General features: G+C 49.2%; 1 long non-coding RNA gene across 1 annotated transcript; it reads right to left on the minus strand.

Annotated features, from left to right (window-relative positions):
• Positions 1-15931: 15931 nt before the first annotated feature.
• On the minus strand, positions 15932-23546 carry LOC307093898. Its single transcript, XR_013813010.1, has 3 exons — positions 21857-23546; positions 20788-20858; positions 15932-18088 (listed from the first exon to the last, which is right to left on the minus strand). It is a non-coding gene; the product is annotated as an uncharacterized lncRNA (long non-coding RNA).
• Positions 23547-71852: the final 48306 nt, after the last annotated feature.

Here is a 71852-nt window from a genome sequence, read left to right on the forward strand (position 1 = left end):
ATTTTGGTAGTGAGGGGTCATGGTAGACAAATAAAAATAATTCTGAGGTTATCTGAGAGCTGACATCCCACACAATAGCAATAAGAACGTTTTCCAAATTTAAAACTCTGATGGAGGAAGTGGGTTACAATAGGAGCAACCTCTGACCCTGATCAGTCATAATGGTTTCCTGGATTCAGGGATATTATGGGCTGGAGCCAAGGGTTTCAGCAGAGAGAGCACAAGATGTGTTAAACTTAGAACACAATGTGCGAGTTCCGGGTGGGGCACTTGTGCGGACATCTTTCTCTCTTTCCGGTGAAACCGATTCCTCTCTAAACAGGCCCTGGCTTTCTCAGCATCTGGCTAGCGCCGGCGTAGTTGTTTTGTGGCTGATTTGAAGAGAAATTTCACATTCCTGGAGATGTTGATGAATCTGAAAGTCTGCCCTCTAAAGACCATTTCTAGGGATTATTGACTCCCACCCCCCAACCCCCGGCCCCCCGCAACTATTTATTGAGTGGCTCCTGTGTGCCAGGTGCGTTTCTAGGTGCTGGGATACAGCAATATACACAAAACCAGCCCCAAAGTACTATCCTTGTAAAGCTTCATTCTGTAGTGTGGTTCCCAGCCTCGGTGCCACTGACATTCTGGACTGGAAAACTGGGTGGGGGGCTGTCCTGTGCATTGTAGGATGTTTAGCAGCATCCCTGACCTCTATCCACTAGAAGCCAGTAGCTCCCTTCCCAGACCATGGAGCACTTGGGCAGCTGCTTGTTGGATCCTGTCCTTATTTACCCCCAGCACTGAGTTCATGAAGATTCCTCCCAATGGCCAGTGTCTCTAGAAGATAAACCTGTCACCTGTTTCTCCTGAGTAGTTGACCGTCAATTAGTCCATGAGTTCTTACCAAGCATCAGTTCTGTATAAGACGTGGTGGGAAGGACCAGAAATTCGGAAATGTGGTCCTTGTCTAAGCTACTCCCCTTGTTCGTGAGGAAAGTCAAACTCCTTCTACCCACAAAGGCTCTTCTTGCCATTTCACGGTTGGCCTTCCCCTCAGATCCTGCCTCTGGACAAGTGGAGACACAGCTTTGGGGCCTGTCTGAATGTATTGCTTTCATTTAGCTTTCTGTTCACTTCAGAACATCCTATTCTTAGATCCAAAACACTGCAAGACTCCAAGTCAACAAGCGTCATTATGAGTTTCAACTGCAGAATATTGGCTGAATTCAACTCAAATGCTTCCCTGGCCCCTGGTCACTCTGGAAAGGATGAAGGGAGAGGTGTTAGCATTTGGTGGATGAGCTCTAGAAGATCAGAGCTGGAAAGCGCCTTAGCGGTCAACTCTTCCAGACCTCCCCCATTTTCCAGTGGGAAAATGGAGGCACAAAGAGGGGACTTTCTCAGCAGGTGTCACCCAGCTAGAGGGTAACACAGCCGAGACTAGAACTCTCGCTATGGACTGTTGCCACACTGTGTCTCTTGCTCTGTTATTTCCCACCTTCTATATAAATCAAGTCGCCAGAAATGCACCAGGAGCATCTTTCGGTCAAGGACGACTCTTCCTGTGAAGCAAACAGTTGCTTCTCCTTCAGCGCTTTCCTAAGTCTTGATGTTCATTGATCAGGTTTAAAAAAAAACACACAGAGAGAACAACTCTATGCTTTAAAATAATGAAGCTGTAAAGAATTTCCATTTAACCTCAATGTCACAAAAGCATGAAAAGCTGCCTATTGAAATGAATGGTAACTTTCTCATTCTAAATAAAATGTCATTCACCTCATTGATTCTACTGAATCTACACATTCTGAAGCTTTGTTTTTATTTCCAAGTAAAGTGGCCAACCTTGCTGAGCTATGACAGGTGAAAGGAAAGGTAAGAGAGAAGAGAGGAACTACAGGGAAGAGAGGGGGGAAATCAGAGCATAAATATATCAAAACTCTCCTCTTTCAGGCACCAGAGAGAGCTCACAGAGAATTCAAGAAAACCACATTTTTGGCACCCATATGGACCTCAAAATTAATCATTTATGTCTACATATTTATATCTTCCTTTATCCCTCCAGAAAGAAAGAGATAAGATTATTAATACACAGCCTTTATTGATCATTTATCAAGTGCCAAGAACTGCATATACATCATCCCATTCAACTTATCACAGTAACACAAGAAGGCAACTTTTCTGACTCCCGTGTGTCATGGGTTGAACGGTGGCCCCCCAAAAGGTGTGTCCACCTGGAACCTGTACATGTGAGCTTATCTGGAAGAAGAATCTTTGCTGATGTAATGAAGTTAGGGGTCTTGAGAGGAGACATCTTGGATTATCTGGGTGTGCCCTAATCCTTATAAGAAGAGAAGGCACACATATGGAGGTGAAGACCACAAGAAGACTTAGAGATTTGCATCATGGGTCACATGTCTACAGCCAGGAACACCAAGTGGCACCAGCAGCCCCAGGAGCTGGGAGAGAGGAATGGACACCCTTGAGTTAGGACTTATGTCCCCCAGAACTGGGAGAGGATAGATTTCTGTTGTTCAAGGCCATCCCAGTTTGTGGCAGTTTGTTGCAGCAGCCCTAAGGCTTGAATACACCATCTTGTAGATTAAGGTGATGGGGCCCAGAGAGGTTAAATCCCATGTCTAAGCTGTACAACCCGGAATGCCATAGCTGGATGAAAATTCACAGTTTCGTAGCTGATTCCAACATTGGGCTGGGTTTTTTAAAACTGCATAAAATACATTAAAGAGATGCATGAAAAGGCATTCCCCCAAAGATGTCTTAGAAGGCTGGGTTTTCCGGGGGGGCGGGGGAGAGAGAGAGAGAGAGAGAGAGCTAGTGCAAGAGAGAAACATGGATGTGAGAGAGGAGCATCGATCGGTTGCCTCCCTATGTACCCTGACCAGGGATCAAACCTGCAACTTTTGGTGTATGGGATGACACTAACCATCCGAACCACCCGGCAGGGCATTTTCTTCACTATTTTATATACTGTTCAAATTTTCTACAATAACCAATATTGACTAATCGGAAAAAAGCATGAAACCAATTTTCCTTGGGGACAGTGCATAACAACAGAGTGTGAACTGAAAAGGATAGCGGACAAACTTGGTGGTGTGAAGAGTTACTTCAATTGCGGTCCCCATAACAGGGGCCGCATGCTTGGTGCCGAGATAGCCCCATTTCACAGATGAGAAGCCCGGGCCTCAGAATTAGGAAGTCCTGGAGCCCTTGCATTTAAATCTCCATTCAAGAGCGCATTCCCTTCCCCTCACCAGCCCTTCGGACCTTCCTTAGGTCTAAATTATAAGCCACACTAGAAGCACACATTTTTGTTTTTTTGCAGACTAATCAATGTTCAGGTCCCCAAAGTGCCCCCAATTTACAGAGGGACAGAGGTGGTTGTGTGTGTGTGTGTGTGTGTGTGTGTGTGTGTGTGTGTGTGTTTCTTCGCAGCCAGTTCCCTCTTCCTGAGTGGAAAATCTGAACGTTCCCTAGTGTTAAAGACTGTAATCTGGGTGTGAAGAGAGAAGACGAAACATGAGCTCCTAATTCCACTCTTCTGAGAAAACCTGGAGCAAGCCTTGTTCTCTTAAGCTCACAAAGGAATGTGGACTTTTCCACTGGCAGGTTTAAACCTCTTTAAGCAATTTAAACCTACAGCCTGGATCTTGGAGGTTTGGGACAGGCTTCCCTACAGCCCACATTTTAGCCGAGAATCTAGGGGGGATTCGGATGGAATCTCTCACTCTTCGGGATTTGTGCTGGCATGGCTCGGTCTCATGGGGAACTAGGGGTTTCTGGAAGGAATGCAGGAACTGGCCTGGAGAACCTGAGCCATACCTAAGCCTACTTAGCCAAACCTTCTCTGAATCTCACTCAGTGCCCAGCACTTGGCCGCACACTTCGTATGCATCATCTCGTGGAGGCATTTGAACAAGCCTACGTGGGAGTGAGCTCACCTCCAATTTCCAGACAAGGATGCTGAATCTGGCAGGCAAGGCGCTTGGATGTTGGGGGACTGGGCCCAGAACCCTCTGTCCTCAGGCCGTGGTCTCTCTGTGGAGTTTCCCCTCCACCCTGAGCAGTCAGCGCCATGTGTAAACGAATTAAACTCACCACGAAATGGTCCTCTTCAATATCCAGGAAGTGGACCTCGGGATCTGAGTCACACTGAAGGGCATTGGCAACGTCAAGGAAAAAATAATTAAAGTCAAGTAACCAAGGATAATGGTATGAACCATCAATGTCAAGATGGGTACTTCCTGGACCCCAGGCTACTCCCCACAATGGTACCACCCTCAAAAGTAGTTTCCCATGAATGGGCATTCATTTTCCCCAGTAATACATGAGGGTATTATTGTTCTGGAATCACTGGGGGAATTACTTTTTAAAGTTCCAAGATTTATCTTTGACTTCCAAATCAACTGGAGAGAGCCTCACTCATTAATTACTAAATTAATTTACCTGATACTTATTGATATTTACTGGGCAATTAGTCCCTGGAGATGAAGTGGCATATTCATCAGGGTTCCATCAGGAAACGAATAGCCCACTCCGATTAGGATAACGTAAGGAATGTCATTCAGGGGCTAAGCCCGGGGGATTGGTGGGGGAGCATAAGGGTAGTGCAGTGTCGGCAGCTAACAACATTGGGGCTGTTACAACCTCTAGACCTGGAGGAGGGGGAAGTATTCACCTGAATTTGGAGGAAGAAAGCTGTGGAGAGAGGCCCTCCTTAGAAGAGCTGGGATCTTCACCGGAAACAGGTTTTCCAACCTTACTAGTGACATGGGGGGCTAGGTCATTCTTTGTGGAGGGGCTGTCCTGTGCATTGTAGGATGTTTAACAGCATCTCTGGCCTCCACTCCCCAGGTGCCAGTAGCATCCTTACCCCCTAGTTGTGACAACCATACATGGCCCCGGACATTGGTAAATATCCCTGGAGGGGCATTATCCCCAGGTGGGAACAGCCAGCTTGTTGTGACCTCACAGAGTAGAGCTGGCACTCTAATCTAATCTCCCACCCCCCTTTCCTTTCGGTCTCCCACTAGGGTTTCCCATTGGCCAAAGTCAGCCAGGAGCCAGAAGGTGAGGGTGCACACTGATGCTCTCCAACGAGGCAGCTCTCAGGCCGAGAGCGGGGCACAGAGGGGTGGAAAGGGACAGAGGGACACAGCACAAGGAGTCACACAGCAGATAATTCCCTTCTCCTTGAGAGCTTAGTCTAGTGATGATGGGGTTGCAGAAGGAGGCGGAGAAAAATAATCTATCCACTGGATAATTTCTGAGCATGAAGACAAAAAAATCAACACAAAGAAACAGGAAGATGCAACAGTGCATGGCTGAGCTCTCTGAAGAGGTGACAGTTACACTAAGACCTGATAGGATGAGCCAATCTCATAAATACTGGGAGGAGGGAGAATCCAGGCAGAGGGAACAGCATGTGCTAAGGCCCTAAAGTCTGCATTTATTGATTTATTGTTTTTGCATTACTTTATTGGGATGTAATTTACACATCGTAAAATAGGAAACTATTAAACATATCAGTTGGTGAATTTTTGTAACTCTGTTCGCTTCTATAGCCATCATCCAGGTTGTATAGAACATTTCCACCTCCCCAGAAAGTCACTTTATGCCTCAAATAGTGTCCTCCTATCCTGCTTCTGTTCTGACTTTTAATGCCATAGGTTAGCGATGCCTGTTTTTGAACTTCAGATAAGTGGAGTCACTCCCCTGTGCCTGGCTTCTCTCACTCACCATTGGATCTCTGTGATTCCCTCACGCTGTTGAAGCCATCAGAAGCTCATTTATTTTCCCTGCTGAGTAGTATTCCATTGTATGGACGTACCACCATGTGTTTCACCCATTCTCCCACTGAAGGATATTTGGGATGCATCTGTATGAGGCCATTGTGAGTAAAGCTGCGGTGAACATTTGCTTGCCAGTCTTTTCACAGGCACATGCACACATCTCTCCTGGATGCAGTGTTTGAGTCCTAGGATAGATGTGCCTTTATTAGATATTTCCAAACAGTTTTCCATTAGGCTTTGATGTGAAGCTAGGCTGGGAAACCACAGGATTAGAGGGTTTCCGATGCCCCTTCCAGCTCGGAAATCCTAACATTCCACAGCAGTTTTCCTTCATCGCTCCCATCTCACCAAACCCATAGGTCTGTTTCTTGGTCCATGCTAGGGTCAGCCCTCACCCTTATCGCCCGGGTACCATGCACCCCTGAGACAGCTGTACTTGTGCTGGGCACCTGGTTAACCTTTCCCTGCCCGGCCCAGCCTCCTGCCTGCGCCAGAGGTGTGTGTATTAAATCATGGCGCAGTGGCTAATTCTTTGCAGCTTGCAGGTTGCTGCCTTCATTGGAGCAGACAGGAGGGCGCCCTGACACAGTTAAAGATCACAAGCTTTGATAACCTGGCCTTCTGATTTATGATAATCCACGTCTCCACGTTCCCCTAATGAGGGGAACCCAGAGTGTCAACCTGTTTATTAAATGCTCAGAACCATGTGTGAGCGGGGCCGAGGGAAGAAGTCAATCATATTTTCATTTATTCTGCGTGTCTCCCTCCTGCTCCTTCTGTCCTCTCTCCCCGAGACTGTCAGCCCATGGAGTTCTTTCCTTTCATCTCCCAAGGGGAGGACTTTAGGACAGATCATTTGCGGAGCCGGTTGGGGTCCCCAATGTTTGCACTTTCCTACTGATTTCGTAGGTGTTTGGAAGTTAATGATACTCGACACCTCATGATTCTTTCCTGTATGTCAAACAAAGGCATGAAAGGGAAAGTGGCCACAGGCCGGAGGCAGGGGCACCAGGAAGGGAGACAGAAACATACTGATCACTTTCACTTTCCATCGCCCCAGCCCTGCCGAGATCCCTAAGCTTTAATGCAAATGGAAGATGGATTAATATTCCTGAAGTTGTTGGGGGTCTAATGAAGTCTTAATTCATTCCCTTAATTCCCTTTGAAATAATAATAATAATACAAAGAAGCACAAATCAAAATAATGGATGGCCCGGCTGCTTTCATCTCCGGGGCTTCTCACCCTTTCCCCCTTCGCAGCTTGGTCACTGTCATTCTTTAATCTCCAGAGATCCCACCCCAATTCCTTTCAAGAGGCAGCAGCTCTTTCTCGTAGGGTAGGTTTGGTTTTCTGGACGTGGCATAAATATTTCTGCCTGTCCAGGGCCCCTGGCTGGATTCTGTGCTGGGACGTGGCTGGGGGAGGAGGCTGAGCAGGGCACCCGGAAGTGTACTCGGGGAGAAAAGCTTTGACAGCGTAGCCTGGAGACCCCTGAAGAATTCTGACTTCACATTTGACTGGGGAACGTGGCACCTTAGGCATCCTTTAGTGGAGATGCTGGTCTAGGACACATGGCCTAGAGTCTGCTGATTAGAAAACAACAATTGTCATCAATTAAAAAAGAAATTTGTTTCAATTGTCCATGAAACACATATGTTGACATTCTGTTTTCTGAAATATCGGTCAAATAACAACCAAAAATGTTTAAAGCTCAAGGGTTAGGATTGATAGATAAACAAGGCTTTGGTAGGGGACGTGGCAGGATTGGGGAAGCATGAAGCACCTAGCATAGTACTCAGCACGATGCAGCCACATGGCGCATGCCAGTTTCCTTCACTCCAGTCTCCTGCGCCTTCAGCCTCTGCAGGTTTGCAGAGTGAGCAGAAACCAGGTCCAGCAGGGTTTTTTTGGAATACTGAGGCATTTGCATGCTATCCCGAAGCCAATAGAGACACAAAGAGGACTTAAGATTTACTTTTCGCCTGGCCAGAGTGGCTCAGTGGTTGAGCATCGACCTATGAACCAGGAGATCATGGTTCGATTCCCAGTCAGGGCACACGTCCAGGTTGAGGGCTTGATCCCCAGTGTGGGGTGAGCAAGAGGCAGCTGATCAGTGATTCTCTCTCATCACTGATGTTTCTATCTCTCCCTTCCTCTCTGAAATCAATAAAAAAATATTTTTTAAAAGATTTACTTTTAGATGGACATTTTAGAAAGATCCCCAGGTTGCTCTGTAGGGGAAAGGCCTGGGGAGAGATTTTGGGGGGAAAGTCTAGGAAGCCATCTGGTGCAGGAATCCGGGAGGAAGATGATGCTGGCCTGGACTTGGATGGTGGAAGTAGGGAAGCAGATTTGAGAGAGATGTAGAGGCGGAATCCATAGGGCTTGGTAACTGATGGAAGGTTGTCCTGGAGCCGTAAAGCAGTAGAGGAAACCATGGGGAACAAGACTGGATGCTGTCAACGTTCTCTGAGACAGATCACTTTGGGAGGGTGGTCAGAGAGGATTTCCTGGAGGAAGTGACATTTACTGAGAGCTGAGCCAGTGCTAACCTGGCAAAAGGAGCTGTGGGGTGTTCCAGCCCCAGAGAGAGAAGGCATGTGCCCCAGGGAGCTGAACGGGGCCTATGCAGCCACAGCATGCAGTGCTGGGGGCTTGCAAGCCAATGGGGGGCGGGCAGTCGGGGACTCAGGAGCCACCCTTGGTGGAGCGGGAGTTCTCAGAGGCCCAGAATATGGCGTCGGTGAAGAGAGAAGTGGGAATCGGAGGTTCTGGCTAGGGCCGCTTGCTCCCTCCCATAGACACCCCACAGCAGGAGGCGGCCAGAGCCCCCACTGGCCAGCTCACTGCCACAGGAGGGCTGTCGGTTTCTGATGGAGGAAGGCAGCCAGAAGGCCAGTGTCATTTCTGGACTCCGGGCTGAGCTCTACACGCCTCCCGGCCAGAGGCCCCTTCGGAGGGGACAGGTCACTCCCATCAGCCCGAGGCTCCTCTCTCTCTTAGGATGGGAGTTATCCCTGCCCTTGGAGGCCTATCCCTTTGTAGCTCGGTTTTGGGCAGAAGAGCTTGCATACGCTCTCCACCTCCCTTTCCCTGCGCCCACATCTCTGCAGTACAGTCAGGATGGTATCCGGAGATGGAGGACCTCCTGGCTGAGTCCTCTCGCTCTCTTCTCACCTGTTCCGGCCACATGGGAGAAGGCAGCCTGAGGGAGATTTCAGAATCTTGTTTCCAGGTCCCTCTGCCTGTCCACCAGGTGCCTGCATTTGCCTCCTTGCATGTGTGTGGTGTGGTTAATGGCAAGCTTGCCTTGCAGCCACTCCTCGTCCTTTCTCTTCTGGGCCGGGCGGCTTGTTTCTTAGCTTCCCAGAAAGGGTTGGCCGTTTGAAGAGTAGGAGAAGGGGAGAAGCCAGCGTGTTGCTGCTCCTCTGTCTGCTTCTGGGGGCATCTGCAGCTGTGCCTTCTCTCTCTGGCCCCACCTCCCTGAAGACAGCTCCTTCCTCTATCATCCCAGCCCTTCCCAGGGCTCTAGCACCTGCTGGATGCTCAACTTCCGGCTCTGGCGAAACTACCTTCTCTTGTTGTCCCTCCAGCGGTGGGAGTAGCAGCTGCTTGCTCCTGCCAGCTTCTGGGCGGCCCCACCATTTCCTGTTGGCTTCCTAGTCCTCCATCAGCTGGGGAGTCAATTCCCTCTATTAAACTCCCTCTGCTCGAAATACCGGTAGTGGTTTCCGTTCTCTGATCAGATCTGACCATTGCATGTAACACCTCACAATTAAAAGGGCTCTCTGTGATCTCGTGTGGATTCTTATGCACACCCCCTCAGGGAAGACCTCCATGCAGGCATGACTGAGGCTGAACTGTGTATCGCCCAGAACCCGGGATCAAGGCCGCGGGACTCCGTGGAGCCAGGTGCGCCGTCCTTTGAATCCCAGCGTCACCAGCTCTCTGTAAGGAAGGCTTCTGGTACCTCGTTTCGCTCCTCTAAGCCTCAGTTGCTGTGAAGGTTTAAAAACTGTTACACCCAGCTGGCGTGGCTCAGTGGTTGAGCATCGACCTATGAACCAGGAGGTCACGGTTTGACTCCCAGTCAGGGTTCATGCCCAGGTTACAGGATCGATCCCCAGTGTGGAGCTTGCAGGAGGCAGCCAATCAATGATTATCTCTCAGCATTGATGTTTCTCTCTCTCCTTCTCCCTTCTTCTCTGAAATCAATAAAAAATATATTTAAAAATAAAAAAAAATGTTATTTGGCACTGTGATACATAGTAGACGCTCAACAAATGTTAGTAATGACAGTAGAAACTCTCTACCATCCTCCGTTTAATACAGTGGTTCTCAACCTTTCTAATGCCGCGACCCTTTAATACAGTTCCTCTTGTTGTGGTGACCCCCAATCATAAAATTATTTCTGTTGCTACTTCATAACTGTAATTTTGCTACTGTTATGAGTTGTAATGTAAATATCTGTGTTTTCTGATTACAGTTATGAAGTAGCAACGAAAATAATTTTATGGTTGGGGGTCACCACAACATGAGGAACTGTATTAAAGGGTCGCGGCATTAGAAAGGTTGAGAACCACTGGTTTAATAGATTCAGCAAACGCTGGCTTCTCCATGCCCCCTGCAAACATACTACCGGGAGGGCTTGTGGCCGGCTCCCGGCCTGAGATGCCCTTACATTTGCCTCTGTCTGTACTGAAGGTACCTGTTTACTAAACACCGGTCATGTGGGTTCCCAGACCTGTGTGGTTCATTACACCTGCTCTCAAAAGAGGCAGCTAATGACACTTAAGCTCCAGGCTCCCTCACCTGCCCAGGCTCCTTCCCAGGTCCTGGGAGAAGCCCTCACAACATGTTCACAGGCATGATTTGTTTTTTTTTTTTCAGTTTTTAAAATCAGTCCATTGTATTTTTTAGAGCAGTTTTAGATTCACAGCAAAATTGAGCAAGAAGTACAGAGACTTCCTATATACCTTCTGTCCCCCACACGCACAGCCTCCCTCACTATCCCCGCCAGAGTGGGACATTTGTTATAATGGGTGTGGACCTCTCAGGATGGTGTCAGTTAGTGAACTTGGATTTAGTGTTTTGCTTCATCCGTGTGTCTGCTGTTTGTTGGTGGGCATGGTCAACTGGGTTCTCGAAGGGCGAGTAGGACGTGGTTATGGGCATTGCGGGCAGAGGGCACAGCACGGGCAAAGACGGGGAGGGGTGGAAAGAGCGTGATGCACTTGGGTAAAAGGAAAGGAACTTGGCGGGGTGAGGACCTAGGGAGCTGTTTGTGCATGTCTTAGAGGTGGGGACAGGGGTGAGGTGACATGAGTCATCAGAGGGGTGACAACTCTGGTAGTGGCGGGTGTCATTGCGTGGGAAGGAAGCATTTTACACTCAAGTAACCAACCAGGTTAAGAGCAGGTTGACTTGACTGGTGGCTGCAGGGGAGATTCGGAGCCTATCCCAAAACATGAAGGCACACTGCCAGAGTTCAAGTCCTGGCTGCTCTGCTTCCGCATTGTGTGCCCTAAACCACCTAGCCCCGTGGTTGGCAAACTGCGGCTCGCGAGCCACATGCGGCTCTTTGGCCCCTGAGTGTGGCTCTTTCACAAAATACCACGGCCTGGGTGAGTCTATTTTGAAGAAGTCACGTTAGAAGAAGTTTAAGTCTAAAAAATTTGGCTCTCAAAAGAAATTTCAATCATTGTACTGTTGATATTTGGCTCTGTTGACTAATGAGTTTGCCGACCACTGACCTAGCCTCTCTGTGCCTCAGTTTCCTTGTCTGTTAGATGGAGATAATCATCACATATTGGATTTGAGAATTGAGGGAGTGAATTCACGGAATTCGTGGAATAAGGCTTGAATAATGCTTGACCCAACCAATGGTCCCTCTTTCTATGATTATCTTGCCTTTTTTTTTTTTTTTTCCATCCTCACCTATAGGGGCCAGACCCGTCCATGGTGTCTGGTTCTGGCCCCGGGAAAGCAGAGTCTGCGAGTCAGGGTTTAAAAGCTCTTCCTGAGCTGAAGATCCTGATTCCGCAGCTCTGCAGAGAGGAGATAAAACCCGGCTCTCCTAAATGGACTGGGAGGGTATGAAATTACTGAGTCGGGTTGGAGCTTTCGCGTAGGGCTTTCATGCCGAGCGCCCCATTCATCATGTCCAATTACTCCGACCTGGTGAACTCCAGCCTCCGGGACGTGGAAGATCTCACTCCCGGGGGCCCAGACAGCCAGAGCCGGCTGCTTGTCACGAGCGCACAGACATCTAGGTCCAGCACGGGCTCAGGTCCAGCTTGTATCTCAGTCGGGGACTCTCTCCTCTTTTCTGGGTTCACTTTCAGACCCAAATGCCCTCCCTCCCGAGGGAGCGGGTAGAGTAAGTGAAAATAAAGGTAGATGGAGAACCGGTGAAATTCGCCCTTGGCCTGAGCGTGGCTTTGCACGGGTGACTTAACTTCCTGTTGCCTCTGTTTTCATCTTCCAGTGGGAATAAATACTGTCTGTCTCATCGCGGGGTGGTGTGGATGGGGAGATGCTGAGTGGGGCTGGCGGGGAGAGCCCACTGTGCAGAGGAGCTCAGGGCTCGCATTGCTGAAGGCACTTGTACAGGGTCGGGCTCCAGGCTGCTTAAGTCGGGACTGATGCAGTCTGATCCACAGATGACAGCTGCTGTTGTCCTTGCCCCAGACCTGGTCTCTCCCAGCAGCCCCACCTTACCCAGGAACTGGGCAGAAGCCTTCAGCGTGTCATGGTGATGGGTGGGATTTTGATCAATAGGTTCCCTTCATCCCCTTCCCCACTCTCGCCTCCGCTTGCCTCCCTCCCTGTCTGTCTCAGGTTCTGCTTCTGGGAAATCTGAGCTGCCCTAAGACAGGCCGCCTTGTCCTATCAACCAACATGGAGTCTGTGTGGTCACTGTGATGGTAGCACGTCACTTACTTCTTCATCTTATTTACTTGCCTTAATACCATTGTGTTCTGACATAACATTGACCCAGGGCGCTGACTTCCAGGTTTACGTGGCACCCAGAACTACAATGACGCCCTTCCTAATTGTGGACAGTGGGTGTTTAAACATCCAACAATGTGGTTTTGGATCCTGGTTTTCCTATATTGCTAACTATACACCCTGGGCAGCACCATAACCTCTTCGAGCCTCATTTTTCTCAGCTGTGAGATAGAGGCAGTAGTCATCATATCCCAAGTCAGCCATGTGAGCAGCACTTCATGGCTGTGGACAGTTACCACCCATCATGAACATGGCAGGTGGAGATCCTGATCGGCAGTATCGACTGCATCATGTCACATCCCTGGGATGTGTCTCTGTATGGGCTCTTCGGCTCCTTTCAGCTTCATTGGTAAAAAAAAAAAAAAAAACTCTTTCCAATTCATGAGTTTCATTGAAAATTTAAGTTTGGGGTCACCCAGCCACATTCCTGCCACGGCTTCAGGTGCAACATTACCACCAGGTGGTGGTGTGGTCATATGTCCTAAGCGAGGCAATCGGTCCCCCACTTTCCAAAGCTACTATAAAGGCTTTGTAATGTATCCCATTCCATACTCCTGCTCTCCGTACAGACATAATAAAGTCAGGAAGACTTCTCCAATGAAAACTGTAGACGTGCCAAGGTATTTTTAAAAATGCACTTGCAGAGTGACTTAGCAAACTGTTTGAACAACTGTAACTAGACTCTTGGAACAAAAGCAATAAAAATTGTGATTCTTATTGTGATACATTATGAAATGAAAAGGTTGGGAGGAAGTTTTTCAGAAGGTTTAGTGCAGGAAACAGATGGAATACAGAATATTGTGTCCTCACCAAAGCAGGAATGTGTTGCTTGTCATTCTTGAAATTCTACTCCATGTGAATCTGGCCTATAGTAGGTGCTCAATAAATGTTAACAGAATCAGTCCATTAATCAATCAGTCAGCCCATGCATGCATGAGTGAATGGTTAAGGACAGCAATGGCAGAACCATTTCCTCTACAGGAAGAACATAAAGAAATGCATCTGAAGTAGACATGTGCTTTGGCTTTTGGGAAATTTGAACAAACAATGTAAATGGGCTTGAGGTGCCCAAAGGTCTATGAACTTCCTATTCTAGCCAGGCCAGTTTAGGAAGGACATTGTGTGGAAAATTCTGCTGAGGCAGTTAGGGTTTTGTCAGGCCCCTGAATAAAATCAACTCTGCTCCATCATGGTGACAAGGAAGTGAGAAGGTCTTGAAGCCATGGTTTCCTTTCTTCCAAGAGAGCAGTTTCCCTTGGCCTGTCCCCACTCTCCATTCAGGGATCTTGCCTACATAGATTCACAACTCTATTAATTCCATATAGAACGTCAGAGGCCAGGTTGTTGAAAGCACATCGCTGAAGGCTCTGGGATGACGCAGGGAAATAAACTAAGAGGAAAGGGAGAGCAGATAGATAATTTGTCCCATGTCTGTTATGTGCATCTCGGCTTGAAGCATCATTATGGTGTCTCCTGCCTATTTTTTGGCAATTGGCAAAGCAGAGACCAGTATTTCCCCACAAGCTGGAAGGATCCTCAGATACATCTAGGCTACTTGAAGTTGAGGTTTGAGGGAGCTGGGCTTAAGGGGAGGAAGGACTTCTCTCTCTTGACTTTGTATTAGCTGGGAATGCAAACAGTAGAAAACCTGACTCCAGTGGCTTGGATCATGCAAATAACAGAAGTCTGTTGGGTCAGTAAGCCTAGGAAATGGTTACGACTCTCTTGGGCTTTCCCTCATGGCCACAAGCTGGTCACTTTCTGCATTCTCAGAAGGGGAGAAGGAAAGGGGACACCAGAAAAGGCTTTGCTAATTCCAACTGTCCCTTTTTATTGAACTACAAAGTTTCCAAAATTCTCCCAGCAGACTTTCATTTATGTGTCTGAACCCCATAGCTGCAAGGGAGGCTGACAATGTGTGTATCTTGACTTCCTAGCCTCTCTGGTGGGAAGTAGCCAAGAAGGAAGTGGGAATAATCTTGGGTCTCTAGTCAATAGTGTCAGCCCACTTTCTACAGCCTTCCTTCCAGGTTCCCATTTCCTACTTGGGGACCTGCATCTCACCTGATAATTTACATCTGGAACGTCCACATATATGAGAAGACACCTCCCCCACACTTTCTATCACTGGCAGTGGCAGGACAATAAGACAGAGCTCCATTCATATAAAAGATGCCCAAAAACAATAGCTGCTTTCTGCTAAGAATTTGTGTGCTAGGCCCTTTCCATTTGTTAATTTTTAAAATCCCCGGACAAGGACACCCTGTAGTGGTTACTGTTAAATCATGCCCATCGTACAGGTGAAAAAAAACAGGGCTCAGAGTTGTTGAGAAACTTGTCAGGCTGAAAACAGGCACCATTGGGATTTGAACTTTAGCAGTGCCATGCTCTTCGCTGCTACGGGCCTGTGCTCAGCGGGTTCATTCCGGGCTGCCCTCCCTTCTAGAGGAAGTGGCCAGTGACCGCTCTCCCTCTTCATCACAGATGTGCCTGGAGTCCCTACTCCCCCGCCTCCCACCCCCGGCCATATTTTCAGGGTCTGTTGATGCTATTCTTCTAGGCCGGCAGTAAAATGACATTTATGAGGATTTTTTCCCTTTGAAGTAAGAATGTTTGCGCACTTCACTTTAAAGCAAGGGAAAAAACAAGAGCTCAAGCAGATAAATAACCGCAGCCTTGGAGAAAGGGCATGACGTGCGCGGATGCAGTCTCCACTGTGTCATATCCAGTCATCTAATACGGAAAGATCCTTGTCTCCTTCCAAGTGACTGTCTTTATTAATCCCTTTCCTCCATTTCTGATCCTTTTACTTACAAAGAAACTGGCTAGTTGTTCTCTCTCTCTCTCTCTCTCTCTCTCTCCTTTCTCTTCCCCATATCTTCTTTGGTGTTGGAGGACATGCTTCCCAGCCAGTTCTTAGGTTGCTAGCTATTTGACCTCAAGGGAGTGACAACTTCTCTGAATCTCAGTTTCCTCCTCTGTAAATTGGGTACAATAATATCTACCTACAGTATTGATGAAGGTGGGGAATAAGTCACTGAGGCATGCTGAATTTATTTATTTTAATTTTAGAAATATTTATTTTAGAAACACACAGAACTTAAATGAATATTTTAATCCAGGAGCCTAAAGGAGAAATAGGGAGCTACAAGTTTCAGGGGCACATTTGCATGAATACCCTTGCCATGACTCTAAGACCCAGAACACCCAGAGTAGAGAACATCACAGTTTGATGTAAAAATATTTAAATTACCATTTTTTACAAATACAATAAATATAAATAGATAAATAATACCACTCTTGGAACAACCATAAAGATTAAAGAAAGCATTGTACACAAGCAAAACTTTTTTTCTTTTTCTTTTTTTTTACTTTTAAGTCAAATTCTATACTGGAAAAAGACAGAAAAGTCTGTACTACAGTTTTTCAGAAGCTGTTTTAGTACTTTTAAAATTCAGCATGGCTGCAAAGAAATGCTGAATTTAATGAAAAAAAAGAATGTGCTGTGTCCACCCCTTCTAGGTTAAGCTAAGAATCTTACTGGTCTTCCCTTCTACTGTGATATGTTCACTTATATGTTATAGATATCCTGTCCTATCCTATCCTTTCACCCATCTATCCATCCATGCATCCACCCATCCATGCATTCATGTATCCATCCATCCATCCATCCATCCATCCATCCATCCATCCATCTGCCCATCTATCCATGCATCCATCCATGCATGCATTCATACATCTGTCCATGCGTCCATGCATCCGTCTATCATCCACCCATTCTCTATCCCCCACGTATTTATACACCCACCCACCTATCTATGCATCTGTGTATATAATTAACTGATATGTAATCAAAATATACCACTTATCCCTTCCACTGCTATCACCTGGGCAAGTCACCGCACTTCCCCCCCAGATTAGTCCAATGCCTCCTAAATAACCTTTCTGTCCCCACCTGTTCCCCTCCAATTCAGTTCTCAACATAGAGGCAAGATTTATTCTATTAAAACATAGAATTATGGCATTTTTCTGCCCCAGTGTTTCCCATACCACCCACAGTAAAAGCCAAGTTTCTGTTATGACCCAGCACCTTGTAACTCAGACCTCATCTCCTCCTTCTCTCTCTCTCTGCTGCAGCCACACTGACCACTTTATTGCTCCTCAAACCCTCCAGGGCACAGTCATGCCCAAGGACTTTGCCCTTGCTCTTCCTTTGTCTGGAATGATCTCCTGTCAGATGTCCACAGTGAGTCCTCACCCCCTTCAGGTCTTTGCTCAAAGGTCCCTTCTCAGGGAGACCTTCTCTGACGGTCCTATCTAATATTGGGATTTTACTTATGCACCCACATTTCAGATGTCCCTTCCCTATCCTTTTTCATTCCTCTTTAGCACTGATTACGATTCAACAGACGACATATTTTTTATTATCTCTTTCCTCCACTAGAATATAAACTCCATGAGGGCAGGAGTTACTGCTTAGAGTTACTGGATAAATGAATGGAGGGTGAATAGATGGGGGATGGATAGATGAATAGTGGATGATTGACAAATGAATGGTTGGAGAATAGATGGAGGGTGGATGGATGGATAGTGGATGATTGACAAATGAATGGTTGGAGAATAGATGGAGGGTGGATGGATGGATAGTGGATGATTGACAAATGAATGGATGGAGAATAAATGTAAAAATATTTAAATTATCATTTTTTACATATACAATAAATATAAATGGAGGGTGGATAGATGAATAGATGGATGATGGATAGTTAGATAAACATATTCAGAGGCATACAAATGATACTTTTATCTGTGTGGTTTTTTTCCCCACATTCTTTTGCTTATATTTCCAGTACCTAGAAAGTGCTTGGCACATAACAGGTTCTCAGAAAATATCAAATGAATGTGCGTGCATGTGTGCATGTGTAACAGCCACTATCACGCGATGCTGGAGGAAAGACCGTTCCCAAGGGCAGTTTTATATTGTGTATCAAATGTCTTTACAATATGAGTCCACTTGGGGACCCCCATACTAGTTTTTCAAATATATCCTAAGAAAATATTCAGGGATGTGTCTAACTATTTAGTTCTAAAGATGTTCATCCACACATTCTTTACAATGGTAAAACAAAACAGAAAAGCTGAAAGACAGCCGATAGCCCAACAACCCGGGACCGATTGACTAAATTAAAGGGCTCCCTGGGTAGCATTAGTGATGCTGCAGGAATCTGACTGGCGTAGAAGATCCTCACCAGAGTACGAAGCACACGCATGCCCACAAATGCACCTAGAAGACAGACCAGTGAGCAGAATGTTAGCAATCTGCCTTGAGGAACATGTGTAATTGTTACTATTTGTGTTGGTTTTGTCATTTTAAACATAAGGTTTTCAAAAAGAAAGTTGAAATAATAGGACCATTTTTTTAAAGTGACCTCAGGTGAATGGGGATCAAACTAGATCTACAAAGCTTCTTAGAAAGAGATGGTAATAGACATCGAAGGCTGAAGCGTTTGCCTGTTGCTCCTTGTCCCATCCTACCTACTCAGCCACTGTCCTTCCTCCTGCTTGATCGTGTATGGGTCTCCAGAGGTTCAAATGAAGAAGATAGTGAAGGCAATTTATGTAGTTCACTCACTCAGACAAATCAGCTCTGGGTGTGGGTGGGGGACACATTATCGGGGCTTGTTTGACCATCAGTGACTCTGGTTGGGGTTTTCCATGGATACCATTCACCCCAGGACCCGTCCTGTCTTTGCTAGGCTGGCGCAGGCTTCCAGGAGACCCTGGGCAGTGAATGGTGCATAAAGCCAAACATCGATGTCTACCCTTCCCAGTATTCTGAGTCCTCAATGAAACTTCCCTTTTTAACTCCCTTGAGTGGCGAAGGGGAGGGTATAGTGCAGGGATCAGCAAATGTCTTCCGTTAGAGGGCCAGGTAGTAAATATTTTCTACTTTGCAGGTCATAGGTCAGCTGTATTAGTGCGGCAAAAGCAGCCACAGACAACAGGTAGATGACAGGCATGACTGAATTCCAGTCAAACTATACCCACACTGAACTTGGAATTTCATATGATTTTCATATCACAAGCTCTTCTTCTGTATTTTCCCCCCCAACCATTTAAAATGTAAAACCAGCCCTGACAGGTGTTGTTCAGTGGTTAGAGTGTTGGCCTGAGTACAAAGGGGTCATGGGTTTAATTCCTGATTCCTGGACAAGGGCCAGCCCGTACCTGGGTTGCAGGTTTGATCCCCAGCCCCAGTCATGTTGCATTTGGGAGACAACCAGTCAATGTGTCTCTCTCACATCGATGTTTCTCTCCCCCGCCACTCCCTCCCTCCCTTTCACTCTTTCTAAAAATTAATGGAAAAAATATCCTCAGGTGAGGATTAAAAAATAATAATTTAAAAATGTAAAAGCATTCTTAGCTTGTGAGCCCTACGAAAGTGGTGAGACAGACTGGGTCCATGGGCGCAGTTTGCTGACCTCTGATGCAAGGAATAGAACAAAGATTTCTACTATTGCAATTCTTCTTCTTTTAATGATGTGGAAATATTGATTTTTTTTTCTTTTACTTAAATAACTACGTGCTTTTGATAACACAGAGTACCAGATGCCACGAAAATGTAGATTTTTCTGATGCACAATATGTAATTTTAAAACTGCCTAAGATGTCGTGTCAGATCAATTGATAACGGCAATGTATAAAACATATGAAACTAATTCCAGGAAATACCGTATATTTATGTCCTTGGGTCTGAATTTCTGAGCTCTCTGTGTTTAGGGATGGAATTTGGTTTATTCAAGAAGTAGCAGGTTATATATCTTGATGGCCATATTAGCTCAATATTTCCTTTCCCTGCTGGAGCAGGTAAGCCTCACACACTGTTTTAGTTTCCAGAAATTACATTTGCTTATCGCTATGAAATGGAATTTCATTTGAAGCCAGTTATTAATGTCTAAAATGCACTTCCAGGAAATAATTTTGAACATTTTATTTATTAAAAAGAAGTCGATGTTTGTTCAAAGGCACTGATGTAATTTACAGAGTTCAGTATCAGATATTTTACGAGGTAATAGAAAGAGGCCATTTTCTGAGACCTGCGTTGCCTAATTGTACTGCGTTACATTCAATGTCAGAATGAGACGCTCTGTTGTATTTGGCTTTTATGCCCCTACCCTGTAAGTCTATGAAAGAAGCAAGCAAACAAACAAACAACAAACCTTCACTTTCCCCAACCAGGAATCCTTCAAATTTATGGATTTGTTATTATGAAACATCCCCAAAGGTAAACAAACAAACACTTGTTTACCTGTTTCATAATAACAAATCCTGTTTCATAATAACTTTTAATGCCTCCTCTTTATGACAAAAAGAAGAAATTGGGGAATTTGGGAACCTTTAAAAAATCTTTCATGTCTACCACTATAACAGACAATGTCAGTACTCTACCAACATCCCCTCAAAACCCACTCTTCTATATTCCTATGGCACCAACTCGAAGCACCTTCCACTCTCCACCCGAGGGCTTTCCTTTGACCTCAGGGAGGAGCGTGCTAGAAATATTGGGATCTAATGCCCAGGAGCTCTACCAATGATAGTGGGTGTTGGAGAAGAAACACCCAGCTTCTTCACCCCTCCACAGGCTTAGCTCTGAAGCATATTCTGTATGCACTCTCCAGAGCTCCCCTTCGGATTGAGTTCCCCATCGGCCCCCATTCTGATCTGCTCCACATGCAGTGTATCAGTTATCCATTGCTGCATAACAAATGACCCCAAAACTCAGTGGCTTAATGCAATCAATGTCTAGCATTTCACTGTTGTTGTGGGCAGTATTTTAGACATGGCGTAGTGGATCTGGCTCAGGTTCTCTGAAGAGGGTGCCATCAAGATGTTGTTCAGGGCTATAGTCATCTGAGGGTGTGGCTGGAGCTGGAAGCTCCAGGCTGACCCCCAGGGCTGGGGCAGAAAGCCTCAGTTGCTCACCACATGGGCTTCTCCAGAGGATAGCTTGGTGTCTCCTGCCATGTTTGCTGGATTCCACTGGGTGAATGATCCTAGAGGAACAGAGACCAGTATGGAAGCTTTGGTGTCTTTTATGAACTATTCTTAGAAGTTACACAGGATCCCACGGACACTCTCGCTTTCTTCTCTGTGTTAGAAGTGACTCACTAAATTCTGCCCATGCTCAAGGGCAGGAGAGCCGGCCGTCATTGCATGCCCCTGAAATTGGTACCGTTCCCTTTGCCGTCCCTTCTCTGCTGGTGCTTCCCAGGGTCACCTTCTAGAAACACCATCCTTAGTTCGGGGTCTGCTTTGAGGAAACCTAACCCAAGACAGCTACCAGCACCCCTTCCAACAGCAACAGCAGAAACTACCATTTCTTGAGTCCTTACTATGTGCCCAGCACTGAATGATACTTTTTAAAAAGCCCTTATCACTTTTTTTAATTTTTGATATCTTTAAAATGTTTTATTGTTTTTTTTTTTTTTTTTTTTTTTTTTTTTTAGAGAAAGAGGAAGGGAGAGGGAGAAAGAAATAGAAACATCAGTGAAAGAGAAACATCGACCAGCTGCCTCCTGCCTCCTGCACACACCCTACGGGGGATCAAGACTGCAACCCCGGCATATGCACTGACTGGGAATCGAACCACTTCTTGGTGCATGGGTCGACACTCAACCACTGAGCCACACCAGCCAGGCAAAAAAAGCCCTTTATTTTTCACTATAATAAGGTATTTTTGTATATTTTATACATGATTAAACTCATCCTGATTAAATAACGTTGTTACTCAAGGTCATTCAGCTGACAGGTGTCAAGATTGGCCTTTATTCAAGTATTCAACCAACTGTCGCTCACTGCTCTGGGAACTGCCACTAAAATAGTGAATCCTGCAGATAAAATCCTTTATACAAATGTTGTTCCCGCCCCCAGGCACTTATCCTCTGGGACAATAAGGTTATCACACAAATAAACACAACATTATCAGTTGTAATAAGGGTTATTATGAGAGAGAAGAATCAAGTCTGTGAGAGGAGCGGACCAGCAGACCTACTTCAGCGAGCAGGTCCAGGGGCCGATGCCTGAAGGGTGGCAAAGATCCAGCTGTTGAAGAGGAGCAGGAAAAGCATTCCAGAAAGAGGGAACCACACCTTCGCTGAGCACCAGTCTCTGCAGCCTCCCGTCTGGTCCCCTTGAGGCCTGCCAGGTCACAGGGTCCCTAGGAGAACGGATGCTGGGGGCAGTCTCTGAGGCTCACCTGAGATGGTCCTTCCCACACCTCATCACCCAGCCTGTCACTGGGGGCAGGATGACCTACCCCCCAACCCAGGGGGACACCTTGGATGCAGAAGACAGTCGGGGGTGGGGACATGAGCCACTCTGAGTGCAGAAGCTGCTCCCATGGGGACAGGATGGAACAGCAGCTTCAAAGCCCGATCGTGCACCCCATGTTCTAGACACCATCACAAATGGGCGTCTGGGAATCCTTGTAACTGCTCCCCATGAAGCTCTTATGTCTCTCTTTTCAAGGGAAAAAAGTGGCAGCTCAGAGAGCTTACTCCACTCAACCAAGGTCACACAGGAGACAAGTTAACTGAATCTGGAGCATTTGCCATTTCTGCGCTGTGGCCCGATGTTCTCCCTAGAACGTGACAACAGCTGTCCACAGAAACTAGCCATCTGTCTCCCCTCCCAGCCTGGGACATTCTTGTCCTCTCTATCAGTCAGGGTAGGCTAGTTGCTAAAGCAACAGCAACTCCAAAATGTCTGTGTCTTAACCCAAAACAAATCTGTTTCTTGCTGATTTCCGGGCAAGGTGACAGCAAGGAATGGCTCCACGCAGTCATTCAGGCCCAGGGGCCTTCCACCTTGGCCTCTGCCTCCTTTTATGCCTGAGCATCCTCTCCATGCAGAAGGGAAATAGGACCCCGGGGAAGTGTGTGAGGACCCTCTGAGAGAGGTATTCATAAGGACAGCCAGGCTCAGAGGCAGCAAACCACACAGCTTAGCTTCCAGATTCAGTCACATCCACACACACACACACACACACACACACACAAACACACCCTCCACAAGCTTAAGAGAGTCTGGGAAATGCAATCTGGTTGGGTGCTGGGAGGCGGAGCAAGGGGATTGGAGGAACAGCCAGCCAGTCTCTGCTGCATCTTCTAACCACTCCCTGAAGAAATGGCCATAAGTAAAAATCACCTTTATTGTTGCACTTTTCCGTTCTGCCTTATTTTCATCTTAAAACATTTGGAGACAATAATAGGAGCAAATGCGCATGGCCCGGGTCCTGGTCCCTCTGGGAACCCACTTAAACCTCGCAGCAGCCCTATTAGAGATGAGGAAACGGAGGCACAGAGAGGTTCGGTCACTTGCTCAAGTCACACAGCTCATCAGAGGTGGTGCTGGGGTTGAACCCAGGCTGCCCAGCTCCAGAGACCACGGTGCCTCTGAGAGGAAGATGCCGTGCCATCACCATTTTGCAGGCAGGGACCCGGAGCCCAGAGGATTTGAGTTTCTTGCTCATGATCTCACAGCCAGAGATGGATTTGAACCCAGAGCCTGTGTCCTTTCCAAGCCAAGCCTGGGGGTGACACTCAGGACAGGACTGACCTTGTTTTGATCCTCCTTTAGATGAGCGAATGGAACCGTGCTGTCCAGTGTGATAAAAATCTCGGAAGCCACTGGAGCTAGAGGGGGCTCTTCCCAGAGCCCCCCCTTCCCTTCCCTAATGAGCCAGGAGACGCCGGCAGGACGGCGGCCGCCGACGCAGCAGCCAGTGGACAATTAGCAGAGAGGGCTGTCCTGCACGGGCTGGGCCCTGCATCAGGGCCCTAAGTGTCTGCTTATTAAATCACAGCTCCGCCTGGAGCCAGCTCAGCCCCCTCCTCCCCACCCCTGGGACGCCAAACACAGCCTTTGCAAGGCAGCCCCCTGGGATGCCGCTCAGCTCAGCCCACAGCATCCGGGGTAAACACAAGCAGAGAAAGGCAGGAAGACATTCCGGCCCAGCACAAAGGCCCCGGCGTCATCGGCAGGACGGGTGGGCACATTCCTCTCCTGGACAACAAAGGGATCTGGAGCACCTCCCGTGCTGGTGCTGGTCGAGCCTGACACCCCTCTGAGCCTCAGGTCCTCCCCTGTGCAATGGGGACGGTTCCAGTGTCTGACCCACCAGCGTTCAATGAAACGATGCACAGAAAGGGCTTAGCGCCTTGCCTGGCAGAGGGAGTAAGGGCCTGCCAATGTTAGCAGCTGCTCTGATTAAAAGGCATATCCTGTCCTGGCTGGTGTGACTCAGTGGTTAGAGCATGGCCTATGCACTGAAGGGTTGTGGGTTCGATTCCCAGTCAAGAGCATGTACCTGGGTTGCAGGTTTGCTCTCCACCCCCTGTGGTGGTGCATTCAGGAGGAAACCAATAGATATGTCTCTCTCACAGTGATGTTTCTCTCCCCCTTCCTTCCTTCCTCTCTCTCTCTCTCTCTCTCTCTCTCTCTCTCTCTCTCTCTCTCTCTGAAAAGCAAGGGGGGAAAAAACCCTCGGATGAGCGTTAACCAAAAAAATCAAAATGCAGATTCCTGGTCCAGGTCCTACACCCACTGAATTGGGGACTAGGGCCAAGTAACCTGCATTTACAGATTCCACAGCTGGACTGGATACACAGGACAAGGTGGAAAACTAATGCTGTGAGCAGAAGTCAGCACACCTTCACTCTCCAGGCCCAGAGAACAGCTCTGCCTTGTTGGACACAGGGTCCCAGCTTCTCTCTCCGCTGTTGCAATGAGAATGCAGCCCTAGACAATCTGCCACTGAATGGACTAGGCTGTATTCCAATACAACTTGATTCGTAAACACCACATTTTAAATTTTACACCATTCCCCAGGTCATGAAATATTTTTCTTTTCCACTTTGTTTCTGAACCATTTAACATACGAAAGCCCTCACGAGTCATGTGAAAATGGGCAGCGTGTCAGATTTGGCCCACCGGTCAGTTTGCCAATCCCTGCTCTGGAACAGCAGTAAGGCTTAGAAATATAATGTGAGCCATGTAGGCAATTACTTTTCTAGCAGCATCCTGGCTGCTGTGGCTCATTTGGTTGGGCTTGGTCCTGTGCACCAAAAGATCGCTGGTTCCATTCCCAGTCAGAGCACATGCCCAGGTTGTGGGCTCCATCCCCAGTAGGGGGCGTGTGGGAGGCAGCTGATGTTATGCTCTCACATGGATGTTTTTCTCCCTCCCTCTCTCTCTAAAAATTAACAAACTATGCTTTAAAAGATAAATAAATGAAATAAAATAATTTTCCAGCAGCCACATTTAAAAACAAAGTAAGAAAACAAACAAAAAAGATGAAACGATCTTTAATAAATATTTTATGTATACAAAATAGTATTGTTTTAACATGTAATCGATGTAAAAGCATTAAGATATTTTACTTTGTTTGCTCCAAGTCCGGTGTGTCTTTTACACGGACAGCCTGTCTCAGTCTGGACTGCACAGTCCAGGCACTCAGTAGCTACTCACAGATTCTAGTGGCCACGTACTAGACCTCCCAGCTCTGTATAATGTGGTTTCTGTCTGTTGTCATGCAAGTCGGCAGTGGTTTGGCCATCCTCCCATTTCACAGAGCAGAGAAACTGAGGCCCAGAGAGGAAACGTGGCTTTCTGGGGTCACACAGTAAGTCAGGCGGCACAGAGTGCTTGCTGTGACTGCTCAGCAGTCAGGGGTCCCTGGTGGTAGAGAAGCTGGTCTGTGATGCACCTGCTAGGAGCCAGGGGTGTGTGACCTCCAGCCATCCTGGGAAGGTAGGTGTTGATGGGCCTCAAATCCCAGACAGGGAGACTCAGAGAGGTGGGGTCCCTCGTTCAGTGGTTCAGTGTTATCCGGCCAGTTAAGTGGCAGGGAAGGCTGGCCCGGCACCCACACTAGGCCACCACGTATTGCCTGCGTGGGCAATGAGGGACGCAGCCATTAGACAACCATTTATCAAGCGACTGCCGAGTTTCAGACATCATGCTCCGTCTTTATCAATGAGATCCCAGGCCCATCTTTGTCTGGATGCCCAGGCTCTGTCCTTGCCCTGGTAGGACCCAGTATCACACCTTCCCAATTCCCGAGGCCTCCTGCTGCCTGATCCTGATTCTCCCTCAGTAAATTCTCTTTTTAGCTTCAACCTACTTGTGCCCCCTGGCTGTCACTGAAGTCTGGTTCTTTCTTTGAATCTTGCTTCCCCTGCCCTTGTCAAAGGATGGGGCTTTCTCTCCCCTCCCTGCTTACTGCTGGGCCTAGGGGGAGAAGGGGTATCGGCTGGATGACCATTGTCCCTGCCTTGTCCTGAAATCTTCCCCCATTGAAGCTCACGCCATGGGTCTCCCTCACACTTCATGGTCCTGGTTGCTGCCACCTACCCTTCGAGTCCCTCCCCTCATGCCAGGAAGGTCCTGGTTCATGCGTGCACACTTCAGTGTCCTTCCTTGCCAATCCTCGATGCCCTCAGGATCCACGTGGACAGTGCCCAGCACCCACTGCTCAGCCCCCATCCTGTCCCCACCACTCCCACTCATGCTCACACCCCAATCTTGCTCTGACCCGAAAGTGCAACTCCCATAATCTCGATTTCTGACTACTGCCCATCTTTCTAGCATCTACCCTCTGCAGTGCCACCTCCGGCAATGCCTGACGCCACAGGAATCCACGGGGGCTTCCCGTCTCTTGCCTCTACTTCCTCACCTCCCACCGCCGTCAGCTGTGATTCTGAGAGGTGGCATGAAGCCCCTGGCTTACACCCAGGCAGTGCGTGCCCTCCTGCCCTCCCTCATACATGCCTGGGGAGAGCCTGGTCCAGCCAGCCGCGCCAAGAACACTGGAAGGGCGGGTGATCTGTTCGCATGGCCCGGCTACCGCATCCAGCGACTGTCACCTGCCAGTCAGGTTCCTGAGGATATTCTGTGGATGTGCTTCACGTCTACAATCCGTTGCCTTTAGTAAAGGACACTCCCCTCTATCATGTGAGTGGGCCTTGTCTAATCAGTTGAAAGTTCTTAGGAGGAAAGACAGACTTCTCTGAAGAAGAAGAAATTTTAACTCAAGACTGCCTGCGGGTTTCAGCTTTGCCAGCTGCCATGATCAGGGGAGCCAGTTCCTTTAAACAGATCTCCTATTGGTCCTGTGTTTCTGGAGGGCCCTGACATTGATACAGCAACCCTCTACCACGCTGACTTTCTCACTTTCACTTCCAGCCCATCACCTCCAGAGAGCCGTCAGCGAGCCCAGCAGGGTACTCCTGCCCCTCCTTTCCCGCTGTCCCTGTCTGCAGTCTCCAACAGCTCCACGTCAGACAAAAGAACCCCTCCACAGCCAAGTCACTTGAGTTTGGGGATTGCTTGTTACAGCAGCTGGCCTGCTCTGACTAATACAGGATTTATCGTAACTGGTATAGAATGGGGACTGAGAAACTGTGGCCTATTATTACAGTGGTTATTGCAGTTCTTGGGGCCTTTCTCAAGGGTTGAGCATGTGAGTTTCGGGGGAACATGGAGAAACTAGGCCTCAACAGAGCATTTGCAAGTTGGCCAGTTAAATACCTGCAGTTGGGAATGGACTTCTGTCTGTGTTGCAGAGGCTGGGGGTGGGTGGTGGAGGGCCACGGCCCACAGTGACCTCCCCAGGCAAGGCGGCAGGAAGCCGGAGACAGGCATCAGCCCGGCATCCTCCAATTAGCCGCCATCCCTGACCCCATCAGGGCTGGAGGAAGTGCCGGCGCTTTCCGGCACTCAGGCCCACCTGCCTGAAGGGCTGGCGGGCTCAGCAGCTGGGTGGTGACACCTGAAGGTCCTGGCCTAACAGAGCCCTGCTTATTCCAGAGATCCAGGGGTTAGTGGGTGGGGGCGGGCGGCAGAGAGGAAGTGTCAGGGAGCAATCACGGGGGTCAGGCTGACCTCTGGGCCCAGCCTCAGGGGCAGACGTGCCACGTGTGGGCCAGGCCAGGCCAGGCCTTGTTTTCTTAGCGTTTGGGGAAGGGACTGCTCTAGCGTTGGAAAGCCTCCACTTCCAGGAGCTCCAGCCTGTCCCTGCCATCAGGAGGAAGAGCGCGGGCTACCTTTTATTGGGGTGGGGAGGCTTAGGTGATGCCTGCAGACCCCAACCATGCGCAAGGCCACCTGGTCACCTGGAATGGCCCGTGATTCTCCCCACTGCTGATGGGCATCGTGGACACGTTTGCTGACCACACAGCAAGGCCTGGAATGGCGCAGTGCCCCATGGCGTGTCTCACTCAAGCCTCAGTCCACCACTCCTCTCCCCATTATGTGGATGAGCAGATGGAGGCACAGGCGCCCTGCCCTGTGGGGAGAATGCAGACAGATGCTGGGTCTGCTGTGGGTCTGGTGTCCACATCTCGCTAAGGGAGCAGGACCAGTGAAGGAAGGAGGCTGCTGTGGGCACCCAGGTGAGAGAGGGAGGTCCTCTTGGCTGGAGGATGGGGCCTGGGGCCGGGCAAGCAGAGTGAGTGCTGCTCGGGACTCACCCGGGCAGGACCTGGTGGTGGGTCCAGTGAGGGGAAGGGCGGGGAAAACAGACAATTCAGGGAACTCCAGGTTTCTCAGCTTCTTGTGTATTTAGTCAAGAAACCATCACTGAGTCCTGTTCTTCCGGATCTCGAGGATAATGAGGTAGAAGGCATTTACGAAAGGGGCAAAGCAGAAAGTGAAAGTGCTAGTCCAGTGGCCTGCAAACTCATTAGTCAACAGAGCCAAATATCAACAGTACAACGATGGAAATTTCTTTTGAGAGCCAAATTTTTTAACCTTAAACTTCTTCTAATGCCACTTCTTCAAAATAGACTCGCCCAGGCCGTGGTATTCTGTGGAAGAGCCACACTCAAGGGGCCAAAGAGCCGCATGTGGCTCGCAAGCCGCAGTTTGCCGACCATGGTTCTAGTCAACAAATTGTCCCAAAACATCCTGGAAAAAAGTGATTAAAAGAAGCTACATTTGTGCTTGTTCAGATGCCTGGGATCGAACCCAGGATTGGTCCCATATTGCTGTGTGACGTTAGTCAAGTCACTGACCTCTCTGAGCCTCAGCTTCAGAAGTGAGCCTTCCTTTCACTTGAGAAGTGAGCAGGTGGAAGCCCCAGGTGTCTCCAAAGGGTGGGACATGTATCTAGATGATTTAAAAACATATACTTTTTAGTTTTATGAATATATATAGTAATAAATTATATGAGTAATATATATACACTAATGAATTTTTTAGGAAAAAAAAGAAAAAGTAAACCTGGCATTGTGATTTCCCGGAAGCTATTGATTAAAGTGAGACTAAGGAAAGAGATATGACTAATAGCCCAGGTAAACGAACATTGTGAAAACGGCCGAGTGGATGCACATGTGTTCAGCATCTTCGATGCACAGAGGGTGCAATAGAAATGCTGGCTGATGGATGTCTTCGGAGAAGGAGCTGCCCCCACCCCCCTCCCTTTCCCTCCCCTCAGCCTTTACAAGTTTATGAAGACTGCTCTACCCCCATCAGAGCTCTGGGCAGGTCCCCGAAGAAGATTAAAAGAGATGAATATTTCATGGCCCTTGCCGTACAGCTGCCGAGGACCTGTTGTGGGTCTGGCGCCCACATCTAGTTAAGGAAGGGGCCGGCGGAGGGGCGGGGGAGGAAGGGCCCGGAGACCCAGCCATTGATCCGCTGGGCCCAATCTGCGCCGATAGACGCTCTGCTCCCAGCTCCCAAGCCAAAGGCAGCAAGTAATGGGCTTTAAGAGGCCAGTGGCAGCCTGGTCACCCAGCCCCCTGGGGGCCCAGGAGGCTCCACCAGGCCCCCAAAGGCCCATTTCCCCGTCTCCAGCTGTGGCCTCCTCTGGCCTCCGGTGCCAGCCCAGGCGCAGTCGTCCTCAAGGAGCTGAACTCAGTGGTTCTGACGCCTCCGACTCATCACCCCATTAAGGCCTGACGCCGAGCTCCCTCCAGGAGGGATTCCAGATGACAGGAGGGCCAGGCGCCTGCCGTCCTGGGGAGGCTGAGGAGTGGGTGAGGACCCCAGGTAGTGACCCCTGGAGCCGACTGGGACACCATGGAATTCTCCCTTCCATCTGCTGCTTGGATGACGAGGCTGGGGGTGGGGCCATGCCCACTGGCGAGGCTGAAATGGGCATTTGTTGCCCAGCTGTTCCTGCATCCAGAGCGGCTCAGGCCACTTAACCCCACTCCTTCAATAGAGATGACTGATGTTGCGGATGCTTCCCAGTGTCTCAGTGTAGCGGGGAGAAAAGACTTTCGTTGGTTCTCCAGGCTAGAGATTATCCTGCAACAACGACAATCAAGCAGAGGCATCCAAGAGGGAGACCAGGGTAACCGTGTCCAGGTGCTGCTGTAACGATTACTCCAAACTTGGTGGCTTAAGACCACATGCATTTGTTATTTTACGTTCTGCAGGATGGAAGTCCAAAACGGGGCTTCATGGACGAAAATCGTGGTGTCGGGCGGGCTGTGTTCCTCCTGGAGGCTCTAGGGGAGAATCCACGCCATTCCCAGCTCCTAGAGGCTGTCCGCACCCCTGGGCCTGTGGCCCTCTCCTCCCTCCTCAAAGCTGGCAGCATAGAAGCTTCAAACGTCTCCGACGCCGCTTCTCTCATCACACCGCCTGTGACTCAGTCAAGGCCTCTCGTGATCACATCAGGATAATCCAGGATAATCTCCTCACCTCAAGGTCCTTAACTTAATCGCATCTGCCAGGCCCTTTGCCAGCTCCCTATGCTACCTAACATATTGACAGGTTGCAAGGATGAGGACACAGGCATTTGTGTGTGTGTGTGTGGGGGGGGGGGGGGCGTGGGAGAATCATTCTGCCTATCCCAAGTGGTCTTGGACAGACTCTCTAGGTACCAGCCTTGACTTTATTACTTGCTAACTCCATGAACTTGAGAAAGAACTTCATTGCTCTGAGGTTCAGCTTCCTGTGCCAAGCAGGGGCTGTAGAGGTGGCTTGTTGGGCCAGTAGCAGATGAAACAGTCCATATGAAAGCCTTGGAATTTGCCACTCAATGAATAGTTCACATTGGTGGGCCTTGGGAACTCAAGCTCGTCAAAGTGGCTGCTCCCTGCCCTGGGGCGGAGATGCTGGTTCGTGGTCTGGTTAAGTGGGCTTTGTCATTTTTAAACATTAGCCATGCCAGCTCTTGTCCATAAAGGCCAGTAGAGTTCATGGACATCGCTTGGGCGGAAAGGCACTTAGGGGGTCTGGTGGCCTAGCACTGCGGCCACCTCCTCCCTCTCCCTTCCCCAAGCCCTCAGTGGCGATTGGAAACCACAGGTCCAGAGAGGCGTGAATTTTCTGAGGCTCAGCTTTCTCATCTATAAAATGGGTAGAGTACAGCCTCCCTGCAGGACTGTGTGGGGAGGCAGCAGTGAACCCTGTGTGACCCAGTGCCTGGCAGAGAGTGAGCAGGTAATGCCTGGGCGTGGGCACAGCGGTGCCTTCTCCAGATCCCGCCCTCTGATCTGATTCCAGCTCGCTGCCTGGGAGCTTTCCTCAGGCCTGGAGTGGATAGATGGGTTATGGATGCTGCAGGCAGAGCTCAGGGAACCGCAAATCCGGCTTTCTCCTCCTGAACTCCAGCGGGACTTGTTCTAACGTCCCCGAAAGCCAGTCTCCTCCAGAAGCCACCCCAGCTTCCTGCTCTGGCCCATGGATGCCACACCTCCATGGCCATGAACTTGGGACCGAGAAAGAACAGGCCAGAAAAGAAAAGAGCTCATCTTCCCTGAGGAGAGGGGACAGAGTTGTCCCTCACTCAGCCCTAGAGGAGGGAGGGACATGAATGAAAATGAGCCCCAGGGTCCTTCGCCACCCCACTTCAAAAGTGTCCTTGAGTCACTACCTTCTAGGCCTTGGACTGGGAAGCTGCCTGCCTGTGTGCAGATCTCTGTTCTAGACTCCTTGGGCTGTGTGTCCTTGGGCAAATAGCATCCCCTCTCTGAGCCTACGTTTCCTGGTTGCAAAGGTAGCAATGGGTTGTGAAGATTTCCTGGGATAATGACTGTAAGGGCTTAGCTCAGGGTCTGGTCTCTATCATGTATGCTCAATATTGATAAGCAATTAATTGTTATTATTATTAGCCAGCAATTAACTTTACTATGATTAGTCATTGATCAGAGGGAACATAAAAAAGAAAAATGACTCTGAACTGTGCTGTGTGGTAAAGAAATGTATGTCTTGTGTATGGAGAGCAAACATCCCAAATTGCATAGAGAGGAAGGAGACCACTCCGATCTTTTGCCATTTCCTCCTCTCCCAGAATCTCCAGAATCTTCAAGTTGTAGGTGACTGCCTTGCACTGTCTCATTTAATACTCAGTCTTCACTGGCCAAGGAGGCACAGAAGAAGCCCGGGCTCGCCCCAGTCCTGCTGATCTTGCCAGACCCCAGCCTTAGGCTTCTCTGTGTTGAGGGGAGCTAGTGGCCATTTGTGTGTGCTTGTCCCCTGGCCACAAGCTCTGGTCTGTGTCCACGGGACTCCTGACTCCTTGGGTCCTCCAAGGCATTACATGATAGTGCCGAAGGAAGAGAGGAAAATCAAGAATCGGGGCAGCCTGTAAGTTATCGGCATAACATCACCTATTTAATGTTAATTAGTGTTTTTAACAGCCCGTTGCTGTGCCATTAACTCACAATAGCGGTCTTGGGGGCATGCCAGCAAGCTCCAGCCCACTGACTTGGGCAGCCAGTCGGTGCTGGGTGTGCAAGTGGACTCAGATTGCAGACTGATTGCACGCTGGCATCGCCTGAGCTGGGTGCAGGCCGCCGGGGTGGTGGGGAGGAGAGGGTGCCGGAGGAGCCAGACACTTCACTAAGTGGATATTTATAGCTGGGCTCTTGGAATAAGTGATCCACGGAGAGCACAGGAGGGGTGAGGTTGCTGGAGGTTGGCCAAGCCTGGGGTGCTGGTTCCTGCCAAGCTGAAATCTCCGTGGCTTGGTCCACCCTGGGATCCTGGCTGCCCAGAGGTGGGGAAGATGGGGGAAGCCTGCTGGGGTGTCACGTGGTGGCAGTTTCACTCGTCTGCTCTTACACTCCTAAGTGTGAACCTTGAATCAGTTGCTTATTCTCTCTGTGGCTTTGTTTTCCTCTATGTTAAAATGGCACAACAGTCCAGTACTTAGTAAGCATCAGAAACATAGTTTCCCTGTCTTTGTCTTCACCAACTGGAGTGGCCTACTGCCAAAATGTTCTGCCATGATCCCAGGTTTGGTCTCCATACCCTGTGTGGTTCGCCCTCATACAAAACGGGTGACCTGGATCACCAACAGGATATTGTGGAAATGACATGGTGGCTGCTGAGACTGTGGCTTCCACCTTGCCTTCTGTCGGATGACTGGCTCTGGGGGCGAGTCAGCTGCCATATTATGAGGGCAATGGAGAGGTCCCCTGCCAGGGACTGAGGCCTCGTGCCCCTAGCCAGGATCCCCTCGCCAGCCATGGGAGTGGACCACCTCGGAGGCCGGTCCTCCAGCCCCAGTCCAACTCTCTGATGACTGTGGCCCCAGCTGACGTTTTGACTGAAATTTCATGAAAAGCTCTGAGCCAGAGCCACTCAGCTAAGCCACTCCCGGGATTAGGTGAGTTCCTGGGTGGCTGTTATGCTAAGTCACTAAGTCTTGGGTTAGCTACCATGCCCCAGTGGGTATCTCACCAACATGCTGTTAGCTCAGCCCAGTGCCTGGCACGTGGGAGACAGCTGAAAAATAGCTGTGCATGGATCCAGGGTGCGATTTCATAAGGCTGATTTGCTGGTTAAATGAGATAATTCACCAAAGTCCTTAGTATAGTCCTGCCACAGACCAATAAATGGCTCCCATGGCATCACCACTATCTTCATCACCTTCATTATTTCAGCCTGTTTAAGGCTGGAGATGGGCGGGGACTTTGGGTCTAGGACTCCCAGATAGCAATGTCTGAAGAGGAAGAATAAAGGGAGATTTTAAAAATCTAGACATCCTTTTTCTCTCTAGAAGCTCTGGTCCAGTTTTGGATGGGCAGCGGGCACTTCGTGTCTGCTTGATTATGCCCAGAGGCCAAAGCCCCACCCCTCCCAGGAGCATCTCATCCGGTCAGTCTGGACCCCCAGGAGAACCGGGCTGTGACGTGATGATCCCGGGGCTCCAAGAAAGAGTTAAGCCCTCTGGGAAGCAGAGTCCCCACCCTCCCAGGCAAATGCAGATGGGGTTGACCTGGCTCCAAGGGTTAATACTATTTGGTTTTCCAGGACTATTTGTTATATCAGGTTAGCGCAGGCAGAAGGGCAAGGGGCTCAGCGGCGCCTTCGCCACCCCCTTCTCTCCCCTTCCCCCTGTCGCCTCCATTTGCAGTCTCACTGCCTCCTTTAATCGGATGACCCCAGACGCCGAGGGTTCCTTGGGATTTTCCTGCGGGTGCCCTTAGACACCAGCAGCCGACGCCAGCAGTCTCCTCCCTGGCCCTGGGAGGGAGGCGCGAGCTAACAGGCACTCTGAGCAGGGAAACCATCCACTGCAATTTGTGCTGCGGTTTCTCTGGACAGAGCAGATCAAGAACAGGCTCCTTTGTCCTCCTCTGCCCTTGTTTTCCTTCTTCACCCTCCCTCATCTTTTTCCTTCTTCCCCTCCCGGTTTTTCTTTTCAGCTCCCTTATTTGGGTGTGTGCAGATGGTCAGTCCTTCACTCCCTCTCTCTTCCTCCTCCTTTTCATTTATCTTGAAAAATTCTATCATAACCCCGGCACCGTCCCTGGGCAAATTAGAACGTGCCTCCCAGAGAGTTCTTACACCTCTCGGAGCCCCCGTTTCTTGGTTAGGATGCAGAGTTAGCCATCCCAACCCCATGGGCTCATCGCGGAGAGTCAACCAGAAAGCACACGCCACGTCAGGGTTTGGTATACAGTGGGTGCCCAATAAATGTTAGCCTTTCCATGTCCCTAAGTCTTTCTTCTTCCTTTTCCTCTTTTAGTTGCGTTTTTTTTTTTTTTAAATAACTTTCTTTTACATTTCTGGAAGATTCTCTAATTGGTGGAAAATCTCCATGCAAAGAGCATGGTGGTGTGAAGGACCTGACCTATCACTTAGTAGCTGTGTTACCTTGGGCAGGTTACTGAAATTCTCCAAACTTCACTTTCCTCCTCTGCTAAGTGGAGATGAGTTCTTCCTCCCTGGGCACTGGGGAGTGTTAAATGAGATAGTGTGAGGTAGTCACCTACCACAGAGCCGGGTGGCCATTATTTAGTCTCTTTCCTGCCATTTACTACTCTCTAGCCAGGCCTGTCTCCACTGCCACACAATACACCATCCGTGCTCATACAGACAGCTTAGCTTGTTAGTGTGAATCCCTCTGCTGAGCCATTTAGTCATCCATCCACCCACCTACCCATCCATCCCTCCATCTCTCCATCCATCCACCCATTAATTATCCACCATGTAGCCATCATCCATCCATGCATCCATCCACCCACCCATTCATTTATTCAGAGTTGTTGCATAACAAATAGTATTGGCCTAAATCATGCCTTGGCATAAAATTCTATTTGATAACTCTAGTTATCAAAGAAAACTTCAGAAATATCTGTCTTCTATCCAGTCAACAGAATAAAGAGGTGGTCCCTCACTCATATAGATTTTGTGGAATTCTTACCATAAACTAGGCAGTGTGCTAGCAATTAAGTGGATGATCTTATCTAACACTGTGGGGTTGGTACTATTACTATTCCCATTTTAGAGATGAGGAAGCTGAGTTTCAGAGACATCTTGGCCCAAAAACACAGCAATTAGAACAGTGGAGCTCAGATAGAAACTCAGGATTTATCACCAAAATGTGCCCTGCCTACTACAGTGGGAGGCTACTTACCTGATATGTGGTGGCCAAAGGGGCATCGGAGAAGAAATACAAATAGGGCTTGTGGTCTTGTCTCTTCTTTGGTCAATTATGCATTTCCTCTTTCAGATTTTATCATGAGCAGCAGAGGGGGTTTGGGAGCTCAAACGTTTAATACCTAAAATTTCAGATTTTTTGATCTAGAAGAACCTGAGTCTAGTGCTTTTTAAACCGAGTCCCTCGGAGCCTGAGGATTCCCTGAGGTTCTTCGGAGGCTTCCCCTGGACATGATCAGAGGTCAACATTTCAACTTACATGTTAAACAGATCTGACTTCATGTCCAGGCCTGGCTGGGTGCTAATCACATGACCCTGTGGAAGGGACTTTCCTCCTTGGAGACTGTTTCCCCGCCTGTAAATGGGAAGTGGAAATAATACCTACGTCATTAGTTTACTCAGAGTCAAATGGAAAAAAAGCATCTAGAATGTTAGGTAGAGTGCCTGGGCACTCAAAAATATTAGCTATCGTCATCATACCATCATTAGCAGCATCATCACCATTACCATCTTCATCATCACCATCATATCACCATCACCATCATATCACCATCATCGTCATCACCATCACCATCACATCACCATTATCACCATCATCACCATCACTATCATCACCATCAATCACCATCATCACCATCACCACTATCGTCATCATCACCACCACCATCATCACTATTACTGTCATCACCATCACCGTCACCACCACCACCATCATCATCACCATCACCACCACTACCACTATGATCATCACCATTACCATTATTCATGGCTCCACAGGAGATTCTATGACCAAATAGCAGTAAAACTAAAGAAATAGTTTGAAAACCAGAGACCTAAGCCAACCTGGGTAAGAAGCCTCAAGCTAGGGTTGAAGGATAAAGGTGAACAACAGTCCTCGGCAGGCAAAGATGATTTTTCCACAATTTGTTTATAGGTCCTAACGTAACTTGCAGGATTCTCTCTGGTGCTGACTGACATCGCTGTGATAGATTTGTAAAATTTCACAGCTCGAGGTGGGAACCGGGTTGGAGTCTCACTACTGTACTTTTTGGGGATGATGTGGAAGCAGAAAATGTGGGCTTTTATCCTGGCTTTCCTCATTGAGAAGAATGTGTGTATGCATGAGAGAGAAACTCTCAAACCTCTCTGAGCATCATTTCCTTGTCTATAAAATGAGGCAAATACCGTATTTTCCGGCGTATAAGACGACTTTTTAACCCAGGAAAACCTTCTATACGCCCAGTCCTCTTATACGCCAGAAAATACAGTACTTCCAGTGTGGCCCATCACAGACGCTGCAGGAAGGATAAAACCAGAGAAGGGACTTGTGTGGAGAGGCTGCTATGTCCCGGTTGCATTCCCATGCATGATCTCGCCTTAGCTCAGCACACTGCATACTCCCTGACATAGACACCATACCCCTCTCCCCCATTTCAGGTGAGGCACTGAGGCACACACAGGTGTAGTGGTTTGCCCCAGCACAGGCAGCTAGAAAGTATTACTCATTTGTCCAGTCACAATTGTTTATTTACTCAGACTGGAAATCACACACCCCGTGCACTTTAACCTAGGTCCCCAAACAAGCTCATGCAGAAACCAAACACCAGGTGGAGACTGGAATGGACTGGCAGGGTTACACCTATCTTATTAGCAGCAGTAATAGGAGCAATGCTTATTTCATGAATAGAGGTGCGTGAAGATCTCTTCTGGGCCTGTTTTTAGTATTAAATCATAGCACTCTTACTGGCCCAAGAGTAAAACTCCAACAAGACTCATGCCATGTCCCCTGCCGAGGAAGTGAGGTCACCCCATGCTGGGCGGCTGATAAATGTCATGCTGTCCTCACCAAGAAGTGCAGGCATGAGCTGTGCATCTATTGTGCTCAAGTGACAAGAGGAGGGGTATAAGCCAGCTCTTTTCAAATTTCAGGGCCCACCTGCACCTCCTGGGGACCCTGTGCAGATGCAGATCTGACTTAGTGGGGTGGGGCAGGGCCCCAGGGTCTGTGTTTCTAAGAAGCTCCCAGGTGAGTCCAGGCTGCTGCTCCATGGAGCACAGGTTGAATAGCAAGAATAGATGGCACAGAATATCCCAGAACAAAGAAAGAAGGTGGCAGAGCAGTGATTAGAACAACCACTGCATTCAGAGTATTTATACTTAACAGGTGGCCTTGCATTTTGCTCTTAAAACCCGCTATGGGTGAGGCCTGGTCAGTATTGCTGTTTTACAGGTAAGGAGACTGGGCACTGAGTGGTTGGTTACCTGTCTGCCCAATGGCACCGAACTAGTGAGAGGTGGAATCGTGCTGTCGAACTTCAAAGAGCACCTCGCCACTTGTGTGTCTGTCCCCCCTCCCCTTTCTCCTAGAAAATGGAGTTTAGAAAGGCCGTTTCCAAAACTGGGGAACCATTGGGGAAGGAGACAACCTACTGTGTCGTTTGAAGTAGTCACACACTGGGAATGTGCAGGCTCACCTGTCAGGCGGGACTGTTGGGGGGCATTAGTTGCCAAGACTAAGGTTCTACTCCTTAAAAGGAAGCACTCGGGGTTGTCTTTTGGAGGCATTTTGGAGACAGTGGGGTCCTACCCACTGTCTGTGTGTTGGGAATCTTGAGGTTCTCGGCTAACCTGGTTCTGAAACACAGCCAAGCCCACGGGTCTGGGTGGAGGAGCGGTGCCGGGAGCCGCAGGGCCTGGCAGGCTGTGTGTGAAGTGCTGCTGACCCAGGCATGGTTGGCCCAGCGACGGTTCCCACCATCCAAGGGCACGTGGGCTAATGAAAGAACCAGGTAATTGCATATTAATAAAGGACAATCATGCTCCAAAGCTTTATGTTTTGGGTCTTATATTTACTTCTCAGTGATTCTTTCCCTTTGTAGAAACAGTTTTCATTCTCTTACATTTTTAATGCATCATGTATCAAATGGACAATCAAGATATTATTCTAGAGAGGAAAAATAGAACCAGGCAATTAAAGAGGATACTCTGATAAAGAGAAGTGGGGTACGTTCAGGGTCCTCCAGAGCAGCGGTCGCCAACCGTTCGGACCTCGCGGACCACCGGTTGACAACCGCTGCTCCAGAGCACATACTAGGGACCCCTAACCTAGACCTCAGGTGGTAGATCTGAGAGGGTTTCATGAACCAGTAATGCCCTTCCTGCCCAGCACTACAGGATGGCCCTCCAACTGGTCCTCCCAGCCCCTCTCCATCAGCCTGGTCCAGAGTCAGCGCTTGTGGCTACATTGTTGCCATTTTTTCAAGGCAGAAAATCATCATAAAATACCTATAGAGGTTGCCCCTTTTCCTCCCCAGCCACAGGCACAGTTTCCAACTCAGAAAAGACACAGCTTGAGAGGAAAGTCAAAAGCACCAAGGATTCCCCTGTCCTCCCCCACCTTTCCCTCCCACAGCTCTTCCCCCCCCCCCCCCCCCCCCGCCTGGCCCCTCCCATCCTTCCTCCCTCCCTGCTCCCCCGCCCCCTCAGGAGACTGGAGGAACTTGGCAAGCCATCTCGTCGCCAATCAATCTGTGGTGTAACAATTAGCACTTAGGCACCACTCTTGCTAAACACACGCTTAGAAAACACTTAAAAAAAAAAAAAAAGGAAGAAGAGTCATCAGAAGAAGATGCAGGAGCAGCCGCGGTGGGGGAATGGCAGGGAGCGGAGCCAGGAGGAGGCCTGGGAGGAAGCCGATCAATGCCCCGCCGAGTGGAAGGCATCTAATACCCTATTATTGACGGGGCCGAAGCACTCTGAGGCGTGTTTCCACCGTGAGCAATTAGTCTGCGAGACCGCAGGAGTTAAGCGAACACTGGTCACCCCCCCCCATCTCCCCTGCCGCCCCCAGAGCAGTTGGACGACACTTTCATTGGGTAGCGAGCCCCCGCAGCAGTGGCGCCAGCCTGCAGCCATAATGGGGCCCATCCGAGGAAGGCCAAGTGCTCAGCCTCCCAGAAGGCCCCCTCCCGCCCCCACCTGCCCCAACCCCCTCCCCAGCCGCCCCCGCCCGCGCCGGTAACAGAATCCAGTCGGCGCAGAGTCTGTCTGCGCGCCTGCGAGCTGCCCAAATTGATTGTAATGGTTTTATCACGCGCAGAGGGAGCTGGCTGTTTTCTCGCCTGTGCTGTCGGCTTTCATAAACGCGGGGCGGGAGGAAGTGAGTCCTCTTCGGAGCAGTGGATCGGATGAAAGGCAACTTTTGTTTGTTGGCGAGAAACTCAGCAGCCTCCGCGGCCGCCTGTCTCCGGCCCTGCTCAAGGCTGTTGTTTCTCTCTTGGCCTCTTCGCCTGTTGTGCACACAAGAGAGACTCAACCACCCGCAGCAAAAGGCGGGGGACAAGGGGGCGCCTTCCTGGAGCCAGTTCTTGGTTCACCTCGAATGGCTGGAGGGTTTGGGAAAGGGTGTGTGTGTGTATATAGACAGAGAAGTTAATGGAGATGACTGTTGATCAATAATAATAAAGAGGAGGAGGGTGGATGGCTAGCATTTTTCAGCTTAAAGGAAGCAGCCACGTGTTTAAAGCACATTGTGGACATTTCTTTGAGTCCTCACAGCAACCCTCTGAGGCAGGCTTATTTCCTCATTTACAGTTGGGGAAACGGAATAGGGAGGGGAGGGGACTTGGTCAAGGCGGCACAGTGAGCAGCTAGAAGCAGGGTCCCCCGGAACCGGACCGGTCCTGCCAGTTCCTAACCTGGTTCCTTGTCCGTACACCATGCAGCTTCCTTGAATTTTGTCGGATGAGAAAGAGTGTCATAATACTGCAAGTATTGGGTGTCTTATAAGTATTGGGGGAAATTTGGACCTTGAAATGATTCAGGCTTAAGAGTATCTAGACCAAGCCCCCCAAGTAAAATGAAAGTGGCCAAAAAAGAGAAGAAAAAAAAGTATAAAATTTTTAATAAAGCTAAAGGACAACCAAATTGAAATGCCCTGTGGTTGAGCCTCACCCCCACACCTGCCAACTCGCGTCACCATCCTGCCTCTGCTCTGTCTGTGCCCTCAGCCTGGAAGCCCCGCTTTTACCCAGATGCCTCTGGAGAATTCCTAGAAAGGCTCCCACCTTGACCCCTTTGAGGAAGCCGTGGTTTCTGCCCATCCCCTGTGCCCCTCCTGTTTTCCCACCGCAGCCCAGCAACACTTCCTCCCACCGCATTGCCTGATTACCTGTCCTCCCAGTAATGTTCACCCAACAAATGCTCATCATGCTCAGATGATGGGCAGTCTCCGTGTTAGGCTGACAGCTCCCTGGGCCAGGTCTTATTATCTGTATACCCACTGTGCTTGGCACATAGTAGGACCTTGGCCAATGTCAGTTGCACGAATGATGACGAAGATCCTGGGCCAGTGCCTTGATTTTGCAAATGAAGTTTTATTGGCACACGGCCCCACCCATTCACGTATGTATGGTTGGTTCATGGCCGCTTTCCTGGTCCAATGGCAGAGTTGAGTCGTCGTGAGAGCCGTATGCCCTACATGAAAGTTCACTATCTTGTTCTTTAATAAAAGTTTTGCTGCCCCTGACCAAGAGGGCGATGAGATAACTTTGGACTTGTCCCTTTTGTCTTCTGTGTTTGGCTAGCATATAGTTATGGAGTGGCGGACTGCAAGTTCTGCCCTCTGGCAGACTGACCGGATAAATGGCTCTGATTTGCACACCTTCCTATGTCCACAACCCTTGGTGTGTCCTTCCACACTGGGACTTGTTTAAGCCAGTGGGCTAGTCATAAACTCCATGCAAAGGAAGTCTTGAAAAAGTGATTTTTTTTTTCCTGCTAGCCACCTCCATGACAATACCCGCAGGCTAACCTGTTAGAGGGGTTTTAGCTGCCCCAGCTCAGGTCATTGTAGGTCAGCCATCACCCAGCCAGCCTGCCCCCTGACCACTGATGGGTGAGTGAGGCAGCTGTGCCTGGCCCTGAGCACAGCTAGACAACTTGTAGACTCAAGCCACCAAGACTTGTGTTCGTTTGTTACACCTATGCTTAGGAGTAACTAACACCTACTCTTAGGAGCGTACAGTTTATGCCCCAACCAGGCTTTGTAATGACTCACACCACCTGCAGAAATGGCCCAGGCAGACACCACGAGGCCAAGGATTCCCCTGTGTGATCTGGGGTAGGTGGGGATGGGGTGTAATCAATTCTTACATCGATCCCTCCTTCCTGCTCTGGGAAAAGAACACACTGAAATGCCAGTTTGCAGTAGCAGTTTCTGATCATGTCAGAGAGTGAGTATATGTTTTGGAGGCAGGACCAAGCCAAGGCAATTCAATGAAAACTTTGGGGATTACCTGGGAGTTTCATTGTTGAGGGCATCCCCTATCTGCATTTAGTGTAATAAAACCAAATTGGGATGTAGCCATGAAATTAGGTGTCTGCTAGGCTGGTTTACGATGTTGTAGGCCCCAGATCTGTAAAAAATATACAGGAACACACAGTTCTTTACATTTAAAGCCTGGAATTGAAGCGGCAGATACATGGAGTTTGCTATGTGTTCTTAAACATTTCTTTCCCATTCCTCTTCTCCCATTCCTCCCCTCTACGCCCCATTCTTATCTCCTGTTTCATGTTGTTATACTTCCATGCGCTTCTTCGCTGAGTTGGGGCTGAGGTATCTGCCTTTGGTGCACCCAGCACAGTAGGAAGAACTGTGGGAAGCAACTGAAGACGATCTCCAACTCCCCAGCTGAAGGTGCCGAGCCCCTGCTTCTTACAAGGAAGCACAGTGGCTCCCACTATCCCATCGGCATCGGTGGGGATCTCTTGCCAAATTCTGGATGAAATCTTTAGGTCTAGAATCCAGCCATAAGCTGAAGGGATGGCATGAAGACCCGAGGGTTCCAGCGCCCAGGGAATGTGACCAAGGTCAGAATGGAGAGATGGACAGGATGTGGGATGGGAGGGGAAAGAGGAAGACCAGCTTGGGTAGATGTAAAGTAACAACTCTGTAACGCGGAGGGCCCCTGCGCTCCAGTTCTGGCCTGGGAGTATTCCCTGTCTAGTCCACTTTTGGAGGATGGAGGCAAAATCCGAAGCAGTTTTTATCATGGAGATTTCGGTGAGTCCTGCTTTAGGGCCCCAGGGATAAAGGGCATAGACAGAGGAGATCATGGGTCACCTTGGCAAATGAGGCCTCCGCCTGGGCAAGCTGAGCAGTAACTGGGGAAGACAGTGGGTAGGAGTGACTCTGAGGGTCTGCGATTTCACAGGTAGGGTCCTTGAGTTAGAAACGTGGGTATTTAAGTTAATTAGGTCTGAAGGCCCAGAGGTCTGGGAAGTCTTGGCATTATTTTCGCCAACACTTGTGGCAATGCCTCCATTGGACGGAGGTCCTCTGCAAGTCACATTTTAGTGGAAAAGGGCATTGGAGGGCGGGGGAGGGCTTGCACAGTGAGCTGAGCTTGCAGGTGACGAGGGGCCAGGAAGGAAGCAGGCACAAGTTGGGGTTAGAACTTGGAAACAAAGTGTCATTTCAGCTTCTGGTGGGTAGTCACGTGGCCCTGAAAAAGCACCTCTGCAGGGCAGTTACGTGGCCCCCAGCCAAGCCCACGGGACTCTGGGGGCATAGACTCTCCATTGCATCGCCACTGTGGGCTGAGCAAGAGCAAAGGGGACTGAGTAGTTAAAGGAAAAGCTTCGAGTAGGAGAGTCTTCCTGGAAGATGCGAGTACATGGAGAATCAGACTTCTGTACCCCAGGCCCCACCTTATAGGCTCCATGGATCCATCACGTTAGTGCTGTGTGCCTAGCACGGTGCCGTCTGCTAAGAGTCTTTTCAAATGAGAGAAACAGCATGGTTGAGATGTTTATAATTTGTCAGAAGAAATAAAAATGATGTCAGAAGCCAGTTGGGAGAAACTCATACAAGGATCAAGAACAGAGGGATATGTTTCGAACTCTAACGTCTAAGGAAGATGAGAAAGAAGGTAGACAAATTGGTTGAAAGAAGAGACACATCCGATTAACTGAAGTCCTGGTTATCAAATAGATACCACGCGTTCTTAACTCACCATTGCCCATGGCAGACATCACTAATCGATCCCAGTACTCCTCCTCACTGAGTCCATGCACAGCCCAGACTCCTCCTAACATAAAGCAGTCACCACCAGTCACTCAGAGGTGGCCCTCAAAATGAAACCCAGGTGCTATGGGAGTAAGAAGAAGAGAATAGAAATAGGAATGACCAACAGTTTTGATAACAGATAAGTCCAAAATGACATTCAAATGAGGATTCCCAAGTCCTCTTTTCCCCTGGGCGAAAACCCTGCTTTACCGAAGTACAGTAGACAAACACAGGGCAGAATCAAAGATTCTCCTTGCCAAGCCCTTCAGCATTTTCCCTGTTCAGCAGCTGGGCTCACTCTGCTTCCCGGGGAGTCTTTGCTCGGGTCTGGCGGATCCTTCCCACCGTGCTGGGAGGAACATTTCAGCAACGACATTCTCGACCCTTTCTTTCCAAAGCTCCAGTCTGAAGCCCGCCCTAGCAGCATATTCAGTGCTCCCACACATCAGGCCTGGAGCCTGGGTGGGCAGCCCCTGCTGCCTTTTTCCTGCTGTTGGAACGCCCTCTGCTCCGGGCCCACCACGTGGAAATGTCACCTGGAGGAACATTGCTCTTAATGTTTCCCCCTTCGGTCGTCACCTTCCAACTTGCATTGCTAAGAGAGGGAGAAATCGGCTTTTAACACCGTTGGACTTGCCCTCTGCAAGCACCTTCTCCTGCATTTGATCTCAGAAGGTGGGGAGAGGTCAGTGCCGGGCCTCGGAAGAGTGAAAGCCCTGTCAACAGGCGGTCCCCGCTGTGTGGGAGCAGGATAATCAGGGGCCCGCCGGGCGGCCGGGCGGCCGCAGAGCTCACCTGGAAAATATTTCAGGAGAAGCTGTCACGGGCATTCTGAATGCCGACGAGATATGTTGGGGAAATCCACCCGGTGTTTTTAGGAAGCAGTCATTTTCTCTCGCAGAGTCTTACTGGCTTTCTAGTTAGGCGCCCAGAGGGACTTGGCTGGCACTGAAGAGGGAGCCAGAAGAATCGGAGCCCCAGCTGGGGGGGTGGGGTGGGGGGGATCGGCGTGTTTGGGGTTGAGACAATGTTGTATCCCATCCGCTCTCATTCTCCCCTCCCTGATCTCCCCAATGCACGTGGCAAATGATTTGGCAGCGCGTCCCCCATTTGCAAAGATGGTGCAGTGGTTCAGAGCACGGGCGTGGACACCAGGCCCACCCCTTATGAGCTGGGTCAGTGGTCGGCAAACTCATTAGTCAACAGAGCCAAATATCAACAGTACAATGATTGAAATTTCTTTTGAGAGCCAAATTTTTTAAACTTAAACTTCTTCTAACGCCACTTCTTCAAAATAGACCCGCCCAGGCCGTGGTATTTTGTGGAAGAGCCACACTCAAGGGGCCAAAGAGCCACATGTGGCTCGCGAGCCGCAGTTTGCCGACCACGGAGCTGGGTGATTATGGCAGCTTCCTCAGCCTCTGTCTCAGTGGCTTCCTCGTTGATATGGGGATAGTATTGGCACACACTTGTAGGGTTGTTCTGAGGGTTAAAAGCATGAGGCCTGGGGAAGGTGGTGTGAATGCCCCAGGAAGCCCGAGCCCCACAGGGAAGGGTGCCTGCTGCTTGCCCAGCTCTCCCAGCCAGGACTTGCGTAGATGGTCACATCATTTGGCCACCTCAGAGCCAGTCTCTGTGGCCGGGACCAGGGCTGGGAGACTGATGGGCTAGCACCTAGGTCATATGCCTGTCCCTGGGGACAGTGGTGGGGGCCTGGGTTCCTTTCCTGTAAGGCGCATTCTCACCAGAGACCCCGAGTGTTATGGGCAGACCTGCCTTGATCCCCAAATAAGGGGCAGGTACTGGAAAAGTGGGAAGAGGGTCCTGGGGAGTCTGCAAAGACCATCAGGGACCTAAGACATTGACCGCGGGCAAAACCGAGACTCCCTGGCCTCGGCAGTGTTGCCCTGAGCCCCACACAGCCAGGCAAATCAGAACTACCAGTCGCCATGAGCACCCACCATACCCCAGGCTCTGGCCTTCTCTCTTGGGGAGCTTTGAGGAAGCTCTTCCTCTCTCCGGCGTACACATTACCTGGTGAAATGCAGGCTCTGAGTTGTCGGGTCAGGAGCCGGGACCCGGGCGCCCCTGTCTCGGCTCCTGGAAGATGGGGTGCAGTGAGGGTGTAGGACATCGGCACGAAATCGCTGCCTGGGAAAGGTAGCTCTGATAACCCTCATGTTCCCCCAGGAGAGGCTGTGTAGATCTTTTGCTCAGTCTCCCCCAAACATTCCGAATGGGGTCATTTCTGCAGAGCAGCTGCCAACTCGGGAACAATGAGGTGACACATCGGAGGCCAATGGCCCACACGTGCTTCCCGCGGCAGGTGTGGGGAAAGCGGGGGCAGAAGGGGAAGCCTCTAATTGGCGAGGGAAGTCCCTCGTCTTACTTAAACAGGATGCAGGCAGAAGGCCCTGTGGCCTTGACATTGTGCTTACGAGGAGCGAAGGAAAGTGGGAGCCAGGAAGTCGAGCTTTTCCTGAGGGCTGAGGAGCTGCGGTGGACTTCCCATTAGAGGAGGGCCACGCTGGATGCGGGGATTCTTCTGGGAAGATGGGTGTGTGGCCCTGGATGGTTTGCTCAGTGGTTAGAGTGTCAGCCCTGGGACTGAAGGGTCGTGGGTTCCATTCTGGTCAAAGGCACGTGTCTCCATTGCAAGCCGGATTCCCGTCCCTGATGGGGGCCAGTGCAGGAAGCAACCAATTAATGCATCTCTCTCACACAGATGTTTCTCTCCCCTTTCCTTTCCACTCTCTCTAAAAATCAATGGAAAAAATACCCGCGGGTGAGGATTAACAACAAAAAAGATGGGTGTGCATTGAATCCTAGTTACATAGCACCTACCACCGTTCTGTTAATCTAGCAGATGTTAAAAATGACCTGTATCAGTGTCCTAGGGCTGCTGGGACAAATGAAAACAAACTTGGTGGCTTAAAACAGCAGCTATTTATTCTGTCACAGTTCCGGAGCCAGAAATCGGGAATCAGTATCATTGGGTCAAAATCAAGGTGTCAGCAGGGCCTCCTTAGCCTCTCTCTTATAATTGACAAGAGGCCCGGTGCACGAAATTCCTCTCGCAGTCCGGGAGCCCTTGGGGATGACACTAAGCCGGCAGTCGGACATCCTTAGTGTTGCTGCATAGGCAGGAGAGGCTCCCGCCACTGCCACTGTGCTCGCCAGCCGTGAGCCCGGCTTCTGGCTGAGCGGCACTCCCGCTGTGGGAGCGCACTGACCACCAGGGGGCAGCTCCTGCATTGAGCGTCTGCCCCCTGGTGGTCAGCACGTGTCATAGCAACCAGTCATTCCATAGTTGGGTTGATTTGCATATTAGCCTTTTATTATATAGGATGCCTTTAGAACCTACCTAGAAAACCCAGGAAAATCTTCCCATTCTAGTGTTAATCACATCTGCAGAGATCTGCCCCCTCTCCCCAAATAAGGCCATGTTCCAGGTTCTAGGGGTGAAGACTTGGGTGTCTTTGGAGGGGGCATTTCACAGCCGACCACCTTATCTGTCTTTCCCCTTTTAGGATATGAAGCCCACAAAGGCAGGATATTTGTCCATCTCATCAAAAGTTATGGCCTTGGTGCGATGACAGTCAGTCCCTGGCCCATAGTAGGGGCTTGATCAGTGTTTGTTGAATGAATGCATCAGTGAATGGATTTATAAGCCAAAGGGATAGAAACTTCTATTCAAAGGAAGGCTGCCTAGACTCCCTTGTGAAGGGCTGTTTGATAATCTGAGTAATTGCCTTTGACGCATGCTCAGAAAAAAGCGAGCTTTTCAGCACCCCAGTTTCCTAGAGGCATGTTCCCTCCCTGTGCAGCTCGGGACAGCCTTCTTCTGGAAAGTAGCCAAGAGTCGGCAATGCGCCTTTGCGTTTCGGCAGAGTGAAAATAAGCCCTTCACTCACGTCATGGTCCCTGGACTTTTTCCTACGTAAATGTCATTGAAAGTGTCCACGTGCAGCCAGAGACTAAAACGTGGCTCTGGGTCCTGGAAGTGTCTGAGTTTAAATCTCAACCCTGCCACTTGCCAGCTGGGTGATATTAGGCAAGACCCTTTTCCTCGTGGAGCCTCAGTTTTCTCATCTGTAAAATGGGATGGATCGTCATACTTACTTCATTAGCTTGTGTGCGGATTTGCTCACTGGGTGATATTATTGAGTACCTAGAGTGTGCCAGGCACTGGGTACACAGTACAAAGAGAAGCATAGTCCTTGCCTGTCAGGGGCTTAGATCAGGAGTGTGAGGGCTCTGGTGAATGGGGCCACACAGTCAGTGCCCAATAAATGTTTGTGCGACTATTATTAGAAATAGACATAATCATTACCATTTTCCTTCCTCATTATCGGGGACAAATCTGCTGCTGTGATCATTTTCCCTGTGATGTTAAGGAGGGTCATTGCATCTTGGTACTGAGGGACTGACCAGGGGTTCAGACAGAAAGGAGTCTTGTCCTCACTTGCCAGCATAGGTGGGGGAAAATGGCCAGTTTAGATGGGGGAAACTGCTTTTGCATTTTGTTAGGAAGAAGGGAAAAAAATGACTAGACTGGGCCCAATAACAAGAGAAGTGATGCTAAGTGGGCTTCTGTATCAAAAGTGTGAGCCAACCTAAAAAGAATTCCTTATTAGGAGACTAATAGAGGAGTTCTCCCATTGCACGTGGTCTGCATTCTGGAATTGTACCTGCAGGAGAGGAGGGACAGTGTGTGGCTTCAGCTTCCGGGAGCTCTGGTAGAGTCGGGGACGTTGGAGAAGGAAGTGAGGAGAACCTTAGGAACAGCATTTGGGGAGAAATGTCCTTGCCCCCATTTCTCTGGACCTGCCACCATTGAATTGGAGGTGCACAGCGCCTGCTTCTGCTGTTACTTCTTTTACTTTCTTTCTCATCCAACCTCACAAGATGGGAAAAGGTGTACCAATCTTTCTCATTAAGTTAGGAGTATATTTGGCTATAATTAAGAGAAAAATCAACTTTTACATGACAAACAAACAATGGTTTATTCTCCTTACATAAGAAGGCGTCCAGAGGGAGATGGGTGTTGGAATTAGTTTTGTAGCTCCAGTATCTCTCTGTGGTATTCTTAGCTTGATTCTCTTCCTGTGAATGCCTCATGGTCACAAGATGGCTGCTGTGCCTCCAGGCATTACGTCCATTTTTCAGGAGAATGAAGGGACAAAAAGGCCTCAACTAGTCACACGCATCTCCTTTATATCACGACAGGAAATGCTTTCCCAGAACCCCTTTTAGCAGATGTCTATTTAAATCTCATTGGTCAGAATGGCGCCACAGAGCCAGCAAGGAAGACTGCTGAAATAAAGCATTATCTTTAAAAAAATACATACTTGTTTGTAAAAAGTCCAATGGGACAGGGGATTAGGACTTGTTATTGAGAATGAATGAAAGAAGGAAGGAATTGGAAAGTGTCTTCAGGATGAATGAATGAGCCATTTGGTGATTGGATGAGCCCACAGTCTATCTTCTCAGCCCAGCAGTTTACCACAATAATGTACCTTCCCGATACCCATGAAAATGATGTGGATTTATGTGCATATGCTCATTCATATCGAATAAGCTCCCTCTTTAACTTGGATGACAAAGTCCTGGGTGCACACAGGGCCCTTGAAGGTGCCATTGGGGACGTCTGCAAAGACAAGTGGGATGTAGGGCTATCGGGTGTCTCTGAAGTCAGAGGAGGCAGCGCTCGGGGCCCCTGCCTTGCTTTCAATCTTAATTAGTTCTCTTTGTCCTTGCCCCAGCTTCAGGAGTTTGCCAGTGTTTTGCCCTTGAGCCTGAAGTTCTTGCAAAGGCAGGATGGACGTTCAACTGGATTGAACTAGGGCATCTCTGCCCACCGGCTCCAGCTCCCAGGCCCTTGGGGATGGATGTTTGGCCAAGACCTGTCCAACTGGGGCATCTTGATCCAATAGCCTTTTGTCGGAGGTGCTTGGGGAAAAGTGCCCGACCACTTGTCAAGGATTGAAATAGGAAAGTGTGACCTTGGCCAAATTTCTTGACTTCTCTGAGCCTCAGTGTTCTCTTCATGGCTAGTTCTGAAATTCACAAGAGACACGGCATCTAGAGCATCTCAACAGGGCCTGGCATGTAATAAGCACCAATAAAAACAGGGCTCCTCTTCCTCCTCCTCATAATTCTCACTAGAGGCCCGGTGCACAAAATTCGTGCACGGGGGCGGGGGGGCTGTCCCTCAGCCCAGCCAACACCCTCGCCAATATGGGACCCCTAGAGGGATGTCCGACTGCCCCCTCACAATCCAGGACTGCTGGCTCCCAACTGCTCGCCTTCCTGCCTGCCTGATTGCCCCTAACCGCTTCTGCCTGCCAGCCTGATCACTCCCTAATCACTCCCCTGCCAGCCTGATCAACGCCTAACTGCTCCCCTGCCAGCCCAATTGCCCCTAACTGCCCTCCCCTGCCGGCCTGGTCACCCCCAACTGCCCGCCCCTGCAGGCCTGGTTGTCCCTAACTGTCCTCCCCTGCAGGCCTGGTCGCCCCTAACTGCCCTCCCCTGCTGGCCATCTTGTGGCAGCCATCTTGTGTCCACATGGGGGTGGCCATCTTGTGTGTTGGAATGACGGTCAGTTTACATATTACCTCTTTATTATATAGGATAATTCTCACAACACTATTTGTTGAAAAGATCTGGGATTGAATACAGGATCTGTTGCTTATTCTGTAGTTACAGTTTTCTCATGTGTGACATGGACAATGAACAAGCTTCCAGGGTTGTGGGGAGTTAGAAATGTGCCCAAAGCAAAGCCCATTGGTGCAGAGAAGATGTACATGTGAGATGTATGTGTGTGCCCATTACATGCTGAGTGGACATGGGAGGTCAGACTTGAACATGAACAGAACTATGAGGTGTTGACCTCCCATGCTTGGAGAACATTTTCCCTCCCCATTTATTTCTGTGTGCTGTTCTATCCTTGACCCACGGAAGATACCCTGATAATACGGAGGCCTTATCAACAAATTCTAGCTGGGTTGATTTTTGTGGCATTCACAGTGTTTGGGGGGAGGCTGTGAATGAACACACGTCTTTCCCATTAGAGTTGCTAAGAGCAGACACACTCCTGTTGATCCGGGTGACTCTCTAGCCGAGCGCGGCACTTGGGACAGTGCCTGGCACAAGGAGGAAGCTGAATCAGAGCTGACAAAGGAAGGAACCCTACAAAGTGGAGCCTGAGTCCTCTCTCTGGGGAGACACCGCCGTGTCCTCCACCTGCCCGTTGCACAGGCTTTACTAAGCTTAGACTTCCATGCCGGCACAAACCTTGTGTCTGGCCCCCATGTTATCTCCGGTGCCTGGTGAGGGGGGGGGGGGGGTGGTGGTGGTCTCCATGCCCAACGATTCAGTGACTGCCTTTTGCACTGGTCCAGTGACGAGCAGCTCCCAGAGGCCGATTCCAGGCTTGTGTGTGAGTTGCATCCCCCCAGCTAGATTGCGTGCTCCCTGCGGCAGGGGCTGTTTTGCCCGTATTCACCCATCTTCCCACTGGGCCAGGTGCACACGGGTGTTGGCACATGCACAGTTCCTCCAGAGGCTGAAGGCCAGTGGCAAGGTTCTGGGCAGTGGTTCCTGGGGGTGCAGGGGAGGGAACCTGTCGGGGGAGGGCCGAGTTGCAGGCAGGCGCCTGTCCCCACCCCAGATCTGCCAGCTTGTTTGGATTCCAGCTTCAACTTGACGAGGGCTTTCTTAAGGCCTCTGGCCTCCACCTGGGATTAGCTCCCAAAGCGATCAGAAAGCACTTAAAGATATAAAACTCTGTGTAAAGACGTCAGTAATCCCCAGTAATTTCATAGGGAATTAACGTTTTCCTAAGGCCATTGGGCCGTCCCTGCCCAGGTTGCCTTGCTCAGAGGCTGAATAATCATAATGTCAGCAAATGTTAGATCAGGAAGGAGCCTGGGGAAGGCCAGGCCCTGAAGCCAGCCACATTGATAAGATAGGAGAGACTGAGGCACAGAGAGGGGCAGAGGTTTGTCGAGAGAGACACGGCTAAGCCAGTTACATAGCCAGTTGTGGCTGTAGAAGCATGCCAGGTACACAGTCGACTTGCTGTGAAGATTTCTTGAATGAATGAATGAATGAATGAATGAATGAATGAATGAATGAGGGAAGGGAGGGAGGGAGGAAGGATTCATATTATGATTTAGCTCCATGCCTTTCTTCCTGCTTCTCTGGACACTGCCGCCTGCCCCCATGCCTCCCCCTCCTGCCTTTTGAAGGAATGTGTATTGATGCAAGTGGACAAGGAAAGGAGTCAGGCCCGGATCAGGGGGCTGGGGTGAAGATCACCTGCAGCACAGAAAAGACACGGTTACTCCAGCAACCGTCCAGCCCACCGACCGCAGCTCGGAGCCTCTACTTAATGTAATTGAGTGTGAAGGCCGGCTGGAGACACAGGCGCCCGCCGCCCCCTCTCCATAATATAGACACTATTGGTTGCTAATTGGCGCCAGTGGGCTGGTGCTAATTGTCCTAATGCACTCGGCTTGATGGAGGACCAGGCTGCCCAGGACAGGGGTGGGGGCTCCTCGGAAGATGGTGATGGGGTGGGGGTGGGGGGCGCCCAGCAGCAGCAGACACTGCTCTGCTGCTCATAAAAGTTGGAATGGGCTTTAATTTTGCATCAAATATTTAAGCGGGTTTGGGGAGCATATTAGGGGGAGGTGGACCATTGAGCTTTGTTTGTGGTAACCCACAAGGGGCCCCTGGGAATAGGCCCCCTGCCATCCTCATCAGTGGGTTATCCAGATGGCTGTGTCCCCAGCATTGTCTAATTAATTGTGTGAATTGCTAATGACCCTTTTAGCCCCCCAGCTGCCCCCTTCCTCCCCTATTGTTCTAGCTGTTTCTGGGCTATGTGCTTCCTGAATGTGACTGAGTGCCATCCACAGAGGGAGGCAGCATTGAGCAGAGGGAAACGCAGAGAGCTGGGGTGGAGGACAGAGCTGGAGATGGCCTTGAACTCACTGCGTGGTCTCAGTAAACTCACCCCTGTGCCTCAGTTTCCCTGACGAATGACTGTCAGGCTAGTCAGTGTTAAACTACTACATGTCCTCACTGATGGAACCCAAGACCATTTTAGGGAATGTAGAAACACACACACACACACACACATGGGGGTGGACAAAAGTGGGTTTACAGTTATAATACAAGTAATACAATAATTAATAAATATCAATGTATGAATAAACTCATGTACTCATAACTGTAATGCTACTTTTGCCCACTCCTGTATCTATACACACACACACACACACACACACACACACACACACACACAGATGCATATATACACATACGGATATGTATATATAGAATTTGCAACCAAGTTTGCTTTAGTGTTCATTAGGGGACATATTTATATTATATATTATACTATATGTGTAATATGAGTTTAATCATTACACAAAGATGCGGTGTGCTGCTAAATGTTTAACAATCAGCTCTCCAGGGAAAGAAAAGCCCTGATCTGGAAGGAGCTTTGGCCATTTTCCATGGTGTAAACACTCCTACCTCCGCTGATGTCAAGCCGCCTGCCAAGGGGTCATGGAATGCAGAGTTGGGAAGAGAGGTGTAGTAGCACATTACTGACTGTATGTCCATCACAGGTGCAGCGGGTAAGAACCAGCTTAAGAGCACAGAGAATAGGAAAACGTAGTAAAATAAGTAGGAAGGGATGAGGTCTGAATATTTATTACCTTTGTCTTTAATATAATTTAATTGCAGGTCTATACAATTTAATTTTTTCACAGTGGCTGTGCTTAACAAAGGGCTTGCAAAATTCCTGAAAATGGTGTGTGCATGTGTATGTTTGTGTGTGTGCATGTGTTAACACATCACCCATGAACCCCATGATTCTTCAGAAGTAATCATACAGGGGAAAAGCTTGAGTTAAAAAAGGATCCCATTGAAAATCAATTTAAGGGAAAAAATATTAACTGAATAATGGCCCAGGTGATTCGCGCACACAGCGAAAATCCTGGAGTCGGTACTCACACGCCTACCATCTGATCATTGGGTTCCAAGTTCCTTCCAGCTGTTGGTTCCTGGCACACTTTTGCTAGTGACTGAGCAAGGGCAGGGGCGGCGAGGGTGGCCAGGGTTCGCTGCCCTCTAGCTTGTTTGCTAGGAGGCATGAAATGGCCATTTCACGCTCTTTTCTTTTACCACTGACTTCATTCTTTTCCCCCTGTTCCCAAACCCAAGGCGCCGACTCCGAGGTCCATGCCTCCGCTGCTCTTGATCTCATGTTTCCCGTCCTTCCCTCCTGTCCTTCCCTTGGCTGTGCGGCCTTCCCCACCCACTCCTTTCTCCGGACTTGGCTGCATTGCTGGTAACACTCAGCGGCCCATAGACCAACCATTGTCTGACCTTGTGCCATGGAGAGAGGGGGAGATGGGGTTAGTACTCTGGAGCCGTGAGGGAGCCAGGACGCCTGATCGGGCCCAGTTGGCACATGTGTAGGGAAATCATGGGTGTCCTGCATCCAAGGCACCGCCCCCTCCCTTAGATTCAGGTGCATCATCTCAGGTGCTCTACCTGAGATTTGTTTTGTTGACTTTCGGTTCTAAACATGGTTTGTGGAATGGCAGACCCAAATGCCCAGAGGGGGCAGGTAGGCACACAGATGTGGGAGGAAGGCCATCTGGGGGCCCTCAAAAACTGGGGTGCCTGCACCCCCGAAGTTAACTCACTGGCCCTCTGGTGCTGTGGACGGCCAGAATCCCTCGTAGAAGCTGGAAAAAGATGATGCGAACATGAAGGTGGGGGGCCAAAAATCAATGTGGAGGCCAAACACAGCGTCTCTGTGGGCTGGACGTGGCCTGTGAAGATCTTAGAAAACACAAAAATGTAAAGAAGAAAACGGCTCAGTTTCCTAGCCCAGTGGTCGGCAAACTCATTAGTCCACAGAGCCAAATATCAACAGTACAACGATTGAAATTTCTTTTGAGAGCCACATTTTTTAAACTTCTTCTAACGCCACTTCTTCAAAATAGACTCGCCAAGGCCGTGGTATTTTGTGGAAGAGCCACACTCAAGGGGCCAAAGAGCCGCATGTGGCTCCCGAGCCGCAGTTTGCCAACCACAGTCCTAGGCAATCAGAGATGGCATTCTGATGTTTGGGTCAGGGCATCTATCAAGTTTTCTGTCCAAATTTTTGTTTTGTTTTTGTGGCTTTTACCTCAATCCAGCATAGACATTCCACCATGCCTTTTACATCCCTTCATTCACATCATTATCTGTGACGCGGTAACGTCGTATCACATGGCTGCAGCAAGACGGATAGCAGGGGATTACAGATGCAGAAGTTCTGAGAGACACTGCTCACCAAGCCATGGCCCACGCCCTGCATTGGCGAGGCCGCTGCTCTGTGACTTTGATCGTTAGAGGAGGCTAAAGTAAATCCACATCTAGCTCCTGGCCCAAACCATAAAAAACTGGCAGGTTCTACTTCTTAGAACACTCCCTTTTGGAGTCCTGGTGTTATCGATGGAAGGGAGGTATCCTCTTCCCCACCGGGTCCTTACGCTATCTCGAGAAAAAAAATTTTCTGAGACTTACCCGGGAGGATGAGTGATTTTTGTTTGCGTGGAATTTCATCTCTGGATTTTCAAAGCCCCATTACCCTTCACCCAGCCCTGAGGATGTGCAGCTGGGGATTCAGTAGACCTAAAAGCAAAGCCAGTGTCCACGGTGGAGCTGGGTCTGGTTTAGTCTCAGGCTAGTTGCAGTCCATCAGTCCGTGTGTGGGGTCATGGCCATGGGCCACGTGGGCAAATGCACGGGAGCCAAGAGAACACCACCCCCTGCACCAAGAGTCCCAAGAGAGCAAGAGCGAAGAGCACAAACTCCTTTGTTTAGGAATTTAAACATCTCACATCTTCCCGTGCTCGACCACACCCACCCTGGCCAGTGACCTGTTCCCAGCTGTGACTGACAGACAAGTACCTTCTCTATTTCGCTTGGCCTTTACCGGGCATGCCTAGAATATTTGGCCTTCCCTTTGCCCTTTCCAGTTATGCATAACTGGGTTAATTATCACTGCATCACTGAGGCACCATTTAGGGAGTCAGACACCCTGAGGTCCCCACTTCCCTCGTTACTGCAGCCATCAAAAGCGTTTCCGAGTTAATCTCTTACATAAATAGGAATTCGAATTTGCTTGGAGATGCCGAGTCTGTTGACCACAGCTCCACACCATTGCAGCCCTTTACTTCTGGAATCAACCCCGCTGAGAACTAAGATGTGTGGAGGAGAGAGGAGGCGTCCCCATCGAACTTTGCTCACCTGGCCGATTCGTAACCAAAATAAAGAACTGTGGTTTTTGGAAGTCTCTGAGCTTTGGGATTTTTTTTTTAAACACAGGAAGTGGTAACCAGAACATTGACTTAGCAAGAATCCTAATGTTAGCGATTCACTTGTTTCTGCTTCCTAACTTTCCCGCTGACAATGACAATGCATGGGTCCTGTGGACAGTCTTGTTTGCCCTCATTTCAGATCATTGGCTCCGGTGAGGTTTCTGCAGGCAGAAGCGGTGTATCCAGAAGTCCGGGCTTTGTTGGGGCTACTCTGCCTAATCGCTCTTCCCCCAAATGGACCCAATTTTGAACAGTGAAGGGGAGCCCACCCTTTGGGGCACTTGGGTAAATTTTTTTTTATGAGTTATGTGGGAGTAGCTCTTTCTGAGATAGGCAGGGAGCAAGAAGAATTGGGTTGGGGAGGGAGCCTTCAGCTCTTTGGTCCTCTGAGTCAAGTGATCACGAAAATTCCTTCCAAGTTGAAAATTTACTGCTGCTGAGGCTGAGGGACAGCATCCGTCTTTACTGCAGCCATGAAAAGGGCTTCCAAGTTCATCTCGTACGTACATATGCATTTGGTACCTGACACATGAATGGCTGGCTCATTTCTTAATTCACACATCCCGGGATATCTTGATTGTATCTTTTTTGGTTGTGGTGGTAATAATAATCATAATCATAATAACATGTAAAACACTGCCACCAGCCGCTCTGAGGCATTTGATGCAATGTGTGGTGTCTGTGTCCTGAGCCAGGATCTGACTGGTGCGGCTTTGGACCATGGTGCCCAGACTAGCCAGGGCCAGGAAGCTCTGGGGTAAGAACTCCTGCCCAGGAGAGGAAGTGACCCAGAGAATGATAACCGAAAAGGAATGGAAGGAAAAGAAGGAAGATTTTTTGCATTCCTTATGAGCAAGAACTACTTTACAAGTTCAGCCTGGAGAGAAGCAGTTTTAATCTGGTCCTAGGACTTGTCCATGCAGCCATGTTACCAGATTATTATTATTATTATCATTATTATTATTCTAATGCTATAAGTACCATTTATTGAGTACTTTCTCATTGCCAAGCACAGAATCAAATGTGACGCTATCTCACTTAATCCTCTGAGGAGCCCAGGAGGAGACTTTTCATTATACCCACTTCCCAGATGAAGAAACTGAGCCTCAGAGAGGTAAAGGGTCTTGTCTATCTGTTGGAGTTGGTTTCCTAACCCTGGCTGTTGTGAGAGGATGTGATGGCAAGATGAGATTTTCTTCCTTCCTTCTCCATTGCTGCTGTTTATTTTTCTTGCTGCAATATAGAAGGGAATGTGTGTTAACAAAGAGGAAAAAGACAGAGATTCTGTTTGCAAAATCACACATCAGAATGACTCAGTATGAGGTGGGCACAGTACCAGCTACATAATTTATACGGGGGGAGGTGGCGGGAGGGAGGGGGACTGCACATGAGCCTAAGATTCTGGGCATGCTCCGTTGTCCCACTGAAGTCCACTTACGTGGACCATTCAATTTCATAGACCAGAGGACAGTCAGCCTCAAGCATCAAGCCCTTCTCAGTGCAGGACCCTGTGTGACTGCGCTGGTCACGTGCCCAAGAAGCTGGCCCCGGGGAGATGATATTAGCAAAAGGAAGTTATTGTGTTTCAACCTTCCTCCCGACTCTTGATCTTAATATTCATCCCCTTGTAAAATTTTCTACCTAGCTGTTTGGCACTTTCAAAATGGCCCAGAAATAAGGATTTGGGTTGCTTATGTAAAGTTCAAGATGTATTAATATTAAATATTACCATTAATAATGATAAGAAGCATTTATTGAGCATCTGCTATTTGCCAGACATTGTTTTAAGGGTTTTTCACAACAATACTACGTGGCGTGTATTATTATTAACCCATTTCCAGATGTGGACGGAGAGGTACAGAGAGGCTAATGAACTGGACACCCAGGTCAGGCAGCTGGCAAGCAGTCTGGCTCCCCCACAGAGCCCCCCTCAGTGTTTGCTGAGTGACTGAATGATGGTCTTCATCAGGGCCGGAATCTGAACTAGCATAGGAGGTGGGGAAATGCAGAATTCATGGTCGGTGCTGGCCTAGTTGTTAACCAGGCACTGACACCAGGCAGGGTTCTCTGTCCTGGATCCTGGGAGAATGGGGAGACAGTCAGGGGCTCTGATGGGCTGCGCATCCTGACTCCCAGTGTTGGGGTGTAGAATGTGTGACAGAACAGAGCAGCATCACCTCCCCGGCCCTTGTCACAGTCCAAGGACCACAAATAGCCAAGGGAGGTGGGAGGAAGCCAGAGGGGCTTGGGTCTGGAGGTTAACTCTGGTGGCTAAAGCCCGAGACAGGATCGCGTGGGCGGCACAGATGCCTCCTGGCCCCGCCAGGATATCTGGGCGCCTGGGACGGGAGATGAGAGCAGCTGGTGTGACCTCAGGGTGGCGTGGGCTCCCTCTCCCCCTGCCTCAGCAGATGCTGGGATTAATCCTTTCTTAGCACACTTTCCTGCCCGAGCATTTCCCACAGGCTCCCTCCAGAGCAACCTATTCTTAGCTGCCGGTGACGGGGGCGACGATACAATCTAAACCTTGTGGGGCATTCTCCCTGTGTCCAGCCCTGGGCTCGGCTGGGATCATGAGCCTCTGACTCGAGAAAATGAAGTAGATTCTACCATTCCCCTTTTACAGGTAGGGAAAACGAAGCCATACAGAGCTGGGGTCTACTCCTGGCTAGGTGACCAACTAACCTGGCTTGCCTGGGTCTAAGGAGTTTTCTAGAACACACAGCGTTTACTAAATGCTGGAACAGTCCTGTGCAAACCAGGACAGCGGCCACTGCTCCTGGCTCTGTCACTGCCCGGCTAACTTCAGCAAGCGAGAGCCTCGGCTTCCTCGTCTGTACCATGGGATAATAACGGCCACTCGGGCGTGTGCAACGCCTGCCTTGTAGGAAGTCCACGTGTTAGTTGTTTTGACTGATTTGTGTTGTCGCGGTGGTTACTGGTTGAGAATGGAGAGGCAGTTTGAACTTGGAGGTCTCAAAGCTCAGGCTTTGCAGGCAGCGCAGGTGCACTCGGCTCCTTCGTGTGGCCTTGAGCGGGGTTGCCCAATGGCTTAGCCCCGTGGTCGGCAAACTCATTAGTCAACAGAGCCAAATACCAACAGTACAATGATTGAAATTTCTTTTGAGAGCCAAATTTTTTAAACTTCTTCTAACGCCACTTCTTCAAAATAGACTCGCTCAGGCCGTGGTATTTTGTGGAAGAGCCACACTCAAAGGGCCAAAGAGCCGCATGTGGCTTGCGAGCCGCAGTTTGCCGACCACGGGCTCAGCCAATGGTGCCGGTGAGACGATCGGCTGGGAATTTAGCCAACAAAAATATTCACACATGAAGGCAAGCTTATATGTACAAGATGTCCATGAAGCCTCGTGTGTTAGAGCAAAAAGTGGGCACAGCCTAAGTGGCCAGCAAGATGGAACCTCTCACAGCAACATCATTTCAGGAGAATATAGGGTTAGTTAAGCATGGAAGAACCTGAGTGTGAGTTCAGATCCTACCTCACCACTTTAGTAAATAGTTAGAAGAGGGGATCAGAAAGGAGAGAGAGTGAAATAAGATCGATGGAGATTGATGGGAGCTGTGAGGGTGGCTTCCCTTTCCCGCTTTGTCCTCTGAACAAACCAAGGCGGTGTCTTTGTCTGTATTGAACAAATGGAGACAATGAGGTGCGGAGAGGCGGAGTGACTGCCCAGGATCACACGGCACTTTCAGGGCAGAGCTGGGATGGAAGCCTGGTCCCGTGTGCTGGGATTTCCTTGTTTCTGCAGGGCGCGCCGAAGCCTGAGAAGCGCGCTCTGCTCTTGGCCTTCTCTGAGCGGGGAGGAGCCGGAGAAAATAGAGTCCCTTTGTTCTCTCTCAAAGGCAAATAATGTGGAGTTTCCAAATCCGGGCCAATAAAGGCAAATTTGTTACGGCTGTTTCAGAGGAGGTGCGGTGGTCTGTGGGGCGGGGATGCCCCAGCGTGGCTGAGAAGCAGCCCAGTTGCTGCGCTGCAGTGGGTTCCCACTGCTGGAAAGGCCACCAGGCACTGGGAGGAAGCAGCAAGGAGCATTACAAATCCATTACAGACACTAACTGCTTCCATTTGTGCATGTGGCTGAGGCCTCGGTCGCCAAGCAAAGTGCATAATTCCTCTTTGCAGAACTCTGCCCTCTGCAAGCCAGGCCCCGGGCAGGCCACGCCTCATGGGAGCAGGGAGGCAACTTGCTGAAGAGGAAGGACGGAGTTTGGGGAGGCGGTGGCTGAATTGGTGGTGGGCCATGGGCTGCACGCCCTGAAGGAAGTGTTTTACCTAGAATCCCCAAGGTCCTACATAATCCCCTCTTGTAATTAGGCCAGGGCCCCAGACACCCTGATTCATCGAATGACCAGCAACCGTGACCGGTGATTGAATAAATGACTTGAATAAATGACTATACCAATCGGATTCCTGTGGGGCAAATTGGATTCGGGAAAATGAGACAGTGGGCCAGGGCAGTTGGGAGAGCGGAGGTGAAGGACCAGGAAGTGGATGCTCCATCAGGCTGGCTATTTTAGGTCACTTACAAGTGACGTCCTAGAGCTACTGAACTAACTAGTACGGGAGGGAAAATGGCAGAGACACAGAGAGAAACAGAGCTGCCCTGACTGAGAGGTTAGGGGGGAGCAAAAGGAGAAAAGGCACCCCATAGGTTCCTGGTCCACTTTCTCTAAAAATAAAATTCCCTTTTCCTAAAGGTCACTGGAGTGAATCTCTGTTTTAACCAATGGAATTTCAAGACAATGATGGCCTCTTTTTGTTGTTGTTGTTAATCCTCACCCAAGGATATTTTTCCTTTGATTTTTATAGAGAGTGTAAGGGAGGGGGAGAGAGAGAGACACATTGATTGGTTGCCTCCTGCACGTACCCCAACCAGGGCGGGAGAATCAAGCCTGCAGCCCAGGTACATGCCCTTGACTGGAATTGAACCTGGGACCCTTCAGTCCACAGACCGACATTGTATACACTGAGCCAAACCGGCAAGGGCCCACCTTTTTTTTTTTTTAATGTAGGAATTTCAACTCCATGCCCATAGGGGCCAGGAAAATACCATAAATGCCAGAGACAGGCTGGGCGTAGAAGAAATAGGGGGTGATGGAGACTGGAGAGATGGAGACCACATGCCCCAGGTAAGGGGAAGTCCCCCACTAAGTTCAGGCCAATACTTGCCACGTGAGGATGTGGCCCAGATGCTAGAAATCTGGATTTTCTGTCAACTCTCTAATATTTAAAATATTCAAAAATATGGTGAGTGCCCAGTAAGAACACTTGCAGGTTTGCTGTACCCTCTGGCTCACTCTTTGTAGTCTTTTGTGTAGATTCTAGAATCTTCTCCCCAGTTGAGTGGAATTCAGCATAAGGTGAATGTGTCTGGTGCTACCCACAGGCATTTAGTTACTGAGGAAGCAAAAACCATTGGTTATAAAGCATTTTCCCCACTGTACAGAACCCGAAACTGGTATTATTATGACCTTTTTTCCCATTGAATTGTATTTAATTCAGAACTTTGTGGTTTAGAAATGCTACTCACACATGGTGAATAGAATCCTTGTGGAGTTAAAAAAAAAAAATCAAACCAAGTGTCTTGCGACTCCTTAGAGACATACAGCCCAGCCTGGAATCTCATATTTGATGTATTGGTCTGTAAAGTAGCCTGTTGTGAATGGTCCTTTTTTTTATGAACATATTTGGCTTATTACTACTTTATTTTTTCCCTAACAATTTATAAGCTTACCAGTATGTTTCTGAAAGCATCACAACTAATTTCTTTCCAAATGCTTTACTTTTTAGTGATATTTTTCCTCATAACTTCCCTTTTTCCGGATCCAATTTAATTAGGCTTGGCCTTATTTCCTTGATTCTGCTGTCCTTTTCCCTTAGAGACTAAAAATTTCATATTGTACTTGATTTGCTTACTGAGATGCCTGGTTGACGAAGTGAAACCATCAGTCATATATGTAAAGGCAATCTGCATTTTTTCAAACAAAATTATTTCGTAATTAGAGTGTATGTTCATCTAATATCTTCCTTCTGAGGGCAGCTCTTAGCTGAGAGTTTTGAGACCAGTTTTGAGACATGAGTTTTGAACTTGGTTGTCAACAAAACGTATTCAATTCCTTCCATCTCATTTTTCCTGTGTGTAAATGGGGATAGCAATGCCCCTCGTGTTATTGTGAAAGAATAAATGGGGAGATGTTAGAGCTCGGTGGAAATATCAGGTTTGAGTTCAATATTATAACTGTGCAAATTAAAAGCATGGCTTCTACAAACTCGGGATGCAGCCAGTGTCTGCATGCTATGGGTACAGGAGAAACCTCAGCTCCGTGTGGAGCAGGGAGGCCTGTCTCTGGCCTTCATTCATTCAGGAAATATTGAACCCATCTTCTGTGGCCAGTCCTTTTGTAGCTACAGGGGATCCAAAGTGAATCATGGGAGCCCTGATGCCTGCCCTCATGTTGCTTACTATCTGGTGTGATCAATGCTATAATGAGGGAAATCAGAGAAGGCTTTCTGGAGGAGGTGTCATCTCACCTTCGACCTGAGAATAAATTGGAGTTAGGCGAACAAGTTGGCACTGGGCATTGGGAGGAGTGGGAGGAGCAATCCAGGAGTCAGGAAAAGCGTGTGCAGTAGCTCAGAAATAAGAAAGTCTGTAAGTTTATTGGTCACCCACTGCTGCATACTAGCTCAAAACAAAAAGCGTTTATTATATCAGTATCTCTGGGTTGGGAATCTAGTGTGGTTTTGCCTAAGCTCCTCACTGACTGTTGGCTGGAGATAATCAATTTCTGTCAGCTGAGCCTCTCCATAGAGCTAGTCGTTTTGCAACTGGATCTTGGAAGTGACATCCCATCACGTTTACCATATTCTGTTCATTTGAAGCGAGTCTCTGGGTCCAGCTCACCGTCAGGGAAAAGGATTGCACACGTGCATGCATACAGGAGGAGGAGTCCCTGGGTCCATTTCAGAGGCTGCCTATCCGAGGCATGTCCGAGGCGGCAGTTCCATCGACATGGAGCGTTCCAGGAGAAAGGAAGGGTAGTGAGATCAGACTGGAGAGCTCAGTGGGCATCAGGTTGTGCAGGCTTATGGGCCATTTGAAGAAACTGGGGTTTAATCCAAGGGTAAATAGAGAAACTTTGAAGAGATTGAAGAAAAGCTGAAATAAGATCAGATTGCATTTTGGAAAGATGCAGCTTGGGAACCAGGTTGCAGCGAGAGGACTGTTGTTGCTAGAAGACCCCTGCAATCGTCCAAGCAAGGGAGATGGCAGCCTGAAGGGGGTGGAGAAGGTGGAGAGAAGCGAAAGGGTTCCAGGGATCTTTAGAAAGTCAGAGAAGCAAGACTTGATGAATGGACGTGAGAAGTGGAAATGAGGGAGAAAAAAGTGTTAAGGATGTTTCCTAGAATTTGGTCTTGGTGGGTGGTTGGCGATATGGTGGAGACCAATTGAGAAGGAAGGGGTCAGTCTGGGCAAGGAGATGATGGGGTTGGTTTGGGGCAGGCTACATTTGAAGGGCCTGTGTCATACCCAAGTGGAGATGGTTCTTAGATCTCTGGAGCAGGAGGGAGATCTGGGTTGAATGAGGATTGGAGAGTCACCAACATCTGGTAACTAATTGAATCCAGGGGACTGGATGAGGTCTCCCAGGAGAAGGCTGGTTTGCCTCAAAGACAGGCCGAGGCACCCTGCGTAGGCACGGGGCCCGGAACAAGAATACGTGGGATATGAAGATGCCAAGATGCTGTATGGATCAGCTGCCTTATCACCTGTTGGCAGACAAGCATTAAACGCCATGCTGTCGGCATTGTTTCTGCCTTTGTAGTGTGTTGTGGTGCATTGTTTTCTCAATTATACCATTACTGATGACCTGCAGATGGGGAGCAGAGCGAGAATTCTATTTTTCTTCTTTCAGTTCTCTTCTCTGAATACAGCCAGAAGTCGGAGGAATGGGGAGAGATGGGGTGGGCTGGGAGAATAGGTCGTTTGCCTTTACAGCCTTGTGGTTTACTCTAAGAAGGTTTCATTGTTCCATACACATCCTTTAGGGTTGTTGAGGGCTCCTTCATCTTGTTCTCTGAAGGGTTTAAGGAGCTGGGGGATGGAGAACATTGTTTCCTTATGTTGAAACCTGAGAGGTAGTAGGAGATAGGGATTAAAAGCATGAATCCTGGGGTCACACTGTGTGGGTTCAAACACCAACTTTGCCATTTGCCAGCTGCGTGACCTTGGAGAATTACTTAATTATATCTGTGCCCCAATTTCCTCATCTGTAAAATGGACTGATAATAGCATCTGTCTTGAAGGGTCGTCATAAGCGAAGAAAACACTTAGAAAAGGGCCTGGTACATAAAAACTCTTTTTTAAAATATATTTTTTATTGATTCAGAGAGGAAAGAGAGAGAGAGAGAGAGAGAGAGAGAGAGAGAGAAAGAGAGAGAGAGAGAGAGAGAGAGAGAGAGAGAGAAACATCAATGATGAGAGAGAATCATTGATTGGCTGCCTCCTGCACGCCTCACACTGAGCATATGACCTGACTGGGAATCGAACTGTGATCTCCTGGTTCATAGGTCAATGCTCAACCATTGAGCCATGCCAGCTGGACTAAGAACTCTTTTTATAAAATAAAAGTAGACCAAGAGCAGTAATAGCCATCTTGTGGGATGACTGCCCAGCCCCACAAATCTTTTATTTCTGAGAAAGGCCTTCTTATTCCGGGGATGGCCCTGAGTGGCCTGTTGATGTCATGTGACCCTCCCTGGCTGTGGCTGATTGGATCAGGCATAAGCTTGGGAAACAAGTAGGGCCAATCAGGTTCCTTCTTATAGGAGCAAGAGCTGCTAGCCAGGCTCTGTGGGCAGCTGGGAATAATGGAATATGATTTCTGGTGTAATTTGTGGTGTTGCATGGAGAAGCGGAGAGAGCCTGGTGGTTTGGAGAGAGGAGGAGGCAGAGATGGGGTGTCTGCAGAGAGAGAAGCTGGTGAGAGGTCCTCGGGGCTGTTCCCAGGGCCAAGCTGTCCTTCTTGCCACTCCCTTCTGCCAGGTGCCCCTCTCCTTCTCCCTGAGTCCTCCTTAGAGTGTAAGCTGGTTTGGGAGGTTTCCACCACCTGTTATATTAACCCTCCTCCCCCCCAAAAATAAACCTCACACCCCACTTCCTCCAAGACACTTAAAATTCCACATCCCAGAATTTAGCTGGGAGCAGCCTTATTTTTTCTCTTCTTTTTGACTCTTCTCATCAAGTGTTTACCTTTCTGCCTGTGTCCTTCCCCCACCTGTGGACAATATACACTTAACGAGGCCTCCTGGCCTCAGGCAAGTTCAGCCAATGGGCCAGGGCAGGAGAACGAGGGTGGTATTTAGTCCCCGCCCCCTTCCAGAAAACTCTCAGGCCTGCCATTTTCGTCCGACGGGGGTGGACTGCTCCATACCGCAAGCTCTCCTCCTGGCTTCTGGTAAATCCTCCCTTTGTCCCTTTGGGCCCAGGATTCCGCACTGTGCCTGGGTGCTTCTTACGCGCGCACCTCTGAGCTTTTACATACAGTGTTTAAAAATGAAACCCTTCTTAAAGGGCCTCATTTCAAAGTGTCTCTGCTTTCCTACTGGGACTCTGACTGGTTTGCTCTTAAAACAGCGAAACTGAGGCCCAGCATGTTCACTCCGTACCCGGTGTCCTCGCTCTGCGCGGTAGTGCCTGACCAGGCCAGCAGAAACCTTGTGAGCAACCTTAAGCAGTGGGCAAATAACAATTGTTCTGTAACCTCTAAAATTTGTCAAAAATTACAAACTTTCTACTGTTGGATATAACTGTATATAGAAAAATGACAAAAAAACACCGAAAACTATTATTTTGTCCACTGTCCTTTAAAGTTTTTTTTTTTTGCTTTGTTATCAAGATTTGTTTGAAGGTGTTGCTTACCTTCACTTCATCTGTAACAAGACTGAGCATCTTTTTTTATCCCTTGAAGAGTCCTCCTCCTAAGTTTGAATCAGCTTCCAATATATATATTTTTTATTGGCGGGGGGGCGGGTGACTCGGAGAGAGAAAAAAACATCAATTTGTTGTTCTACTTATGCACTCATTGGCTGATTCTTGCATGGGCCCTGACTGGGAATTGAACCCGCAACCTTGGTGTCTCAGGAGGATGCTCTAACCAACTGAGCTAGCTACCCAGCCGGGGTCCAATATTTTATTTTTGTGCACTTTGAATGTTGTGAACACTCTCTAAGAGCTCCTTTAATGTGACATCTTACCCTTCTTGTCACTCTCCTCATTGATGACGATACATTCCCCTTCACTGTGTGCCCCTGGCTGCCCACCGAGAGTCCCTAACATGGGGGCGGTGTCGGCGTTTTTACAACCCGCTGTCTCTTGGTAACTGCATTTACATTGGATGCAGCCTGAACCTCCTGGGTCACCTGCAATTCTTGGCCGCACTTTCGACTTTATTGGCTTACTTCTTCTTCTGGTTACTCTCTTAGGTCCAGTGTCATGTGGGTCTGTCCCTGAGACACAAGGAAGCGACACAGCCACACTTTCTGCCGTCTGTACATGAACTGAATGGACGTGCAGTGACCAGCCAGCCGCTGATGCAAAGTTGCGTGATCGATCACCGATTGTCCTGGGCTTCTCTCATTTCCATACTGACTGCAGGTCAGCAGCAAGGTTTGTCCTTGATGCAATTACTTCTAGTTAATAGAATGTGGGGACTGGAACTTGGATGCTCTCATTATGGACTGGCATTATTTAAAATCTGTGATGAATGAAATCTGTGCGCTTTGGAACTAGGCAAAGCAGAGACCTCCTGGGCTACCATTGGCTGCTTACTTAAGCTCCAGTACATTATAATATCTTTGAAGGCAGGGACCTTGCCTTTTCTGCTCTTGCATCTCTAGCAGCCAGCCCAGAAGGTGGTACAGAGTGGTGCCTAGGAAAGGTTCTTTGAATAAATTAAGTTCCTCACCCAGAACCTCATGGCAGCTGTGGGGAGCTAGGGCCCTGGAGCAGAAGTCAGGACACCTGGCTTTCCACAAACCAGCGAGACCTATTAAGGGCCAATCCCTTTGCTCTTGGGCCTCAGTTTCTCGTGGTCACGTGGGTGGAAAGAGTTAGATGGGTTTGTGTTCCCCGCAAAATGTTCCTCGGAACAGTTGTCCTGAAAGACACATGACATCTCAGAAAAAGGTTCCATACGCAGGTCCACTTGGAAAACGTCTGTTTGTCTCTTGAAATGCACAAGGCGCTTTAGATGCTAAGTGCTCTGCAAAGCGCTGTAATGAAAAGCACGTTTCGCTCTATTTATGGCAGAATTTCCCCTCTCTCTGCTCCCTCCTCCGTACCATTTACATCCAGGGCAGCGCTGTTCTCTAGAACCCATCCCGGGCACGCTAGCACTTTCCCAGTGTAGCTTTGCATGGCTCTGGAAATCTGCGGAGGTTCTACCATGTCCCGGCCTGACCCCTGGGCAGGACACGCCTCAGTGTACGTGGACCAGACGGGCGTCTCCTCTTTGTCCCTGTGCGTGAGGCCCCTACACAGTAGCTGACACAACACAATTATCCTCCCAGCACGTCCCTGCCTTTAAGGAGCTGGAACTCTGCCCACAGCACAGGGGCCGGGCACACGTGTCACACACATGGGTGCCGTGCACGCCTCCTCCCATCCCAGACATCACTTTCCAGTTGAAGACGTGTCCTCGTGCTCCTCCGTGTTTCCGTGGTGGCCAGCAGAGGACACCTGTGTCTGATGCTGTGGCATATTTGGGGGTAGACCATGAAGAAGAAAGGGCGGGATGCCTTCCTCTTCTGGTGTCCCCAGGTGGCCTGCGGTTTCCTGGGGGTTGCGTATGTTTTGTCCCCATGTCCGGTTCTGTTTCTCTAGCTAGGTCTGTCCTTGCAGATGACTTCAGTTGAATGGGGTGTGGTGGTTTCATGCGGCCTCTGAGATTCACTGTATAATCAGCCTCCCCTGAGGACAACCAAGGTGTCTTGCAGGAAGGGGAGGTGCCAGGGGTCTGCTGGGTAAAGGTGGAGTTTAAATGAAAGACCAGGTGGAGTTTAAATGGGCTAATGGATCAAAATCAGGTGAGACAAAGGAATGGGATTAAGGCAACTTCTGCGTGTGACTTCTACTGGTAACTTCTGCTGGCGACTCTGCTTCTGACTCCTGCGTGTGCATGGCCCGCCCTGGGGAAGGGAGCAGCGAGATGCATTGGTGGGGCTCAGCCTGCCTGGAGAAATGTGGGTCACTGTAGGCGTCGACTTTTCTGTGGTCCATGTGGGGCTCGTGCGCGTGCACAGAACGTTCCACATTTTGGTTGCATTTTCTCTGTGTGTGTGCGTGCGTGTGTGTGTGTGTGTGTGTGTGCACGTGCGAGTCCACACATTCGGCCTATGATTCTTTAATCCTTCCACTTGTTTTGAGCTCTGAGGATGCAGATTTTTCCAGGGTAAATTCTTACCAGACTTTTCCAACACGCCCCTTGTCAGATGGGCACAAGTTGTCTAAGTCACAAGGCCTTCTCAAAGATACAGAGCCAGAAATAAAAACACAATGACCAGAAAACGCTACCCCAGCTCATATCGCCAGGAGTAATTTGGATCGGAGCAGAGATTGTGGACATTTATTAGGTTTTACTTTCTAGGACAGGGCATAATGGCCTGTGACTGTCTTTTTTTCTCCCCTCTCTTTTCTGTCTTTTGGCTAGGTAAGAGAGCTACGACCTCCACTCTTAGAAATTGCTCCTAATTTTTGCTAAGTGGTTAGAGCAGCGAAGGGTTGCAGGTTCAATCCCCAGTCCTGATTGGGGCGCATGCAGGAGGCAACCAATCAATGTGTCTCTCTCACATTGATATTTCTCTTTCTCCCCCTTCTTCCTTCCCTGCCTTCCACTCTTTCTAAAAGGCAATGGAAAAAATTATCCTCAGGTAAGGATTAACAAAAACAACAACAAAAATTTCTCCTGGCCCTAAGTGTCCAGGGTCACCTGGCAGGTGAGGCAGTCCCGCTGAAGGAGAGCTGGATTTGAGGTTGACTTTGGCTGGAGGCTGTTTAGACGGCACCGGCCTTAGAAGAGGAGGCTTCCCTGTGGGCTGAGCCAGCCAGTGACTCTCAGGGCCTGCCTTGGGATTGGGTCCCAAAGCCTCGCCTGACAACACAGTGCTGTTTTGCTTTCCTCTGTCTGGCGTTGTTCTTGGGTGACAGCCCTTTGGAAGAGGTAACTGTGAGGATTTGGTATTTCTCAGCGAACATCAACCTTTTTCATCCCATGGCACACAAACTAATTACTAAAATTCTGCGGCACACCAAAAACTTTTTTTTCCGATCTGATAAAAAAACACACAAGTATAATGTTGAGTCACTGACATCTGATGGCTGTGGTTGTGTTGGCTGTTGTCATTTTTTATTGGACAATCTAAGGGAAAAGAGGTCAGCGCCCCTACTACACAGGCGTTATTGCATGCTTTCACACTTCTTGTGGCGCACCAGTTGAAAATGGCTGGTACTTCCGGTTCCCTGTCCAGAATACTTGCTAAATTTATCCCCCATTCTACCCACACTTTTTTTTTAACTTTTTGTTTTTAAAAATATATATTTTTATTGATTTCGGAGAGGAAGGGAGAGGGAGAGAGAAATAGAAACATCAATGATGAGAGAGAATCAATGATGGTCTGCCTCCTGCATGCCCCCTACTGGGGAATCGAGCCACAACCCAGGCATGTGCTGACTTCCTGATTCATAGGTCGACGCCCAACCACTGAGCCACGCCGGCTGGGCTCTATCCACACTTCTAATGCAAGGATGCAGTAATTCGGGGGAAGAGGGAAGCAGCATTTACTTGAAGACTTATGCGCCCACGCTCTGCAACCATCACCCCCTCTGGCGCTCACAACAACCTTGCAAGGTTGGCATTGTAGCTCCTTTTCATAGAGGCGGGGCCTTAGAGAATAGTGACCTCCTTTCTGGGAGGACGGGAAGTGACAGAGGAGGGCTTCAAGCTTAGGTCTTCCTGGACACCACCCATCTTCTTGTGGGCACCTTTATCCCCGCCAGCCCCAAGACAGCACCCAGTTGAGCATGAAGGGAGACAAATAGAGGGAGACACTCCAGCGCTTCCTTAAATATCCCCACAGCTGTTACAACACCTTTGCCAAGGAGCCACTGCCCAGGGCCCTAACGCTCCAGTGCCTGGAAGTCGGATTAGCCTGACCACAAACCGAGTCATGAGCTCTGGCCCTGGAGGCCTTGTTGCGAGGGTGGAACAATGGGAGTATCTGGGGTTTGCATTGGGTGTTGCATCTCATACCACATTGTCACCTGACACAGATACAGTGTTTTCTGGTCCGGAATTGGGCAACACGTTTGCTGTGGATTGGCAACCTGGGTGGGAACTGGGAGGAGCTTGGGAATGGGGACCTGGCAGACACGGGTGTGGAGGAATGGGCTAACCCCAGGGCAACCCTGAGTGTCGCCAAGTTCAAAGGGTGCTTGAACTTGCCTCGTCACTTTTCCAGTTCTTCCTCTTCCTGGTCACTCCTAGGATATGAGCAATGCCTTTCAATGTCTCCCTTCCCCTAATAGGTTGGTTGCCTAGAAGTTTCTCAGAAAAAATGAGGACTCGCATGTTATGACTGAGTCTTTTTTGTGTTTTGGAAGTGGGGCGGGAAGAAGTGGGAATCACCTTGGAAGGGGTTGCTTTGGGAACCTCGAATTCACAGCCCAGTCCCGTGGGGCCACTTCAGGCGGGTGGGGGAGAGCTCGGGTCCCAGAGCAGCGCTGTCCAACAGAACCTTCTGTGATGATGGACAAATTCTGTATCTGCACTCTCCAGTGTGGGAGCCCCAGCCCACATGTCGCTGTTCGTACTTCAAATGTGGCTGGTGTGACTGTGGAACTGGATTATTTTTATGTATTGTTTTGCGAGAGAGAGACACGAGGATGGATGAGAGATAGAGATAGATAAGCACCCACTTGTTGTTCCACTTATTTATGCATTGATTGGTTGATTCTTGTATGTGCCCTGACCAGGGATCAAATCCACAACCTGGGCATATTGGGACATTGCCCTAACCAACTGAGCTACCCAGCCAGGGCCTAGTTTGAAGTATTCTATAGAGTCACATGTGGCTAGTGGCTGTTGTCCTGGCCAGCACAGCTCTGGAATTTGTCAGATTCAAGAGGCCTGAGTATACCATTTTATAACTTTAGGAAAGTATACCATTTTATAACTTTCGTCCTTGTGAGCCAGTATTCTGATCAGTAATTGAAGGTCAAACTGGTACCTGCCTCTACCACATCATGTTCATGTGAAGATGAAGCAAGGTAGTGTCTTGAAATGCTTAACACGGTGCCTGAGGCCTAAGCTTTCCACAATTGTTAGGGAACGGAATCTGAGGGGGAGAATCATGAGGCAGAGACTCAACATGCTCTGGCTATCTGCTCAGAAGCCCCTGTCCACTCTGCCCTGGAAATAGAGCTCCAGTGTTTCCCACGAATAATTGGTCAGTCACACACTTCATGAAAAGATGGCCCCTCCCAGCTCCCATCCCACAAACAGGTGTGTCCCTGAATGGTGTCTGGTCTATGCCAGTCAGGGAGTCTCCTTCCTGCTTTCCTGTGATTGGTTTAGGCTAGGTCATATGATGTGGTTGTGGCCAA

The sequence above is a fragment of the Cnephaeus nilssonii genome (assembly GCF_951640355.1).
Source record: "Cnephaeus nilssonii genome assembly, chromosome: 22".
Taxonomy (NCBI): domain Eukaryota; kingdom Metazoa; phylum Chordata; class Mammalia; order Chiroptera; family Vespertilionidae; genus Cnephaeus; species Cnephaeus nilssonii.